The 72,089-nt window shown below is 35.5% G+C and overlaps 1 long non-coding RNA gene across 2 annotated transcripts; it reads right to left on the reverse strand.

Moving 5' to 3' along the window:
- Positions 1-21,637: 21,637 nt before the first annotated feature.
- Positions 21,638-22,831, reverse strand: LOC141388560 (uncharacterized). Of its 2 annotated transcripts, XR_012408891.1 has the most exons (5): positions 22,467-22,831; positions 22,144-22,295; positions 21,987-22,083; positions 21,858-21,914; positions 21,638-21,790 (listed from the first exon to the last, which is right to left on the reverse strand). It is a non-coding gene; the product is annotated as an uncharacterized lncRNA (long non-coding RNA). The 2 variants fall into 2 exon arrangements; XR_012408890.1 differs by having other exon boundaries at positions 21,987-22,295.
- Between the last annotated feature and the right edge of the window lie 49,258 nt (positions 22,832-72,089).

The raw sequence follows: 72,089 nt of genomic DNA on the forward strand, positions 1-72,089 counted from the left end.
ATGCCCAAATACATAATACCCTTTACGAGATCGTGATGTAAGGTATAAATCTTTATATGTATTTAAAATAAAAAAATGTTTGTACGTTTATTTGTTTGTGCCTTATAGACTCAAAAACCGCTGAACCGATCATCAAGAAATGTTAAGGGTATATTGCTACATCGCCTGGAATGAATATATTCTATATCATTTTTTGAAATTCCGCATTGATCTGGAGATATAAGACCAAAACCGGAGATACCTCCAAAAAATTTAGATTTTGTATGCAAATATCTTTAGAACTGTTACAAATACAATCTCCAAATTTGGTATGTGTAACGGAATTTGATGTAGAAATAAATTTACCAAATTATATTCAAATTACCAAATTATATCAAATCCTTATTTTATGCACCAAAAAAGCTATTTATGTCCAATTTCAACAAAATTTGAAATGTGTGACGGAACTTGGTCTAGAAATAAATGTGCCAAATTATATCGAAATCGGTTCAGATTAGGATATAGCTCCCATATACATATATTTTCGGCCTACTTCCTAATTTTATCACCAAACACGCTATTTATGTCCAATCTCAATGAAATTTGGAATGTGTGACGGAATTTGGTCTAGACATAAATGTGCCAAATTATATCGCAATCGGTTCAGATTTGGATATAGCTCCCGTATACATATACCAGCAAAGTGCCCGCTACTTCGTATGCGGAAAGGATATAAAACACAATAAACAATATATAATATGGAAACGGCGAACACTGAAAATTTTGTTGCACTAATACCAGTTTTAATCAATATTTATTTTTATTTTAGTACTGTTCTTACCCCTTTAGTTCGATTTTCAAAAATATCAGCGGTATATCACCCTTACATATTAACAGCGAGACTTACGTTGCACACCAATACTCACCCTAAATCCAAAATATACAGATTCCAGCACTGTCCCTACCAGGGTTTCGGAGTCGAGGTATTTTTGGCTCGACTCCGACTCCGACTCCAGACGAGTTTTTTTCACGACTCCGGCTCCGACTCCGACTCCGGGTCGACTCCGAGAGTGAATTCCTATACCACTAAAAATTAATAAAATGTGCACAAATTTTTATTTTTTTTTTTTCTATATTTTGGCCTATATAGGCTAATGTGTTAATTTTTCCTTACATATTCATTAGAAAGGGCATTCGTTCGAATACATTCGAACATATCAATATTGTTTCTGCCGAATCTTACATTGAAAAATAACAAAGATAGAAAGTTTTTTTCGGTTTTCCTTTTTTGCACGAGTATATTCTGGACGGAATTCTTCCGCGTGAGAAAATCTTTAAGCTTTCAAAATATGTGAAACTGAAGGCGTAATACAAATCATAAGGACTACATGTAATAAAAATTATAAGCAATTCATGACCAAGTTTCAAACTGGATGTAAGCCAACTTTTTAATGTGCTTAGCCTTAAAAGGAGACCCCCAGTTGTAAAGTTCAATAAAAGCCATTTTTCATGATTGGCAGATTTTTTTCTTCATCTGAAAGAGAAAAGTCTTACGAAGTCTTGAGGCCCTGTATTAATTAAAGCATTTTGCGGTGCCAACTCTAGCCAATTGTCATATATTAGCATATCCAAAATTCAATGATATACATAATCATAGAGTATTCATGAGAAATGATCGGGTAAAAGTGATAAAGGACAATGAAAACGTGACAATATCGATTTCTTGGATATGAGAAACCTACATATAATTTTCGGTGGAACATTTCTGTAAAAAATGCATTTTGTTTTACTTTTTCAGTTCAAGAACAGAAAGGACATGGAAGGAACTGAGCTAGAAGGACAGCATATTCGACAGAAAGGTTCCGCATTCAATTTAACTGAAAAAATGTCATCTAAAAATGATGAAACAATATCTCCAAACAGAGGTTTAAAACTATTTTCTCAATGATTGATGGGGTTCAATAAAAAAATTCATTATGTCATCACTTAGAAATTTCAGCTATGGGATCCTTTGGGGTTCTCAATTAGGGCTTTTATTCGGAAAAAGGAATTTTTCCTCCCCCAGATAGATTGTCATAGAACTTTACTTTTGTTTGCAACAATGTAAAGAATCAATTGGATCAACAAAATAGACTACATTTCAGAGGATAGTAAATATCCTATGAATTGCCTTTTAACATAGCATAATATATAATTTGCATATATATTTTCTTATACCTTTCTTTTAAAATAAATAATGATTTTTAAAAAAATGTTCTTGTTATACCCTACACCACTATGTGGGGAGGGTATTATAAGTTGGTTTTGGCCAAAAAGTTTGTAACGCATCGAAATAATGGTCGTAGACCCATACATATATATACTAAAATGAATGTCTCGACGAGCTGAGTCGATCTGGCTATGTGTGTCCGTCCGTCAGTCCGTCCGTCCGTCCGTCTGTCCGTCTGTCCATCTAAACCTTGTAATCACGCTACAGGTCGCAATTTTGATCGGATCGTCACGAAATTTTGGATGTTGATGGGGGTCCCGGAGGTGAAGAAGCCTATTGATTTTGGTGATGGTCGGATAATATTTAGGGGTCGGATTGGGAAAAAACTTATGTGGATAAACAGACAACGTTTTTTTCCAAACCGAATATCTCAGCTTCTATATGGGGCATACCAAAAGCAAAACCTGACAATAAAAGTAGAAAATAGTATAAAAATAGTCGGCAATACATCCCATTTTTTCATTTTTTTGTAATCACGCTACAGGTCGCAATTTTGATCGGATCGTCACGAAATTTTGGGGGCTAATGGGGATCCTATAGAGAAAGAAGCCTATTGATTTTGGTGATGGTCGGATAATATTCAGGGGTCGGAATGGGCAAAAAACTTATTTGGAGAAAAAGTCAACGTTTTATTTCAAAGCGAATATCTCCGCTTCTAAAAGGGGTATATCAAAAGCGAAACCTGATAATGAAAGTAGAAAATATCACATTTGCAACAATGTTACGTAGGTTGTCGTAGATGGTCAAACAACGAGGATATCGCAAAAGCCGCTAATAGAACACAACTTTTCATTTTTGGGATTTTAATAATAATGACGAATATCACAGCTTTGGTTCGGGACCTTCCAAAAGCAAAGTCTGACAATGAAAGTAAAAAAGTCCGATCATTACAATGATGTAAAGCAGGTTGGCGTAGGTATCCAAATAACGGAGATATAGCAATAGTAGGTAATACATCCCATTTTTCCACTTTTTTGAAAATCACGCTACAGGTCGCAATTTTAATTGGATCGTCACGAAATTTTGGGTGTTATTGGGGGTCCCACAGAGGAAAAAACATTTTGATTTTTGAAACTGGTCGGATATTAATTAGGGGTCGGAATGTGACAAAAAAAAATATTTGGAAAAAATACCAACATTTTATTTCAAAGTTAATATCTCCCTTCTGTAGGAGGTATATCGAAAGCAAAACCTGGCAAGGAAAGTAGAAAATATCACCTTTACAACTATGTGAAGTAGGTTGTCATAGGTGGTCAAACAACAGATATATCGCAATAGTCGGTAATCCCTTTTTCCATTTATGCGCAATCACACTACGAAATTTTGATCGGATCATCACGAAATTTTGAGGGAGAAAGAAGCCTATTGATGGTTGGCATACATCCCACTTTTCCTTTTTTTATTTGGGTTGTAATGTCGATGCACTTAAATGCGTTTCAAAAAAATTTACCTGTGTTAATGAAGACATTCAGAGCAAAGGCGCTAAGCTATCCCAATTTTAATATTTTGATTTTTATTAGTCAAAAGCTTATGAACAGGGGTAGTGGTGAAGGGTATCACATAGTCGGCCCCGACCCGACTATAGCCTTGGCTCACTTGTTCCAAATTTAATGTTATATTTCTATAACGTGGAAAAAATTTTGCCCGGGGTCGGAGTCGAGATATTTTTTTCGACTCAGACTCCGACTCCGACTCCAGCAAAATTGCTCGACTCCGACTCCGAAACCCTGGTCCCTACACCCAAAAACAAATTGAGTACAATTAAGCACTTTTCGTATACATATGGTACGTATTTCGACGACATATCTCAATCCTACACTGCCACTAATACAAAATAATAACAGTAATCGTAACTCCAAATCTCAAGATTCCAGCTGTATCCGTTCGTGCAATTCCAAATTGTACCAAACTTAGTACCATTTCGTATTCTTCGTACCCATATGTAAGATTTTCGAAAACTGCCTCAATCCTTCACTTTAACAGTAATCTTAATTCCGAATTTCAGGAGTCCAGCCGAATCCGTTAAACCAAATCCAAATTGTACCAAATTTAGAACAATTTAGAACTTTCGTTCCCATATGTACCAATTTTCCTTCCTCAATTCAACAGGCTTACAATAATCATAAATTCAAATTGCAGGATTCTATCGCTACCAGTTCACCTAAATCCATATAGTACCAAATTTAGTACTTTTCGTAACCATAAGTACGATTTTTCATAACTACTTGAATCCTACCCTTCGACTGTAATCGTAATTCCAAATTTCAGGATTCCAACTCTATTAATTCACCCAAATCCAAATTGTATGACTTTCCAAAACTACCTGAATCCTACACTTCTATAGTAATATTAATAACACTGTGCTACAGTGAAAATTTGCAGGGGTTCTGATGCATAAATTCGGGATTGTGGGAGTCCATGGAATACGAAAATACCTTTGGTTTCTTTGGGTCACTTCGTTTTTTGATTTTATAACGGTAAATGTAGTGAAAAAGGGGTTTCTTGGATTTTCAACTTTAAACGAACATAACTTATTTTTTCCACAATGGAAATTTACAGCTTATTTTTTATTTAGAAGGTGAGAATCATGTCTTTCGAACAAGGCATAATTTTAAGAAATCGGGTAACAATTGGTTATGTTATAGTGATTTAAGTGTGACAAAACCACATTAAAACACAGGAAAATGCTTTTCCTGGTGCTCTAGGCTGCGTAGAAGACACCAAACTGCGTAATTATTTACTTTTAGCAAGAAGGAAATTTAGTTAGCTTTACAAAATGGAGAAAACCAATAAAATCGGTTGAAAAATGCGTGATTTATGGCATTTTTTGTGTTTTAACTTTTAGGGTTTTCCTTTATAAAAGTTGGTACCTTGGTGTGTATGATGTAGTTTGAATTTGTCTAGTTAACAATTACGCACAAGGTACCAATCTTTTATAAAGGAAAAACCAAAAAGTTAAAACACTAAAGATGGCATAACTCACGCATTTTTCAACCGATTTCATTGGTTTTCCCCATTTTGCAAAGCTAACTAAATCACCTCCTTGATAAAAGTACATAATTACGCAGTTTGGTGTCTTCTACGCAGCCTAAAGCACGAGGAAAAGCATTTTTCCGTTTTTTAATGCGTTTTGTCACACTTAAATCACTATAACCTATCCATTTGTTACCCGATTTTTAAAACTTATGGCTGGTTCGAAAGACATGATTCTCGCCTTTTAAATAAAAAATAAGCTTTAAATGTCCGTTGTGGAAAAGAGAAGTTAGTTGAAAATCCAAGAAACCCCGTTTTTCACTACATTTACCGTTATAAAATCAAAAAACGAAGTGACCCAAAGAAACCAAAGGTATTTTCGTCTTCTATGGACTCCCACAATACCGAGTTTATGCATCAGAACCCCTGCAAAAAAAATTTGTCCGCATTTGTAGCACAGTGTAATTAACGAAGTCAACCGAAATATAGTAATAAAAATAAAAATTTAAAACTAAACAACGTCTTTTCACTGACCTTTAGCCGAAATATACATCAAATATAAATTACCATATAACAGGTCAACAATAAATAACAGCAACATTAATTAATTTCAGGATTCCACCTCTATCCGTTCACACCAAATCCATATTGTACTATATTTAGTACCATTTAGTACTTCTCTTACCCATAAGTACTAATTTCCAAAACACTCTAACAGTAATCTTAATTCCAAATTTCAGGATTCAAACTCAATCCGTTCTTCCAATTCCAAATTGTAACAAATTTAGTACCATTTTGTACTCTTTGTCCCATAAGCACGAATTTCCAAAACTACCATTCATTCATTCCTATTCTCCAACAGTAATTGTAATAAAATTTCAGGATTCCAGCTCTATATGTTAACCCAAATCTCAACTGTACCAAATTTAGTACCGTTTAGTACTTTTCGTACCCATAAGTACGAATTTCCAAAACTACCTCAATCCTAAACTCCAACAGTAATCTTTATTCCAAATTTCAGGATTGCAGCTCCATCCATTTTCCGAAACTAGAAATGTACCAAATTTTGTACCATTACTTTTTGTACCCACAAGTAGGAATTTAGTACTTTTCGTTGAAATAAGTACGAATTTCCGAAAGTATCCAAATCCCACTCTCCAATAGTAATCTTAATTCCAAATTTCATTATTCCAGCTCTATCCGATCACTTAAATTCATATTGTACCAAATTTGGTACCATTTAGTACTTTTCGTACCCAAAAGTACGAATTTCCAAAGTACCTCTATCCTACACTCCGACAGTAATCCTAATTCTAAATTTCAGGATTCCAGCTCCATCCGTTCCCTCAAATCCAAATTATACCTTACTTGGTACTATTTAGTACCTTTCGTAACCATATGTGCGAATTTCGAAAGCTACCTCCATATCTCAAACCTACACTCCAACAGTAATTCCAAATTTCAGAATTCAAACTTTATCGGTTCGCCCAAATTCAAATTGTACCAAATTTAGTACCATTTAGTACTATTCGTACACATGAGTACACATTTTCAAAACCACATCCTTATATCAACTCATCTTCTAAACCTTGATTTTCATTCCAAATTTCAAGATTTTAGCTCTATCCGTTCTCGTAATACCAAATGGTACTAAATTTAGTAACTTTTAGTACTTTTCGTGCACTTATAGTTCGAATTTCCAAAAATCCTTTGGTACACCTTTCTATCTCTCCATCAGTGAACCTCATTCCAAATTTCAGAATTCTAGCTTTTCGCGTTTGCCTAATACTAAGGGAACCATATTTAGTACCTTTTAGTACTTTTCGTACCGTTCAAGTTCGAATTTCCAAAAATCCAGCCTTATCTGACACTTTGCGACCAAGAGTGACACTCCCTCAAAATTTCAAGATTCTAGCTCCAGCCGCTTAGCCTGGGCGTTGATTATGAATCAGTCAGTCAGTTAGTGAGTCATCATTACTGAACTCTTTTATAAGTATGTATAGATTTTCGGCCGACTTCTTTATTTTATGCACAAAACACGCTATTTATGCCCAATTTCAATAAAATTGGGAATGTGTGACGGAACTTGGTCTAGAAATAAATGTGCCAAATTATATGGAAATCAGTTCAGATTTGGATATAGCTCCCATATACATATATTTTAGGCCGACTTCCTTATTTTATGCACCAAACACGCTATTTATGTCCAATTTCAATGAAATTTGGAATTCGGAATTTGGTCTAGATATAAATGTGCAAAATTATATATATGTAAGTAACGCAATTAGATATTTATACTTGTCTTACTAATTATGTATATAGCTTATATGCGCATATGATGCATAATTTAACGGTTACATAAGGGCAACATGTAAAAGAATTAGACACTGCCGTTGAAGTCGACTTTCAAAGACATCAACTTGTTAAAATAACAGTTTACCAAATACTCATTATTAATAATCGGATATTTGTATGGCTTCTTGGGATATTTGTATGGTTTTCCTTAATAATTTTTTACCAGAACCTAGAGTTTTCCAAACAAGTGTAAAAAAATCGCGTCAAATTAATTTCCTCTTAGATGGCGTGGTAATAAGTGCATACCGTGTATTGTTTGACTCGTATCGTAAGAACCTCACAGGCGTTTACTGTAAAGAGCAGTCTTATTGAAAATTTTGTGGGCATTTCTTGATAGAAGCCATGGTTTTTGCAATAAGTGTAAAAGAATCGCGACATGCAAACTACCGCACATGTGGCGTCAAATTGTTTGCATTGTCTATATTGCGAGACTTATATCTGGGGAACTGTAGCTCCGATGTCAATCGTATAAAGGCCGATTTCGTACAAGTTTCTCTTTAGCATATTTCTCAAAAATCTTATTATTTTTGCGATATGATCAAAAAACCGAAAAGTCCCATAATTTGACTTTTGACCCCGAATAACTTTTTTTGCACACATGGGATCGTAAAATTGTTTGCATTTTCTATATTGCGAGACTTATATCTCGGGAACCGTAGCTCCTATGTCAATCGTATAAAGACTGATTTCGTACACAATTTTATAATCTACAAGTTTCTCTTTAGCATAATTCTCAAAAATCTTATTATTTTTGCGATATGATCAAAAAACCGAAAAAGTTCCATAATTTGACTTTTGACCCCGAATAACTTTTTTTCACACATGGGATCGATGGGGACTTTTAGGATGTTGCAGTGACTTTTGTTGTTGCTTCATGCTCAATTGAATGTAAATGAATAAAGGCCAAGTACTACCTAATTCAAATGCGATCCTGCATTTCTTTATTCTTTTACACAAATTGAAGCTTGGATAAGCATTTTTTGCAAATATCAAAAATACCACCGCATAGCGGTGTAGAGCATGAAAAACTACTATAAAATGCGGTGACATTTTTTCTCTATTGCGAAAAAAGTTTCCGCACCAAATGCATTGAAGTTCAGTACTGCATTATTTAGTTTTTTTGTTGTTTTTTTGACATATACGCTTTACGTAATAACTTATTAAAAGTTTAAATTTAATTTAACACGTTCGCGGACGTGAATGCTATATCATTCCGATGCAAAATGACGTCAATGCTATAACATTCACATTGTCAGCCATATTTTGTTCATTTACTTGTATACAATCTTAAGTTTTGGTGATTAATATACATAATATGATTTATTTCGACAAGATACATTCTATAATAAATAAAAAAAATAATTATAATCAATAATTAATAAATAAAAACAAAAAAACTAATTTCGAAAATAATTGGGTGTCATTTTTTCCACCTCTCTGAATTTGCTTGCATCCGCGAACGTGTTAAAATCAATATCAAACCATTCTGGACCAATTTGTTATCAAATCGCGATATTTCAGAGCATTTAATGCACCTTTCACAATATTGCAATTTGTTTGTTTTACTTTACAAACTCGCGAAGTTTATGTTTATATTTATTGTACCCACCGGACAAGAGTATATGTGATCATTTGCAACGAATTCGAGAAAGTTACAAACAGTTTTTAATGTCTTTGCCTGTGAGAATCGTATTTGTTTTCTATAAATTTTTATTCAAACAAAGCAATTTTAAAATTTTTAAATAGAAAAAATATCAAAAGGGCTTTAGTAATCGCAGTTGGCGGTGAAACTTTTTTCACCGAATTGAACTAAAACACGCGATTTCGTTATCTGGACAATATGTCGCACATGGTACTGGCGTGGTATTTTTTGGGTTATAGCCCTAGTATATGGTAAAAACCAAATTTCTTTTGCAATTCCATTTGAAAAAAAATAAAACAAATTTTTGCGAGGTTAAGAAAAAAATTTCGGTTTCAAATCCGTTCGCGTTCACAAAATTGGCTGATGCGCGCGAAAGTTATAGCGGTTTTTATTCTCATTTAAAGAAAAAATATTTAAAAATGTATTATTTATTTTTATGAGCAAATTTATACATAAGTCGCTAACAGCATTCCTTATCTATTCGTAGATGTTGAAATATTTACTAAATTTATTTTTATTTTCGCGAAAAATCAGCAAATAATAAAAAACAAGTAAGCCAAGCTATAGTCGGACGGGGCCGACCATGTAATACCCTACACCTTTACCCTGGGAATTAGCTTTCCACATATCAAAATGTTTTATGGAACAAATAAACTTATTGTAAGATCACACCACGCTTAAATAATAAGATAAGAATTGTTTCACAAACATCGCAAAAGGGACAACGCTTAATGATATGGAACCCGCAGCTTATCTCCGAGTCCGAACGGCGTGTCCTAAGACACCACTTGTAGAGTAGTTTTACATGACTGAAATACTCAGAAAATGTCGCAAACCTTTCTGAAGGATATTTTGCAACCGTTGAAAATTTGAGTTTGTCTGGCTGGGGAATCGCTTTGAAAAAAGGTGGCAAAGCGACCCCTGCTGCAATGTATGTATAAAAATCCAATTGGACAATTAGAACGTTAGGGCACCATGTAGTTTGCAATAATGCAACAACTGGGAATGGGAAAATGTGGTTCTCTACACAAAACCCATTATATATTAAGCAGTAGGCACGTTATCTAGCAGACACTTTATTGCAATTTTCATCAGGAGGAAGATCAGTAGTTCTATTTTCATATGTAGTCTACTTTCCCGGCATATGCCTTCCAGGGAAAAAAAATATAGACCAAAAATCTTTTTTTGTATTTTTAATACAAAAGTAATGGTTCATTTCACCCGCTAAAAAATATCAGATCATCATACAAAGTTGTAAACATCTTCCTCTACCTAAACTCTTACCTCGTGCAAAATTTCCTGATTTTTGAGCTATAATTGCGACCTCTAGCGTGTTTATGATTACACTACAAAGAAATAACAGGGTATATAAGGCTGTAACTCTGTCATCTTATCATGTACACCAACACAATTGACATAAATAGAAAGGTCAAGCGTTCCTCTTCCAAGTATAGCTTACTTGCCAGGAATGTCTCTTCCAGGAATAAAGATATAAGCTGTATATTAAAAATTTTCACAATTTTCACACAAAAGTTGTGGCCCATTTAACCCTCTAAATATTATCTGATCGCCATCTCAAATTGCAAGCTTTTTCTTTGTCATATACTCTTACCTTATTTAAAATTTCGAGGCGATCTGCCTATTATTGCGACCTACAGAGCATCTACAAAATCGGAAAAATTTTTTGTTTTTGGTCCATTTCACCCGCTAAATATTTCTCGATCATCACCAATAAGAATAGGGAACCGACCTCCATACCCGACCTCCATATAAAATTTCGTGACGATCGGTCCATAATTGCGGCCTGGAGCGTGTTTACAATTTATAATGGATAGACGGAAGGACGGACGGACACACATCTCAAAATCGCTTTATCTCGTCGAGATATGAAGATTGGTATACCACATTGGGGGTCTCCGACGAATATTTCGCGGTGTTACATGAATTTTTACCAAAACAAACTTATAATACCCTTTCCACATTGTAGTGTAGAGTATAAATATTGAAGTAAATTTAAATTACCCTGCCCCAGGGTCCGTACAAAACTCTAAAAAATAAGTTAAAAATATCTACAGAATCTAGACAATGAATAGAAAAATATGAAACCGACTTTACAGAGATTGGGTATACATATAAATTGCATATTATAGCAACAACAAAAGAGAAAAAACTTATTGTTAAAATAATATTCCAAAAATATTTTTTGGTTCGATTAGAAAAATTAGAAGAAAATATTTGGGAGTTCTCCAACTATTTCGTTAAAATCCCATACAATAATTAATGTATACTGCTAAAATTTAATCAAGAAATCTGGTTCACCATCACGGAAGCTTAACTTCTTCTGTGATAACTTATAAGGATAGGAAATTAAGAGCAATATTGAAATTACAATCATTCAAAAAATATGAAAATTAAAAAGCCTGTTATTCACGAATTAGTTAAAGTCGGTTGATGCGCATCCGAATTTGGATACAGCGAATCAATTGCTTTTAACATCTATGCATATTTCGATGTTTCGCCCAGCGGCCATTGTGTGCCGACAATTGCATCTTACAATGCTAAAAACCTTAAAGTGGGTAAAAGTCGTGCAATATGCATACGATTTTGATGTGCATCCGGTATCATTAGCGTCCATCAAAAATATGTTAATATTCACACATTTCAAATAGATTCTTTAAGAACCGCGGATGTGCTTCCACATTCTATTTTGCGAAAAAATCCATATTACTCGCTTATCTTGTAATTTATGACACACGTTTTCACAAATATAATAATCGCGTATAAAGAATTCTATTTATGTAAAAAATTTTAAAGGGAATCGCGGTTTACTGCGCGGATTTGTCAAAATTTATTTTTTTGATTTTCCTATTTTCAAGGTATCTATATCTGCGGTTTTAGTGGATGGATTCGATCGCGGAAGGTCTCTTTAGATCCGTCGCGTAAACAAACTAACTTCACGTGGAGTTCAAAGGAAATTGAATGACAGTTGTAAATTTTATACGCAAACAATAGGTTTTTTAAAAAAATTCAATTTTTGGCCTTTAGACTCCAATTACTAGGATACTGTAAGGAGCACACTCATTAGATATACATTAAACAACGTAAAATCACGAGTTCTATAATCCTATTATGAGTTTGAAATATTATCTTGTTGCGCGTCCGGATTACTAAAGAAATTCAAAAAACCCCGAAATTCCGGCTTCAAAATGTCAGCATCAATTTTAGGTGGATGCAGTGGATATATCGAAAAATGATACACTAGTATCATGTTGTCCATGGAGTATTCTGTGATTCTTTCTTTGGGCATAGGTCTTTAAAATGTAAGGTTAAGCCAGAAATCGGAAGGGAATACAAAAAAACTTGTTGGCTTCACCCAGTTTTACCCATTTTTCTACATTGATGCCAACACAGCTTCCACGAAAATTAATTTTAATGGTCGACCATTATGGGATCCCTCCTAAAATACTTCATTTTAAACAATTTCAATCATACTATATAGAATATGTTAACATTTCGCGAATTCTGACTAGGTGAAACTCGGATTCATCGATTGTAAAACATTTGTGGTTATTACCATATACCCTTTGATACGAGCAAAAAATGTGCCTCATCGAAATAACGGTTATAGACCCTAAGTATGTTTGGACAAAATTCGTTTCTGACAATTTGGATAAGCATCGGAGTCGATATTAGCCATGTCCGTCAGTCAATCTGTCCTGGGCAGTGCTGGGTGGTGCGCACGATAACTCTCGAACTGATCAACCGATTCGAACACAATTTTGGTATTGTTTGAGTAAAGTGACGCCGAACGTTGATATCTCCGCAGAGAAAGCATCAGTTTTTGTGACAGTTTGTCGGTCCAGTCCCCGTTCTATCGTAAAAAAGTTGGTAATTTATATGGTTTAGTGCAGGGACCTTGTCCTTTATTATCCATGGTTCCTGGATTGACTCAATACCCAGCAAAATTAAATGGAAGTGGTTCCATGTGAAATCATGATTTCACTGGTTCTTTTGCATGAGTGCAAAGGGAGTCGTGAAAATCCGATCCTTTTCATCGAATTTTCATGAGTGAAATGAAGTGGTGAAAGATCCAATCTTTGTCATAATACTGTCATGAGTTCAAATAAATTAATGAGTACCCGTACAATAAATTACCAAATAATAATGTACCCGAATAATTGTTTACTTATAAAAGTAATTGTTAAAATGAAAATAAAAGTCAGGTAAAAGTGATTGGTAGTGGCAAAATTGGCATATTTTAATTTAAAATACTATGCAAATTGTTATAAAATAAAAGGGAAATATATTTTGTGTTTGGAAACCTGTTTCGTTTGGCGGATATTAAAGAGATGCTAAAAGAGACCCTAGCTATAAAACATGAGGAGGCAAAGATTCTTCCAGTACAGCAACACAATGAGATGATTTCCTTGCAGTACTTGCTCGGGTGTTACCGTGAGAGCCAACCCCAATCACTATCTGCTGGCTACATATCAAGAAGGATATTCATGCTCTAGAGAGGGAGGTCCAACAATACAGGAGAGAACCTCTAGATCAACAGGCATATCAGGTAGGTTTGAATAGCATTCACACGGACGCAGTTGCTAAGGCCATAAGCAACAATAGTGTGAATAAAGTAATCGGAGCACATCCCCCATGTATCGCATCTGAGGAGCGTCAGCTGCCACAGCTGCCACGACAAACCAGAGTAGTTTTGGCTCAACTACGTTCGGGATATTGCAGTCGCCTAAATTCTTATTGGGCGGAAATCGACCGCGCCGTGTAAGACATCTGCCCAGTATGCGGCATGGGCCCGCACGACACAAAACACCTTTTCAACTGCCCCGCCAACCTTCTAACTTCCAACTCATCTAACTCCAGTGGATCTGTGGTTACATCCCATCGAAGCACCCACTTTCCTGGAACTGTAGATAGAGCCAGATTGAACAAAAGAGCGAACATACAAACATAATAATAAACATTGTTACAACAACAACAACCGATATAGTATAACGTATGGAGCTGAGCAATTGCATTGGATGGGCCATGTCAATGTCAACAGGATGGATAATTATGCTACCAGCATATGAATACCAGCCATTTGACGTTATATGACCCGAGGGAAGGACAAAACTCCAATGGAAAGACCCAGTTGAATATTATATCACAAAACATGGCATCTAAAATTGAAAAAGCAAAGTAGAAGATCGGTCTGTTTAGAAATATATTCTTAGTTCGGCTTATGGAGCAATATGTTCTGATAAGAATAAAAACAATCTAAGTAAGTATAAATGTGGCCATCTAAACATAAACAATTATTACAGAATAAGTTGTTTAAAAATAACAGCAGAATTCAAATGTATACTAGATTTCCCAAATGAGGAGCCTGGAGCAGAGATTGGCACATAATTCGCCGAATATTGGAAAAACAGAAATCCAAATTGAAAGAAATATCTTGCAGATTGGTGAACATCCGGATCCAACGCATTGGTGCAAAATGTCGTGACAAGGAACCGGTGCAAGATGTCATGAAAATAAACTGGTTCAAAAACCCATGACAATGAACCGGTACAAAATGCCATGACAATGAACCGGTGCAAGAAACTGTGACAATGAACTGGTGCAAGAAGCCATGACAATGAACCGGTGATAAATTCTATGACAATGAACTGGTGTTAAATGCCAGACAATGAATTGGTCAAAGCGTGTGTCACCCCCTTGTAAATGTCATCGGTGAATTCACCCGAATTTTCACCGATGACATGTCACTTGCACCCATGATTCAACTCATGATTTGTCATCGAACATTTTGCTGGGTATGTGTACATATTATATTTTCTTCAAACAGGGCTACAGTTTCCGTTTCATTGTGATGGAGGTTTATTTGGATGACCTCAATCATAAGACCTTCAACAAACGGGCTTCTTGGTAGTCGCTGTTGTTCTGTTTCGCATCCTCCTCCTGACCGATTCGTGTCCATCCATTTTTTGCGTCCAATCTTTCTTTGTCAGAATGTCCAATGAGAAATCTGCTCCCTTTAAAAGACTTACCTCCTCTTCAATTTGGAAGTCTCTTGACGATTTTCCTGATATTTTTCTGGTCATCTTTGTGCAACCTGCCAGACTCTTTATTTGGTCGATAACCGCATAACAAATCGTCACTGTAATACATTTTGACTACCATGGCGTAAAAGATAACGGCTCCATTCTTGTCTCTGTGGCCATCTTCCTGTTCTGGAAGGTCCAGAATTTCCCTTCGGAGGCCCCAGTTTTTCCAGAAGATTCAATGATACTTTTTCTTATGCATGGGCCTTGACGAGGTAATATCTCAAAGCATGACTTCCAAAACAAGAACACAATTTTGAATAGAGGCGTTAAAAATATATATTCTCACTATTTCACTGTATTCTTACTTAGCTGGCCCACTCTATTCACTAAGTAAAATATCAAATTCTCAGTCCCGGCTATATGATTTACTTCTTTGTTTTCATGCACGCAAAAAAAAACGGCCTCTCTAACATATGTCCCAAACATATTTTGCAGCAAACATATATATGTTTGCAACAGTCCCAAACATAATATATGCTTGTGTCTGCAAACAAATATATGTTTGGGTGCAATATATATATGTTTCGGTGCAAACAAAGATATGTTTGGGTGGAAACAATTTTATGTTTGGGTGCAATCATTTTAGATGTTTGGGTGCAAACATTTTATATGTTTAGGTGCAAAAAAACAAACCTAAAAGGCACAAAAAAAACAAACACATGCACCAGTGGGCGCTTACTGAGAGCAAGGGAGCGTAAAATTCAATGTAAAACACTTTGAAAAGTGTTCTCACTTGCTCTCAGTAAGAACTCACTGGCTATCTCTATAGTATACACACAAATGTTGAGGTTTTTATTGAAAGGCAAAGAACAACAAACACATAGGTACATACAAAATTCCAAAGAAATACATAACACACAAACTGATTGAAATAATTTGTAGTCACACTTTTAAAAAAGGAAAAATATATAGAAACGTAGTTGAACGCTTCTCTTTAGTTGTGAAATAAAACAAATTGTCCTCATAGTTGAAATCATCAGCAGGGAATCGCATCTGAATCAAATGATATGTAATGTAATAATAAATATGGATATGCCATATTTCAAATATACATAAGTATGTATGTAATTACCAATATTAAATGCGATTTCTTCCTTGTCCAATAAAATAAATTCCATTCAACTTTCCGATTCAATTATAAAATGTATTGGGCATTTATTTACTAAAAAGCACAATTTCTTTAAGAAAACACAAAACACTGATTTATTCACTCACTTTACTGTCTTGACTCTACAAAGGCAAAAAAAAATATAATTCATATCATTTTTTCTTTTCTTTTTCGTCTGCGAAGTTGGTTAACAACAAAACAAGAAACACACGAGTTTGACGCATACATGCCACCAAAGCCCCCTTCTTCGCTTCTACGTCTTCTATATACAATGCACACAACTCTTTATTATAAAACAGCATTCCACAGCCGCGAGAGCACTGTTATTACCTCTCTCCACCCATGAAAAAAATGTTCTAACATAAAAAATATGTTTTGCCCAAACATATCAAATTGAGATATGTTACAAAATGTTGCAAACATATATTTGTTTGGACCCAAACATATTATGTTTGGATCCAAACATATATTTGTTTGCAACCGGTCCCAAACATATATTTGTTTGGATCCAAACATATTTCTAACATAAATTTTTCTGCGTGTGGATTCACGGCACTTTAGCAAGAGAAATCATTAAAAATGTTCATTGGATTAGTTTATGTCAATATTAAAGAATCAATATAAAAACAGTTTTTCATTAAGTCTTACTTACAAACAAAATATATATGAATATAAATGTCAAAAAAGAAAAAATAAACTTAGTAACCAAGCATTAACATATTTGTATACATACATATATAGTCTAATGCTATGCTATGGTTAATAATTTCATCCACTTAGTAACAATTCTTTAGGATGACTAACTTTAACTCTGCTTAACACTATTCCTTTTGTGTGGACTTAAGGATTGTGTGTTCATGTCTTTATTTATGGCTGAAACTTTAAGGAAATGTAGAAACGGATTTGCTCATAAAAACTTAAGGAAGGAAAACTTTGTGGTGGTAACTTAAATCCAACATTTCTCTTTTTTTTTTTATAGGAAATTCTTCAACAGTCCGTCCATTAAGAAACTTTTGCTTTCGGTCATGGAAATCTGTAGGGCTATTTACACATTCTTTTCACTTATTTTTTTCATTATTCGTAATGCTGCTGCTATCCTTTTTTCCCCAAATGCCTTCATAGAAAAACAATCAAACTTAATTTGAATGAAGGAGAACACACGCAAATTGCCATAAAAATTTTTTGGACAGACATGACAAATTCCAGGGAAATCAATGAAGCGAAAAAGAACCTTTAAGTGTTGTTTTCCACATCAAGGATTTTCTTTAATGTGGATAGTTTGGGAATTTCTCGTAACTACTCTCCATATAATGAGCAAGAAATGTAACAGCATTTACAAAGTCATCAAAAATGTGAAAGGGAACATTTCCGAGAGACATTGTGTTTAAAGTTCATTAGAGTAGACAATTTTACAGTGGTTGGACATACCGTTAACAACATTGTTTCTTCATAAAGTTCAGACAAAAGTTATAGAGTTAAACACATTTTTAGGAAAAAGTTGATATAATGTTAAATATTGAAATTTTTTAAACAAACAAACATAACTTGCATTTAAAACATGTAAGTAAGGTCTATCTCAGGACGGGGCCCCACCTTGAATTCGTTAGCTAAGTACTCCACTGCAAATGACCCATACTCAGTTTGGCGATTTATTCCGCGAAACGACTTAAAATGCACTTAAAGCTGCACTTTTGTTTCATAATTTTTTTTTCTAAAAAAATATAATTTGGATTCATAAAAAAATAGCGTGGCGCGGACAAATGGTAAGTCGTATGCCATGATTATTTTTTTCTTAATATTTTACAAAACTATTATAATATTTACTCTTAAAAAATGCAAAAACTCTTATTGTTTTCGTGCAATTTTAATTGAAAGGAAATGCGTTTTTGAAGTTTTCAAAATAATTTTTTTTATTTTCCGTGGATATTTCAAAGTGAATACCGTACATTCACGTTTTAAGACATATATGATCTGAAAGATTGGGGTCTCCTCTGTCGCAAAGCCATAAAACAGCTGCGGTAACGTGCGGTCTTCGGAGAAATTCAATTTTTTTAAAATGACTTCGGAAATTTCATTTAATTGCATTTCGAAAGTGGAAGGTAAACGCGGCGATGAACGCCGTTGTTGACTGTGTTTGAAGAAATGGACTCACTTATATTAACAAATGACGACTTCTGTTAAATTAAGAATCCTCTCGCAATTTTTAATAGTTTTGACCTGTAAATGTTAGTGATTTATATATGAGGCGCTCAGCGCCAAAACGGCCTAACCCACATAGAGATGGTTTTGAGAAAAACGAAGTTCAAAGAAAACAAGTTTTTAAAATATTTTTATAATTTTTTTATTAATCATAAATACATATTAGTTGTAATATTTGTTTTAGGTCAATCATTAGGTATTAGTTTACATAGATAAAGACTGTTTTAATCAGTTAATAAAAAAATTAAAGTGGCTTAGGCCGTTTTGGCATCCATTTAAAAAATATATATTGATAGGAACTGAGGGTTAGGCCATTTTGTCTCATTTATTAAACAAATGTTTATGCAGATGAATAATAAAAATAACTGTGAGCATTTTAATTGATACATATTAATAAAAAATTATTGGTCTTCTTCCTGGATATCTTCATCTTCGGCTCTCGAATTTGTTTTTAAATTATTATAAAATGCATGATTTACCCTTTGAGTTTCTGTAAATCCTTAAACTTTGCAACTTTAATGAATCTTCCTCCGGATAAAGCGGTTCCAATTCCAAATTTACGTACTTGCTGGAGTTCCTTTTTGAAATATTAACTTCTTGAAATAAAACATTTATGTTTATTTGAATATTTGTATTGAATTATAAATGGCTTCGCATTTTGGAATCGAAGGCACTGAATCTTAAGCCATTCAACTTTTGAAGTCTTGTCTTCGGAGATTTTTCTGTTTGATACTAGTTTCTCAATTGAGGATATGCTTTTTATTTCATCTGTCGTCATCTTTACAAGTGACATGGTTCCCTTTTTGCCGTGAGGATTACACGATCCCAATCCTCAGGCGTAAAAATGCCCTTATAATATTTTTTTCCTTTTCAATGAGACCAAAATCTTGATCGCATGGTAGGAATGAATGGCCAGACACTAAAATTTGTGGTCTATCCGTTCCACTGAGAAGGTCGAATTATTGACTATGAATGTGCAAATAGTGTTCATTCTTATGTTACGGTTTTGGCCACCACATTGATCGCGATACATTATTAACTTCTTACATTCTACATTGACGCCAGGGCGTAAGTCAACTTTTTACATAACCTTTGGTTTTTACTTACAAAAATCTTCTCGAAAATGTATTTTTATATTATTTTCAAATTATACTCCTGACTAAAACGTAACATGCCTAATCCACACGCATTTTTTTCCAATATTCGATTTTGTCTATGTGGCTTAGGCCATTTTGGCCTCCACATTTTTTCAAACTTTCAGTAAAGGAAAAACGCGGCATGTAGAATAACATAGGGTTAATCTATGCAATTGGGGATTTTTTTAGTATGTATTACAAAAGGTTCCGGTTCGCCCAGCATAGTTAGTTTGATTTTTTTGAAAATGTGGGTTAGGCCGTTTTGGCGCTGAGCTCCTCATATAGTGCAACATTTTTGAATGCTGTGGTGCAAATACCAATATACGTTAAAAATAGTAATGCAGTTTCAACTTGAACTTGATCTGAGAGAAATTATTAATAAAATTAATGGCACAGACCCGCTAAATAGACCGATAAACATTATAGATACAAATGAAAACAAACAGTTATTGACATTTTACACTTTAATGGATGTGTAGGGTTGTGGGGCTTCACCCAGAAGTGGACCTATGTTGACAGCTTTTATGTGAGGAGGATTTTTATTCGCTAACATCTTAAAATTTACATTTGCATCAAAATCTGTTGCAATTTTTGTTTTCAACATTTAAAATACCTAATATGAGGGAACCCGTCATATGGGGGCTATACCAAAAACGCGTACCTACGATGCTAATATTTCGCACAGAGGTTTTCTATCTACGAAGAACTTAAAATGCCAAAATACAACCAAATACGTTGGAAAATGTGTCTGTAACATTTAAAATATGTCCCATCGACCGGTACCGTTTAATGGGGTCTATACCAAAACGCGAACCTATATTGAAAATATTTTGTACATAAGTTTTCTATCCGCTGAAAACTCAATATACCAATTTGCAGCAAATTCGATTGAAAAGTAAATGTAAAACGTAAAAACGACAGCCGCCGTTACATGAACGCTACGGGAAACCGCGGGCCTATGTGGCCCCATTTGAGCCCCACAATATCCACTAATATAAGAAACATTTTTGCAAAATTTTAGGAATCTACGCCCTTTACTTTAAAAGTTATTAGTAAAGTTCCGCTAAAGTGCTCATATTTCGCACTGTGCACTGCTAGCCCTGTACATTCGTGTGTTACGGATCAAAATTCGTTTTCAATTCACCATACTCTACATTTTTGTTTTACCCTCTACCGGTGTGGAACATACGAACTTCTGATTTGTAGCTAAACACACAAAACACTGGACCAGCCCAAAAGCATGGTATTTTGGCGTCCAATTTACAGATCCACCTATGTGAATTCGTATATAGTCAGCATTATAGGCCTTCAATAGTATTGCTAAATTAAATTGAAACTTGTTTAAGCAATTTTCATTCACTGTGTTGAACTTTGATAGTACCATACTAGTCCCCATAGCACTTTGTTTTGCAAGCCAAACAAACAATCGAAATAAAATTTTATAATTTTCATCCACGTGATGCCAAAAAAAAATGCGTAGGCAAAGTCGGAAAAATAATTGAGAGGAGAAACGTCGTTTCCTAATTGTGCGAATTCTATGATACTTTGGTTGATCGTGAGAGTCTTTGGAATATATATATATAATCATGGATGTAAGAGTTGGATTGTGGCATACACCAACACCTCGCCCTGCGTCGTTAATAAATTAAAAAAAGTCAGAACGGCGTTAAGTTCGACCCGATCGAACTTGTAATAACCTCCACCTCGAGTTGTATTCAAGTAAAACTGAACAATTAATTTTCTTTCGTTCATGGAGCACGGTGCTCTTGAACCAAATTTAAATGGAAGGTGCTTACACCTGGGAAGTTTTTTGCGGATTCTGAAACTACAATGTTCATAGATGATGTCGGAGCATGATAAAAGGCTGTTGTGTTTAATTGTTGTTGTTTTATTGTTTTCTTTTATTACATATTTTTATTTTTGAATTTTTAAATTAATGCTATTTCTTTTTAATGTAAACATAATTGAATTCCCATAGTTGCAAAGTGTAGTATGTAAATAGTATGTAAGATTAAATGAAGTTAGCTGTAAAGAAAGAAAATAGAATTAGGATAATGGAAAATAAAAATGAATTTAGTTGTTGTAAACTTACCGCCGAAATCAAAGCGTTTTTCCTTCAACTTTCTCCACCGTCCGAAAGAATCCCAACCTAAAAAATAATAGTACATAAAATTTAAATCGAAATCATAAATAAATCGTTTTTTTATAATTCTTTACTCACCGCTTAAAATAAAGTGGAACATTTTGGTGCCGAAACCCGGGATTGTAAAGTGACGTTGTGTTTTGTTAAATTAATACAAAACTAATTTGCAAAGTTTCTGCAAATAAGAAAGAAGAAGAACAGTAAAAATTCTTTAAATACTTTTAAATAAATATACCTGTGGTGATCTGATCTGTTGCTGCTACTGTTCCATATATCCAGATGCCCCGTTTCTGCGACTGCCGTCTTTGTAGGAGCAAGCACAATAATCAGGAGAGTGATTCTGATTCCCAGGTAACAGCGTTGAACATAATTTGTGTGAATCCTAACCTGTAAGATACTCAGTGTTAGAGAATTTGTAATTTATTCAAATTTGTTTGAGATTTTTCCACAATTCACACGAATTATTTTTCTACGCTTCATTATTTTAAATAAAATACATTTTGTGAATCGCTTTGGCAATAAATATTCGCGGCTAAATAACACAAACTTAATTATTACCTTCAAATTAAGTTTGTTTTTCTTTTCTCATTCCGCTTTGCATTTTGCTTGTCAGCCATTCCAATTGTTTTTGTTGTTTTTATTGCACCACACTAATCCGCGTTTAAGTTCATATTACGCGAGTGAAGTTAAACTAACAAAAAATATACATTTCATTTTTGGTTTTTTGCCTATTCACAAATTATTTAATTTACACTTTTAATTTGTTGCAATTTTCCACTAAATTCATATTATTTCTTTGTTTTGATTTTAACTTCATTAGTGCCACATACTTTGTGAGTAATTGAGTACCCATATTCGGTTATTCAATTTGATCAGTTGTGTTATCGGTGTTATCGATATACACAAAATACTTAAGGGTGCATTATACTACAGGATTTGACAAAATTTCTAATTTACTGAAATTTTTGTGTTTTCAATTGTCCAATTAAATTTAATTAATTGAGATAGTATTAGTATACTATTTTAAAGCTGACAATTTATATTTTATTAAAAAAAGCGAGAGTTTATTTGATAATAAACTTAAAAATTTCCTACCACTAAGAAATATTAAAGTGTGTAGAGTTTTTCTGTTGTTTAAACTCCTTTAAACTTATTGATATATATCAAAATGGCTGGTGGTAAGAAACACCAAAGTAATCCTGATACGGAAATAGCCAATTTGAAGCAACAACAGGAAAAAATTATAAAAAATATTGAAAGAATAAAGACTTCTTTCCGAGAAAAGAAAATCTCCTTCAATTCAATTGAATTAGAATGTCGATTAGACATTCTAAACAAATATATTGATGAGGCAATGCATTTGCAATCCGAACTAGATATTCTAGATCCCGATAATGATGATCGTGGTGAACTTGAGGACTTATGTGTTACGGCAAAGTCCCTATTTTTAGGAATTTTATCTAAAAATAGGAGGAGTAGTATGCCTGAGACTTCTTTTTGTGCTCAATCGCATCAATCTAGGTTGCCAAACATGAAATTGCCAAAATTCAGCGGAAAATATTCCGAATATAAGAATTTCATAAGTCTTTTCGAAAACCTAGTTCATACTGATCCGACATTAACAGATATAGAGAAGTTTAACCATTTAATTTCATGCTTGTCCGATGAGGCACTTGGCACTGTCAAAGCTTTTCAGATTTCTGAAGAAAACTACCCCAAGGCATTAGCCAGTTTAAAGAAGGTTTATGATAATGATTGCTTGATATTTTTTGATAATATTGCTAAGCTTTTTGATCTTCCTGAGATCACTAAACCTTCGGCTTCTGCTTTGAGAAGCATGATTGACACTGTTTCTGCTATTTACGACTCATTGTTGTCAATTGGTGATGACAAAAAGATTACAAACGCAATTTTAATTCACTTAGTTATGTCAAAGGTCGATCCAATCACTAAGTCCAAATGGGAAGAACAGCTTGACTTCGAAAAGCTCCCATTATGGTCTGATTGCGAGGCTGCATTAAATAAAAGATACCAGCATATTTCTGCTGAGGAGTCTTCTGGTGCAAGACCAAAATTAAACAAACCTAAATTCGATAATCAGCCTAAAAGGAATTTCAAGACTTCACTTTCGGTTTCTAAACAGAAACAATCTCCCGAAAAGTGTATCTTCTGTAGATCTTTGCAACATAACGTAACAAATTGTACATCTTTTACTGCTGTACCAGTTCTCCAACGATTTGAATTTATTAAAGCCGTCCCTGCTTGCATTAATTGTTTGAAAAAAGGTCATACGGTGGCCAAATGCAATTCAGGAGTGAAGTGTAGAGTATGCGGTGGTGCACACCATTTCTTACTGCATCGATATGCTTCTGATAATCCAAATTCAAATCTATATCAAGAGCAGCCCTCTACTTCCAGTGCTTCCGTCAACCATTCGGCGTCGAGTGAAGGCGTAATTTTGGCCACAGCACTGGTTCAAGTGAGAAGTAGTTCTGGGAAATATATTTTGGCTAGAGCTCTTTTGGATTCCGGTTCTCAACCTAATTTGATTACTGAGGACCTGGTACAGAGGCTTAAAGTAAAACGAGAAGGTGGCAGATTAAATTTAACTGGCATTTCTGAAACTTCATCATTTTCAAAGAATAGTGTCCACCTGTCTGTAATGTCGAGACTCAATCAAACCCAATTTTCCTCCAAGTTCTGGGTATTGAGTTCCATAACAAATATTCAACCTGATAAGAAAATATCTATTTCTAAATGGAACATTCCCAAAAATATTGAACTGGCTGACCCTAATTTCAACGAACCTCGGAGAGTTGACTTATTAATTGGCGCTGAAGTTTTCTTCGAACTTCTTTGTGTCGGCCAAATCAAACCCAACCCGAGTCTTCCAGTTTTACAAAAAACTTCGCTTGGCTGGATCGTAGCTGGAAAATACGATGAGTCAAAGGGGTCCACGTCAAGTGTATGCCATTTAAATAGTTCAATAGGGAATAGTGAAACGATTGATGCAATTGTTAGAAAATTCTGGGAGTTGGAAGAGATTCCAAATAATTCGTTAAAAATTTGGTCTGATGAGCAAACTAAGTGTGAGGAACATTTCCAAAAGAATGTTCGACGTTTACCGTCAGGACGCTTTCAAGTGTCTTTACCTTTCAAGGAAGATGTGAAACGTTTGGGTTCGTCATTCGAAACAGCAAAAAGGCGGTTTCTCTCTTTAGAAAGGAGACTTTCTCATGACGACACATCTAAAGAAATGTATAATTCCTTTATGAAAGAGTATCTTGACTTAGGTCATATGGAAATTACAAACAATGTTGTTCCCCTTAAACCACATTATTTCATTCCTCATCAATGTGTTTTCCGACCTCAAAGTACAACTACGAAACTTCGCGTCGTCTTTGATGCATCGAGCAAAACTTCTTCTCATGTTTCGCTCAACGATCTCTTGATGGTTGGTCCAACTATTCAGGAAGAGTTGTACTCTACTCTACTTCGTTTCCGTCTACATAAATATGTAATTACAGCAGACATTGAGAAAATGTACCGTCAAGTTTTACTTGACGAGAAAGATAGAGATTTTCACTTAATCCTTTGGAGACAAAACGATAGTGATCCGTTACAAATTTTCAAATTGAAGACGGTCACTTATGGCACATCTTCTGCGCCATTTCTGGCAATACGTTGTCTTAGCCATTTAAGCGATTTGTCCAAAGAGACTTTGCCAATTGGGGCTGAAGTTGTTCGCAACGACTTTTATGTGGATGATTTATTGACTGGTGCTGCTGATTTGAGTAGTCTGATCACAATTCGTGACCAAGTGACTACCATTCTCAGTTCAGCAGGATTCAAACTTACTAAATGGTTTTCAAATCATCCAGATTTCAATGAAACAAGTTGCAGTGAAAAACTATTGCACTCAGATTCTGAAACTGCAAGAGCATTAGGAATTCATTGGGCTCCAAGAAATGACGTTTTCAAATTTTATATTGAGGGAGGCTTTCAAGAGATGAAAGCTACAAAAAGACACATTTTGTCCATTTCGTCAAGATTATTCGATCCCCTCGGTCTCTTGTGCCCTATAATAACCAAAGCTAAAATGCTCTTGCAAGAACTTTGGATAAATAAATTAGACTGGGATGAATCGATTCCTATGCGCTTGAATTCAGCATGGGAAGATTTCAAATTTAATCTTTCGAAGTTAGATACGATTCAAATCCCAAGATTCGTAAACACGATCACTTCTTCGAGGATCCAAATTCATGGATTCTCAGATGCCTCGATGCGAGCATATGGTTGCTGCTTTTATGTTCGTGCTTTGGACTCCAGTGGAGTTTCTTGTCGCCTTTTAACAGCCAAGTCAAAGGTAGCACCGCTCAAAACAATGTCTCTTCCGAGATTGGAGCTATCTGCAGCACATTTAATGGCTAATATGTGGTTACGAATTAAACCAATGATGAACTTTGAAGTTGAAAATATATACTTTTGGTCCGATTCGGAAATTATACTGTATTGGTTAAAAACCCATCCTTCAACTCTGGCCACGTTCGTCTCGAATAGAGTCGCAGAAATTCAAGAATGGTCAGAAAGCGGTATTTGGCGCCATGTGCCCACTAAACAGAACCCAGCCGACATAGTGTCGAGAGGATGCGGTGTTGAAGAACTTAAATCTTCAATATGGTTCGAAGGACCCAAGTTTCTATTAGACGATATGTCGAAATGGCCTGTTAACAAACATTTTGAGTTGACAGAGGAAGAAAAATCATTGGAAGTAAGAAAATCCAAAGTTTTATTGGCGTCAGATAGTAAGACAGATAAGGAATGTTCTGAGAGCATTCTTCTAAAATTAATAAATGATCACTCATCTTATAAAAAGCTTCTTAGAGTGGTCTCATATATCTTTCGATTCGTTGATAGAGTTAAGAAGCGAAAGATTCCAAATTCTATCTGTCTTACAGCTCAAGAGTTGAATTGGACTTTCCTGAAATTGGTCAAAGTAGTTCAAAAGTCCAGTTTTTCAGAGGATATTTCTAAAATAAAGAAATCAATCTGCCTAAAATCAAATCTTCAAAATTGACGCCATTTATACACGATTTATCTGAGTGTAAAAGAACATTTTCTCTCCTAAGAGTAGGTGGAAGGCTGCTTAATGCAAAATTACCACATAATACCAAGTTTCCCCTTCTACTCCCAAAGAAGCATCATTTGGTTTCAATATATTTGAGAGATTTACATTTCAAAAATTGTCATGCTGGTACAAAAGCCTTAGTAGCCTTGTCCCGTGAACAAATTTGGCTAATAAATGCCCGTGAAGAATGTAACCGAATAGTTCGGAATTGTATTCATTGCTATAGATATAAGCCAAAGCTGATGACCCAAATAATGGGAAATCTACCCACTGATAGAGTGAGAGCTTTACGTCCTTTTTTAATAGTAGGCGTAGACTTTTGTGGTCCCGTTGATATCACTTTGAAAATACGCGGGAGACCACCAACCAAAATGTATATTGCCGTCTTCGTTTGCTTCACGTCCAAAGCGGTTCACCTAGAATTAGTATCTGATTTATCCACTGATACTTTTATTCTTTCATTTAAAAGGTTTGCCGCACGCCGTGGGCTCCCAAAGAAGATGTACTGCGACAACGCGACGAATTTCGTCGGAGCCAGCCGAGAGCTGAGGGAACTTCAGGAGAGGTTTCTAGCAAGCCACAAAGCCGTGGAGGAATACGCAGCCTCGTGCAGCGTGCAGTTCAGCTTCATTCCTCCGAGGGCTCCTCATTTCGGGGGCCTGTGGGAAGCTGCCGTAAAACAGGCGAAGTTCCTGCTTCTGCGAGCTGTCGGCAAAGTGCTGCTGACACAAGAAGAGATGGTGACGATGCTCGCAGAAGTAGAGGCGGTGCTAAACAGTCGCCCCATAGCACCGCTGTCTCCAGACCCCAACGACGAGGAAGCTCTGACACCCGGGCATCTACTAGTCGGAGCGGGTCTGCGTTCGCTGCCGCCAGAATTCGTCGACGAAGACAGCGTCAACAGGCAGACGTTCTGCAAGCGTTGGCAGATGCTCTGCGCTCTCAAGCAGAGGTTCTGGCGGGCCTGGTCCAGGGATTATATCCTGGGTCTGCAGGACAAAGGCAAATGGAGGCAGCCTCAAGTCAACCTCGAGATCGGTCGTCTAGTGGTCATTCACGAGGACAATCTACCGCCCCAAGAGTGGCTGACAGGTCGAGTCGTCAGCGTAGCCGAAGGCAGAGACGGAAAGGTCAGGGTGGCGGAGATAAGGACGAAGAGAGGCATGTGTAAGAGGCCAATTGCGAAGCTAGCTCCACTGCCAATTGATTGAAGACCTGCGGCTCTTCAATGGGGCCAGAATGTCGGAGCATGATAAAAGGCTGTTGTGTTTAATTGTTGTTGTTTTATTGTTTTCTTTTATTACATATTTTTATTTTTTGAATTTTTAAATTAATGCTATTTCTTTTTAATGTAAACATAATTGAATTCCCATAGTTGCAAAGTGTAGTATGTAAATAGTATGTAAGATTAAATGAAAGTTAGCTGTAAAGAAAGAAAATAGAATTAGGATAATGGAAAATAAAAATGAATTTAGTTGTTGTAAACTTACCGCCGAAATCAAAGCGTTTTTCCTTCAACTTTCTCCACCGTCCGAAAGAATCCCAACCTAAAAAATAATAGTACATAAAATTTAAATCGAAATCATAAATAAATCGTTTTTTTATAATTCTTTACTCACCGCTTAAAATAAAGTGGAACAGATGAGAAAAATCAGAAAACAAAAAAAAAAATTGCCGGAAAGCTGTTTTAAATAAATCGCGATTCAAATTGACATTTTTAAGTCTTATCGAATGGGACTAAAAAATGTTGTAGCTATGAAAATTCTCTACAAAAGTAACTTTTATGATATCTTCGTAGTTTTTACTATTATTAAGATCTAGAAGTTCAAATTAGGACAATAAAACAATGTCATGACTGCAATTTCCCAACCTAAACTTAAATATCTCTAAAATGGTACAAGCTAGAAAAAATTTACCACAGCCAATCATGTTGAGAATTTTCACAGCTACAACATTGTCTTTAGTCCCATTTCAATAGGACTTGCGGTTTCCAAGCAAAATCTTGAAAACTTAAAAAACTTAAAAATGTGAACTTTGATCGTGATTTATTAAAAAATCCATCAGCGTTTTTTTCTTGTTTTTAGATTTTTCTCATCTATAAACATTGCTGTTTGCCATTTCGGTGAAATATTGAGGCCACAACCTTCACAATACCGAAAATTTTGATGTACCGTACTATTTCACGGTGGATGCGACCAACCACAAAAATCAGAAAAATGCATGTCATCATTTTAAGAATGTATGGAGGGTATATTAAGTTTGTTTTTTGTTTGTAACACATCAAACTAGTCATTTGCGACCATATAAAGTATATATATTCTTGATCAGTATAAAACGATCTAGCCATGTCCGTCTGTCCGTCTGTTGTAATCAATCTAGCGTTAGCAATAATTGAACTAGAGCGCTATATTTTTGCACCGGAGTGTCTTTTTTCCATAGGCAGGAAAAGTTCGAAGATGGACAATATCGGCCCACGTTTTGGTATAGCCCCAATATAACGATACCTTCCGATTTCCGGTATTTTGAGGATTGTAGCTAAATTTTTTGACTGAACTACCTTTAATTTGACAGTCGAGGTTCCTAGTGATAACAAAATATCTCCACCAAAAACTGTCAACGTAGATCCATGCGTTGGTTTAGCCTCCATATAACGGTACCTCCCGATTTTCGGCATTTTGAGGATTGTAACTACAATTTTTAGCCGAACTACCTGTAATTTGACGTTAGAAAGTTCCCAGTGGCCACAAAACATCTCCACCGAAAACTGTCAACATAGGTTCAAATTTTGGTATGCCTCCCTATTTAACGGCACCTCCCGATTTTTTTTTGCCGATTTTAGCAACAATTTTCAACCGAACTACCTGTAATTTGTCAGTTGAGGTTCCTATTGATCACAAAATATCTCTACGAAAAACTGTCAACATAGATCCATGTTTTGGTATAGCCTCCAAATAACTGTGCCCCCCGATTTTCGTTATTTTGAGGATTTTAGCCACATTTTATGGCCGTACTACCTGTAATTTGACGTTTGAAGTTCCCAGTGGTCACAAAACTTCTCCACTAAAAATTTTCAACATAGGTACATGTTTTGGTATAGCCCCTATATATCGGCACCTCCCGATTTTCGGTATTTGAGGATTTTAGCAATAATTTTTTATCGAACTTTTTGTAATTCGATACCTGAGGTTCCCAGTGGTCATAAAATATCTCCACTAAAAACTTTCAACATTGGTCCATGTCTTGAGGATTTTAGATACAATTTTTGACCGAAGTATCTACAATTCGACATTTGATGTACCCAGTGGTCACAAAACTTCTCCAGAAACAATTATCAACATGGGTCCACACTTTGATTTATCTCTATATAAGGTTGCCAACAGAAGACATTTCTATATGCATTTTGTTTACCTTATTTAGGTATCTGTGGTCACAGAATATGTCCGCCTCGAATTGTGGACAGTATAAAAAATAATTATTCCGTGTTAGTTCAGAATATATTATGGTAGAGGGTAATCCACTCTTTTACTTGTTTTACTTGTTCGAAACTCAAATTGTGTTTGCCAGTTTTCGCGGTTCTTAATGAGGAAAAGGCTTACAAACATGACTAATTTTGAGAAAAAAATGTATTTAAAATTGAGAAAAATGGTTATATTATAAGCGATTTTCTGAAACAAAGGACTATTATTCATTCCTTAACTTAAGTTTAATTTCTTAAGTTTCGTTTTCCTACTTATAAAAAGTTCTCTAATTTGAAAGGGTTAAAAAATATTTTTGTTATAATATTGGTATAAATGAAAACATAAAATAAAGATGTACAGAGTTCTTTAAAGTCCCAGTTGTTCAATACATATCAATTGTCTACTTTTACATAGGCATGTAACTAGTTACTCATTGACCCTAGCTACTTTACACCCAAAAATGGCACACAAAATAGCATATAGCCTGCTTTTGCTACTGGAAATGGGCTTTCCTGCCTATCATGTCAATTCACTAGTTACAGGTAATGCGGTGTGTAATATATTGACTATTTTATAGACTACCGATGGATAGTGTAATCGACAACGTTTCTCTCTTGTAATCTCTTTTCAACATTATTTCTCTTTTTGAAAACAGAATAGAATAAATGTGTTGTCATTTTGTATAAAATTTATTTTTTATTCTGAATTAAAAAAAAAAGTTTTTTGGTGCGTTTGATGTGCAAAAATTTATCGTTAAATAAAGATGCAACAAACATGTTATTGGGCTAAATTAAAAAAGGATGAATATTTTTAGAAGAATATTTGGTAAGTATACATAGATACTTTTTGGGACAATACATTTTTTAATTATCTCATTAAACTTTTATGCATTTTATTTCAGGTACATCTGAATTATTTGAAGCACCCTAGAGATGCACATTCCCAGGACCAAATAAACATAAGCAACATAAGTCCCAGTATCAAGAATTCACGCATAAGTTTCAATATCAAGGAATTTAAAGGTTAACATTAAATTGTCCTTTATAATATGTATGTATGTTTATCCACGTCATGTAATTAAATAAAGCGTGGTTAGCGCATATTCGACATATACAGATTAACTGTTATAATTGTGTTGTTCCAACTGGTATTCTGATTACAACTTACTAGTGATTTGGGCTATCATTTCTGATCACCGAATTGACTGGTTACTGGTAATGCACTGAGGAGACAATTGCCTTTCACATGACTATCGAATTGGGTGGTTACTGGTAATGCAGTGAGGGGACAATTGCCTTTCAAATGACTATCGAATTGGGTGGTTACTGGTAATGCAGTGAGGAGACAATAGACCCCTTCCTATGACATCCCCATGTTAAATTCACCAGTCTATAGCATTGCGAGTAGATTGGGTGGTAACTAGGGGTGTTTACCAGTAGATAGCAAAATTACTAGTTATTCCCTAGTTACCCGAACAACTGGGGTTTTAGTTACTTTCCAAGCATTTGCAAGAATCGACCCTAGTACAAAATTGAAGCCAAGGGTCTGTAGATTTCAAAACTGTTTAGACTTTTTGCGGACATTTGGTTTAGGCAGTTATGACCAAAATCTTAGCTCGGTTTTAAGGTGATACATTTAATCTTTTTGGAATATTATTAAGTAGTTTTATAAACCTTCTTATATAGCGAAAACCAAAAATCCTTTGCAATTCCATTTGAAAAAAATTAAAAACTTTTTTTTGCGAGGACATCTGCAATTTTTGGCATAGAGGTTAAGAACAAAATTCAGGTTTCAAATCTTTCGCGTTCACAAAATTGGACGATGCGCGCAAAAGTTATAGCGGTTTTTATTCTCATATAAAGAAAAAATATTTAAAAATGTCTTATTTGTTGTTATGAGAAAATGCATGCATAAATCGTTAACAGCATTCCATATCTATTCGTAGATGGTTAAATAGTTATTAAATTTATTATTATTTTCGCGAAAAATCAACAAATAATACAAAAAGTTTGAAGAAAATCCAAATTATCCTGTCCCAGAGTCCGTACAAACCATTAACAAATAAATTAAAAAATATATGCGGAATCTAGACAATGCGTAGAAAAATATGATACCAAATTTATAGAGATTTGGTACATAAATTGCATATTATAGCAAAAACAAAAGAGAAAAACTTATTGTTGGAAAATATTGTTGCAAATATATTTTTTGGTTTGATTCGAAAAATTAGAAAAAAAATATTTGGGAGTTCTCCAACTATTTCGCTAAAATCCCATACAATAATTAATGTGTACTGCTAAAACTTCATGAAGAAATATAGTTTACCATCGTGAAAGCTTATTTGCATACTGCGATAACTCATAAGGATAGGAAATTAAGAGTAATATTGAAATTACAATCATTCAAAAATGTGAAAATTAAAAAGTCTATTATTCGCGAATTACTTAAAATCAGTTGATGTGCATCCGTTTTTGCATATTTATGCATATTTCGATGTTTCACTCAGCGGTCAAAGTGTGCCGCTTGTTGCATCACACAATGCAAAAAACTTTAAAGTGGGTAAAAATCGCGCAATTTGCATACGATTTTGATGCGCATCCGGTTTCAGTAGCACCCACCAAAAATACGTCTATATACACATATATCAAACAGATTCTTCAAGAACCGCGGATGTGCCTCCACATTCTATTTTTGGTAAAAAACCCACATTACTCGCGAATCTCTGTAATTTATAACACGCGTTTTCGCAAATATTATAACAAAAAAAAAACATTATTCCACAACATCCCATACGGGACAAGGGAGACTTCTCTCGCAAATATTATAATCGCGTATAAAGGATTCCATTTACGTAAAAATTTTTAAAGAAAATCGCGGTTAAGTACGCGGATTTGTCAAAATAAATTTTTGCTGATTTTCCAATTTTCAGGGTATCTATATCCGCGGTTTTAGTGGATGGATTCGATCGCGGATGGGCTCATTAGATCCGTCGCGTAAAAAAACTAAATTCACGCGGGGTACAAAGAAAATTAAATGACACTTGTAAATTTTAAACGCAAAAAATAGGTTTTTTAAAAAAATTCACGCATCACATATTGGCCTTTAGACTCCAATTACTAGGATGCTGTAAGGAGCACACTCATGAGATATGCATTAAACGACGTAAAATCACGAGCTTTATAATCTTATTATTAGTTTTGAATATTATCTTGTTGCGCATCCGAATTATTAAAAAAAAATCAAAAAACCCCGAAATTCTGGCTTCAAAAAGTCAGCATCAATTTTAGTTGGATGCAGTGGATATATCGAAAAATTATACGCCAGTTAATTAATTTTAATTGTCGATATTATGGGATCCCTCCTAAAACACTTCATTTTAAAGAATGTATATCGTACTATATAGAATACTAGCAAAATGCCCGCTACTTCGTATGCGGGAAGGATATAAAAAACAAATAAACAATATATAATATGGAAATGACAAACACTGAAAATTTGGTCGCACTAATACCAATTTTAATCAATATTTATTTTTATCTTAGTACTGTACGTACCCCTTAAGTTCGATTTTCAAAAAGATCAGCCGTATCTCACCCTTACACATTAACAGCGAGATCAACGTTGCACACCAATACACACCCTAACTCCAAAAAATAAAAATTTCAGCACTGTCCCTACACCTAAAAACAAATTGAGTACAATTAAGTAATTTTCGTATACTTATGGTACGTATTTCGACGACATATCTCAGCCATACACGGACATTAATACAAAATAATTACAGTAAATTCCATAATAATTACAGTAATTCCAAATCTCAAGATTCCAGCTGTATCCGTTCGTCCAATTCCAAATTGTACCAAACTTAGTATCAAGTCGAACTCTTCGTACCCATAAGTAAGATTTTCCAAAACTACCTCAATCCTTCACTTTAGTAGTAATCTTACTTCCAAATTTCAGGATTCAAACTCTATCCGTTAAACCAAATTAAAATTGTACTAAATTTAGAACAATTTAGAATTTTCGTACCAATTTTCAAAACTTCCTCAACGCAACAGGGCTACAATAACCATACTTTCAAATTGCAGGATTCCACCGCTATCCGTTCACCTATATACAAATTGTTTTAAATTTAGTACCATAAGTTTGATTTTTCAAAACAACCTGAATCCTACTCTTCGACTGTAATCGTAATTCCAAATTTCAGGATTCCAGCTCTATTAATTCACCCGAATCCAAATTGTATCAAATTTAGTACCATTTCTTTCCCAAACAAAAATTTCAGGATTCCAGCTCTACCCGTTCACCCAAATCCATATTGTACCATATTTAGTACCATTTAGTACTTCTCGTACCCATACGTACGACTTTTCAAAATTTCCTCAATACTACACTCCTACAGTAATCTTAATTCCTAATTCCAACACTATCCGTTTACTAAAATTCAAATTGTACCAAATTTAGTGCTTTCTGTACCCATAAGTACGAATTTCCAAAACTACCTCTATTCTACTGTCCGGCAGTAATCTTAGTTCCGTTCATCCAAATCCAAATTGTACCAAATTTAGTACCATTTAGTACTTTTCGTACCCAAAGGTACGAATTTCCAAAACTATCTCAATCCTACACCCCTACAGTAATCTTAATTCAAAACTTTAGGATTCCACCTCTATCCGTTCACCCAAATCCAAATTTATTACTGCTCGTAATCATAAATACGAACTTCCAAAACCATATCCTTATTTCAACGCCATTTCCCAACCTTGATTCCCATACCAAATTTGAAGATTCTAGCTTTATCCATTAAAAATATGCAATTGGTACCAAGTTTAGAAACTTTTAGTACTTTTCGTACACTTATAGGTCGAGTTTCTAAATACCCTTTGGTACATCTTCCTAACTCTCCATCAATGACCACTCGTTCAAAATTTCAGAATTCTAGCTCTTCGCGTTTGCCTAATACAATGGATTCCATATTTAGTACACTTTAGCACTTTTCGTACCTTTCTACGACGAATTTCCAAAAACCCCTTTACACAAAAACAAATTGTACCAAATTCTGTACAATTCGATTTTCCAAAACAACCTTAATCCTTCACTTCAACAGTAACCATAATTCCAAATAACAGGATTCCAGCGCTATCCGTGCACTCAAATCCAAGTTGTACCATTTGGTACATTTCGTACCCATAAGTACTCAATACTTCCATCTCAATTTTATACTCCAACAGCAGTCTGACCGAATTCCAGGATTCCAGCGCTATCCGTTCCCCCAAATCCAAATTGTACCACAGGTAGTACCACTTAGTAATTTTCGTACCCTTACTACCTCAGTCCTACACTCCAATAGTTATCCTAATTTCAAATTTCAGGACTCAAACACTATCCGTCACCCAAATCCAAATTCTACCTCTATAGCCTACCGCGAACGGGTTGCAAATTCTAACTCTTTCCGTTTACTAAAATTTATACTTTAAATTAAAATAAATAAAATTAAAATACTTAAAATTCAGGATTCCAGTTCTATCCGTTCACCCAAATCCAAATTGTAATAAATTTAGTACCATTTAGTACTTTTCGTACACATAAATACGAATTTCCAAAATTTCCCCAATCCTATGCTCCAACAATAATCTCAATTTCAAATTTCAGGATTCCAGCTCTGTCCGTTCACTCGAATCCCTATTGTACCAAATTTAGTACTTTTCGAACACATAAGTACGAATTTCCAAAACCACCCTCATATCTCAGTCCTACACTTCACAGTAATCTTAATTCCAAATTTCAGGTTTCCAGCTACATACATACGTTCACCCAAATCCAAATTGTACTAAATTTAGTACCATTTAGTACTTTTCGTACCCATAAGTACGAATTTTCAAAACTACCTCAATTCTACACCCCACCAGTAATCTCAATTCCAAATTTCGAGATTCCAACTATATCCGTTCACCCAAATCCCCATTGTCCCAAATTTAGTACCATTTAGTACTTTTCATTCACATAAGTAAGAATTTCCAAAACTTCCCCAGTCCTACACTCCAACAGTAATATCAATTCCAAATTTCAGGAATCCAGCTCTATCCGTTCACCCAAATCCAAATTGTACTAAATTTAGTACCATTTAGTACTTTTCGTACACTCAAGTTTCTCAGTCCTACACTTCACAGTAATCTTAATTCCAAATTTCAGGTTTCCAGCTACATACATACGTTCACCCAAATCCAAATGGTACTAAATTTAGTACCATTTAGTGCTTTTCGTACCCATAAGTACGAATTTTCAAAACTACCTCAATCCTACACCCCACCAGTAATCTCAATTCCAAATTTCGAGATTCCAGCTTTTATCCGTTCACCCAAATCCCCATTGTATCAAATTTAGTACCATTTAGTACTTTTCATACACATAAGTACAAATTTCCAAAAGTTCTTCAATCCTACACTCCAACAGTAATCTCAATTCCAAATATCAGGATTCCAGCTCTATCCGTTCACCCAAATCCCTATTGTACCAAATTTAGTACTATTTAGTACTTTTCGTACACATAAGCACGAATTTCCAAAACTACCCTCATATCTCAATCCTACACTACAACAGTAACCTTAATTCCGAATTTCAGGTTTCCAGCTCTTTACGTTCACCCAAATCTAAATTGTACTAAATTTAGTACAATTTAGTACTTTTCGTAGACATGATTGGTAATTTTCCAAACCATTTCCTTTTAGAAGCACCACTTCCCAACCTTGATTTCCATACCAAATTCCTATATTCCTGGGGCCTATTATTGATTTCATTAATTATTTAGCGATTTCTTCAAATTACAGATTTTGAAATTGAATAGTTATAACTGTACATCTCCATGTACGATAAAATTCTTAATTGCAAATAAATCGTGGTAATATGCACAATTTTATTGCACTTTCATTGATTTGCAAACATTTAGTTATTACCAAAAAGTGAGGTCCAGACAGTTTTTAGTTGTTGTTATTTCTGGCCGATTTCTGAATTTATTCCCCTAATGTTGTCTTCAACAGCAACTCATTTGTTCAACAAACCCAACATCATTTATTGAAAGAATTTTTGTTTTAATTTTAAATTGAAAATCAAAATTTTTACAAATGCATCGTTTGTAATCATCTTTTCTAACTGGATTTTAACGAATGAAAATCTTTTGTGCGACACCTGTTATGTGAAAACTAAATCAGGATCGGTTTATATTTTTTGCGTAATTGATGCTTGTAGCATTATCACCAACTGCGACATCTGTTGCAATGGAAGATAACAAATGTCTTGTCTTTCTATTATTTAGTGGTTTACGATAAAATAAGTGCGCCTAGAAGTAAACTACAAAATTTGAAATTATGTGTGATCTCTTACGATATCAAGAAGTTATAGCATTGTTAATTTGACACATGTCTTGCAGAGGGCCAACTAAGTGAATAAGTACGTAATAATAATGAAAAATAAGGATTTTTGTTGTTGTTATTTTTTGTGGTTCCAGGACGAATTTTCTAAAACCCGGCCTTATCTCGCACATTTGCATCAACAGTGACCCACTGGTAAAATTTCAAGCTCCTAGCTTTAGCCGTTTTGGCTGGGCGTTGATGATGAGTCAGTCAGTCAATCACTTATCACCAAGCTCATTTATATATATAGATGTTAACAGTTCGCGAATTCTGAATGGGTGAAACTCGGATTCATCGATTGTAAAATATTTTTGGTTTTCGCCATATGTATGTTAAATATAATGTTTTTTGTGCTATTATTGATCAAGCTATCTTGGAGCTGCACTGAAAATTCGTGAAAGAAATAGAAGAAGTTTTGGGGGTATTCACTTAAATAAATAATTTTTATTTTAGGGATACCCTCATGTCCAACCACAACAAAACTTGGACTTAAAATTTTGCCCTGATCAAGAATATATACTTTATAGGGTCTCAGATGAATATTTTGATGTGTTACAAACGGAATGGCAAATTTAATTATACCCTCCATATTATGGTGGAGAGTATAAAAACGCGTCTCAAAATGAAACGACGCAGTTGAATTATGATTTTCAATGAAAAACCATATAAGTGGGGAGATTGTTTCCAGGATTAAGAAAACACGCGAACGAATCAACCGCTTAGAACCAAATTTGCACTTCGTAATATTTTGGCTAAACGTAGTTTAAGTTCAAAGATGGGCCATATCGGTCCACTCCATCCACTCTGTAAAATGGTGTGAACTATAACTCTCAAAGGGAGAAATAGTTTTGGTCAAAATTTGCACATTGCATTATTCCATCCAGATATAAATTGGGTTCGAATTGGGTTCGTCCTTCGATACCTTCAACACAAAATTTGGGAAAAGTACAGTTTGAGGACTCGCCTCAGATCTAATTATTTTTTTGTTTTTACATTCTCTTTAGCAACGTTACTATTTAGTAAGTCCATACTTTTTTTATTTCATTTATTTATTTGAGTAATTCTTACAATTTGTTTTTGTGAAGCCTCAGCGTCAATATGGCATTTTTGAGGCAGTTGGCAATACTTAAGCTATATTACAATACATTATATTCATTTATTTTATTAAGTAATTTACATATTACTTAATAATAATACAAATTGCTACTCTCAGGTTGTTGCGGTTCCGAGTATGAAAATTATTTTGATTTTGTTGTAATAAAAGCGTTTTATGACCAATCTTGTTAATATTTTTGAAAACATACACTAATGTTTGATAACAGTGCAAACCATGGATGGGTAAGACTTTCGGTTCAATATCTCTGAACAATGAAATAGTGGAATATGTTAATGGTTATTTATGAATCGTTTTTAATGCTTTATTTTGCATGCACTGTAGCGACTTTAAAGACGTATTACGTTTGTTTTGAGCATATACTATCGCCAGGTAATTTAAATGCGATTGTATAAGCGACTCAAACATCATTAATTTAACTGCAATATTTAATTTATTTTGCATCTGGTATAGAATTCCGATGGCAGGAGATATTTTCTCTTTTTATTATTTGTATGAATGTCCCAGCAAAGGTTACTTTGAAGTGTAACTCCTAAGTACTTAATCGAATATACTTCACTCACACTATTGCCATCCACATATATACTGAAGTTTTCTGCTTCAGGTCTTGAGGTCTAAATTTAACAACCTTCGTTTTGTTAGGATTTAGCAACAGTCCGTTTAACCTTGCAACCAATACAGCATCACGCTCCATGCGAACTTTCAACTCCACTTTTATAAGGATAGATTAAGCAGATGTCATCTGCAACCGTTATTGGTTTTCCATAGAGGCAGAGGTTCTGTAAATCGTTCAAATATATTATAATCCACTTCCTTGTGGCACCCCAAATCTTACTGTCCCCATAGAGCTCTTTGCATCATTGATTTGCACAAATTGCTTTCTATCTTTAAAATAACTTTAAAATAACAATAGCTCCTTTCCCTGATTACCATAATATCCCATTTTCTGAATCAAAATGTCGTGATCGACAAGATCAAAGGCCTTCGTGAGATCAAAGAAGATAGCAGCTACACCATTAAAGCCGGTATCAAGTCCACTACAGATCGTTTGCGTCACGTTTAACACAGCATCCACTACCCCACACCCCTTTCTCAACCCAAACTGACATTTATACAACAAATCAGTGCTTTCTAAGTACGCTTGCAACTTATCAAATAGAATTTTTTCTATTTTTATTTCGTCATTCGCCGATAAAACAGCAGCTGGCCTATACTTGTCCAATGACGTTACGTTTTTCTCTTTCTGAATTGGTATAATTTTGTGTATTTTTAAATTATTTGGGTACATTTATTTTATTAAATAGGCAGGCTAATGTGGGAGCTAATTCCTGTGCACAACTTTTTACAAACCAAATACATAGAACTGTAAAGACTGGAAAAGATGCATAATGCACAAATGTTTATGAAGCAAAGTATATAAACATTTTACCAACAACAGGGGTATGTTAATGATAACAAGTAAAAAAGCGTTAAGTTCGGCCGGGCCGAACTTTTCATACCCTCCACCATAAAATATTCTGGACTAAAATGGAATAATTAGTTTTCATTCCTGTCCCCAACTTTAAGTGGGTACCTTAAAATGTCAGATAATATACATAAAATGTTTCATTCGGTAGGCCCTTTTTTATGGTGCCTATATCTAACTATGTATGTTGACAATTTTTGGTGGGCTAGAAATTGGGAGGTACCGTTATATAGGGGTTATAATAAAACATGGACCTATGTTGACAGTTTTTGATGGGAGCCTTTAATGTCAAATAACTCCTAATTCGGTTAAAAATTGTAGCTAGAATCCTCAAAATACCGAAAATCGGTACATAACGTGGGAACTTCAAATGTCATTAACAGCTACTTCGGAGGTATGTGGGCTATACGAAAATATGAACTTAAATGAACAGTTTTTGTTGGCTTTTAAATTTCAAATTACAGAAAGTTCGTCCAAAAAATAAAGCTAAGGTACCGAGGGATGTTTGTTTTGGGGCTATAAAAACATGGACCTATGTTCGGTTAAACATTTTAAGTAAAATCCTCAAAGTACCGAAAATCGGGAAGTATCGTTATCAAAGTACCGAAAATCGGGAAGTATCGTTATATTGGGGCTATGTTGAAAATTGTTGATGCAGATGTGTGGTGACCACTACAACCTTCAAATGTCAAATTACAGTTAGTTCGGCTAAAAATTTTAGCTAAAATTGCCAATTTCTGAAAATTGGGAGGTACCGTTATATGGGAGCTATATCCGAACATGGACCTATGTTGACAATTTTTTATGGAGAGGTGTTGTGGCCACGATGAACTTCAAATGTCAAATTACTGCTAGTTCGGTTTAATATTGTAGTTAAAATCATCAAATAACTGAAAATCGGGAGGTACTTTTATATGGGAGCTTTATCAATACATCGACCTTTCTTGACAATTTTTGGTGGAGAGGTGTGGTGACCACTAAGAATTTCAAATGTCAAATGTTCTAATTACAGATAATTCGGTTAAAACTTGTAGGTAAAATTCTCAAAATACCGAAAATCCGTCATATGGGGATACCGAAATCCGTTATACCGAGGTACCGTTATATGGGGGCTATACCAAAACGTGGACCTATGTCCACAACTTTTGTTATATAAGTTTAGCGACGCTTAAGAGCCCAAAATGTCAAATTAGAGCTACATCGGTCTGAAAATGTAGCTAAAAACTTCAAAATACCGTAAATCGGGGGTACCGTTATATGGGGGCTATACCAAAACGTGGACCTATGTCGACAACTTTTGTTATATAAGTTTATTCACACGTAAGAACCCTAAATGTCAAATTATAGCTAAATCGGTCTGAAAATGTAGCTAAAAACGTCAAAATACCATAAATCGGGGGGTACCGTTATATGGGGGCTATACAGAAACATGAACCTATGTCCACATCTTTTGTTATATAAGTTTATTGGCACTTAAGAACCCTAAATGGCAAATTATAGCTAAATCGGTCTGAAACTGTAGCTAAAAACGTAAAAATACCGTAAATCGGGGGTGCCGTTATATGGGGGCTATACCAAAACGTGGACCTATGTCCACATCTTTTGTTATATAAGTTTATTTATAGTTAAATGCCAAATTATAGCTAAATCGATCTGAAAATGTGGCTAAAAACGTGAAAATACCGTAAATCGGGGGGTACCGTTATATGGGGGCTATACCAAAACGTGGACCTATGTCCACAAGTTTTGTGATATAAGTTTATTGACACTTAAGAACCCTAAATGTCTAATTATAGCTAAATCGGTCTGAAAAGTATATAAAAAATGTAGCTTAAAACGTCAAAATACCGTAAATCGGGGGGTACCGTTATATGGGGGCTATACCAAAACGTGGACCGATATAGCCCATCATCTTGACCTGCCTGCAAAGAAAAGACGCACTTTCCCAAAATTTCAGCGTCCTATCTCCATTTTTGTGGATGCTAGAGTAATTACCACAGACGGACGGACGGACGGACGGGCGTGCACAGATCGACTCAGAATTTTACCCTGATCAAGAATATATATACTTTATAGGGTCGCAAATGAGTATTTCAATGCGTTACAAACGGAAAAACAAACTTAATATACCCTCCATACTATGGTGGAGGGTATAAAAACCCCATTAAAGCGCAATTCGGCTTATACAAATTATAGGAAAGCAAAGATTTGGGCTCAGGATTGTATTCCATACCAGTTTCCAGTTCATTGAGTATGAATTTAGCGGTTAAAATCGCCTGAAATGGTCAACTACTTAACAGAATGTTGTTATGATATCGTAGCAACAGAGCTTAACTCAATCTATTGACAAATGTTAACAATTGAGTTTTCCAATCTTAATGAATTTACATCTTTGTTACAAACTTAGGAGATATTTCATCATATCCAGAACTTTCACTGCTATCCATTTCTGAAATAATTGCTAAAACTTCGTTAACATTTATATCATTTATATCATCACTGCATTTCAATTTCCGATCTAAGATCAGACGCAATATCAAGAAAATAGTTATTAAATAACCTAGCTTTTTCTTTATCATCAGCTCCTGTAATCCCATTTGTATCTTTCAAATTTGTTACATTTTTGTTAGATTTAACAAGGGATTTGTTAATGTAGTTCCAGCATTTCTGAGGGTCATTCCATATTTTGCAAAGGTTGTCCATATAATAATTGTCTCTACATACTCGACATGCTCCTTTTATTACTCGGCTTATACGATTTACCGTATCCTCAACTTTTGGATTTTTATTTTTTGACTTTCGTCGTCTTTTAAGCAACTTGTTCTTCAATAAAAATAGTTTTGGACCTACTGGACCAAAAGATCCAAAAACAAAAATCCTGTAGACACATACAAAAATTACTAGTGTGCACGATAACTCCCATTTCAAAAAATTCTTCCAAACTTAGTTAGCTTAGTCAATAAAATAGTTCGATTTGAAAATAGGTTTGAAGGTTAAATTTTGTTCATTAAATATATCTAGAGAACGGGGCCACTTTGCTATTGCGTTGGTTAAAAAATCTCTAACGATTCTGCAAAAAAGTATGACTTTCATAATGATGAACCGTTTTTCTACAACTAATACTGTTTTCTTCTCAACCAACCGCATTTTTTCAAAAACAAAAAAAAAACAACAAATGACCTTTCGAACTCAACACAACGCAACATCGAAAAACGGACGACGCACTGTGAAAATTGGTACTAATTGAACAGCGACGCAACTTCAAAAGCAACGCAAAGCGAGGTTTTGAAGTAACATCAATGCCATCAATGCCATAAACACACTGAACATGACATTTTTCCATATTTGAATGGAATTAACGTTATTTTAGTTATAACTTATAAGTAGGTTCAAGTTTATTCATTCGTGCAGCAGAAAATAATTTTCATTTCATAAATTTTTCAAAAAAAATTAAATCGATTTGTGCGTGATCTTTTTATAACATCCACCATATTATACCCTCCATTATAATTAAATTTGTCATTCCGTTTGTAACACATCGGAGACCCTATAAAGTGTATATATATTGTCGATCAGGGTAAAATTCTAAGTCGATATAACCATGTCCGTCTGTCCGTACGTCTGTTGAAATCAATATTCAGCTCGCAATTTTAAAGATAATTTGGTATGGATGTTTCTACTACTCCTAGGATGTTTGGTATTGCAAATGGGCTGTATTGGTCCACGTTTTGATATAGCTCCAATAGAACTGTACCTCCCGATTTTCTGTATTTTGAAGGTTTTAGCCTCTTTTTCACACCGAAATGGCTGAAATTGGATACTTAGTGTCCATTGGGGCTATAAAACTTTTCCACAGAAATTTGTCGGTATAGGTCCACGCCTTCATATAGCCCCCATAGAACGGTACTTCCGATTTTTGGTATTTTCAGGGTTTTGGCCTCAATATTTTACCGAAATGGCTCAAATTTTGTATTTAGTTGTCGTTGTGGGTATAAAACTTTCAGCCACCAATTTTTCGGTACAGGTCTACGAGTTAATATGGCCCCCATAGAACGGTACCTCCCGATTTTCGGTATTTTGAGGGCTGTGGCCATAATATTCCATCGAAATGGCTGAAATTTGGTATTTAGTCTTCGTGGGGGCATACAACTTATACCTCTAAATTTGTCTATATAGGTCCACGCCTTCATACAGCCCCCATAGAAAGGTACTAGCGATGGGCGCGTGCCTAAAAAATTAGTCACGAACATGCACGGAACAGGTCTACGAGTTAATATGGCCCCCATAGAACGGTACCTCCCGATTTTCGGTATTTTGATGGCTGTGGCCATAATATTCCATCGAAATGTCTGAAATTTGGTATTTAGTCTTCGTGGGGGCATACAACTTATACCTCTAAATTTGTCTATATAGGTCCACGCCTTCATACAGCCCCCATAGAAAGGTACTAGAGATGGGCGCGTGCCTAAAAATTAGTCATGCGCGGAGCAAAATTTCTATGCACATTCATGTACAAACACGGCGTTTTTCAAGAAGGCACGAACACGCACACTCACGCACTAAATTACAAAAAAGAGATATTCATATAGTTGTACAATTATTTGTTAAAAATATTCTTATATACTTCTAAAATATACATATTGCAAAATTACTTATAAACTAATATTTACATATTCTTATTTAAAAACGTTATTTCCAGATATTGAAAAAAATCTCTCGCTCGTTGCTGAGTTGACGGGTATAGCCAAAAATTTCCTGGCTAATTGTTTTAAACATTTTAGATTAGACTCTTTCCAAAAGTTTAAAGCATTAGTCTGGCTAAAGTTATTACGTCATTTCTTTTTTATTCTAATAAAAAAATCATCTCCTTAAATGGCGGAAATAAAAACATCAGTATAAGATATGCCATTGCTAGTACAAAGCGTTTAAGCAATGTAAACAATCATTGCTTTCAAATCTTTCATTTTAGCTTTCAAATCTTTCATGAATTGGGAGTCAATGGTATTAATTGAGCAAACTTTCAAAAGGTTTTCAGACCAAACTGCAAAAATGTCCATAGTTGGGTATTTTTCCGAGCTTAATTTTCCGGAACACTCTTTGCATATTTTGAGAAAACCCAATAGAGGTTCTAGCTTTAAGTCAGGTAAACGATCTAACTCATTCTTGTCTAGCAAAATACTCTTAATCTCATTCTGGACTTCGTATGCTCTCAAGCTTAATATATGTTGAATTCCAACGTGTTCTTATATCTTGTTTTAACGTTTTCGACAATTTGTTGTTTAGCTCCGAGTGTTTAAAATATCTTACAAGCTTTTTTAAGCAGTCAATCAGTTTTCCCAATTCGGGATGGGGATGTTTTTCAACAACTTCATCCATAACTAAGTTCAAATTGTGGCCAGCGCAAGGTGTACGTTTAAATCTTTGAAAATCCGAAACAACGTTGGAACCATTGTCGGTTACAAATACAGAATTTCCCAACTTGTCTTCAATATCAAATTTAGCAAGATAAACAACTGATTTTCAAAGACAGTATATTGCGTTAATCCGCTGAGTTGTTTTTGTAATTGCTTCTCTCTGATGAACAAAACAAATGGCAAATAAACATCATCTTTTTGTTCTGGCTTCTCCATAACAAAACGGCAAAATGTACCGGACTACAAAAACGAAGTAAATAATTTTAGGAAAACTACAGTTGGTGAATTTTTTGGTCGGTTTAATATTCTTGTTCGATTTTTGCACGACTTCTAAAGGGAGCCCAAAAATTTAGCACGATCGTGCAACATAGTGCCGATCGTGTTTGGTCGTGTCGTGCAAAATCGTGCCTTGAAAAAAAGCACGGTCACGCAAGGCCAAACATTTATTCCGGCACGACACGCACAAACACGGCGATTTTCGAGAAGGCACGAACACACACTACTCACGGCACGACACGCGCTTTCCTCTAAAAGGTACCTCCGGATTTTCTGTATTTTGAGGGTTGTGGCCACAATAACCCACCGGAATGGCTGAAATTTGGTATTTTGTGTTTGTTGGGGGTATAAAACTTTCCCCAAGAAATTTCTCAGTACAGGTCCACGCCTTAATATGACCCCCATAGAACGGTACCACCCGATTTTCGGTATTTTGAAGGTTTTGGCCACAATATTCCACCGAAATGTTTGATATTTGGTATTTAGTCTTCGTTGTGGTATAAAACTTTCTCCGGACATTTATCGATACAGATCCACGCCTTTATGTAGCCCCCATAGAAGTTTTAAGTTTGTGGGCCCAACATCTCGCCGAAATGGCTGAAATTTGGTAACGTAAATACCAAAGGTAAAAAGCTTTCCGATTAAAATTCGTCGGTATAGGTACACGTTCCGATATAGCTCCCATAGAACGGTACCTCCAGATTTTCGTAATTCTCACGCTTGTGACGTCAATATCCTACCGAAAATTTCCAGAAGAGAATTATAAGTATAGGTCCACGTCTTCCTAAATCCCCTATAGAAGCGTACCTCTTGGTTTTCGGTATTTTGAAGGTTTAGGCACATTAGGTAATTAGTCTTCTTCATAAACGAAAGGAAACTAATTCCTCCATTTTGCTATAATACAACTCGTGGCGGAGGGTATAACAAGTTCGGCCCGGCCGAACTTAACGCCGTTCTTACTTGTTTATATTTCAATAGGGGTGATTAACAGACAAAAGTTCATTCATCCGTGCTACAAGAAATCAATTTTGAGAAAGAATGTGGAAAAGTCATTACCCTAATATATATTCTTGATCAAGATAAAATTCTGAGCCGATTTAGACATGTCCGTCCGACTGTTGTAATCAGTCTTACTTACTTAATTACTTAGTTGGCCATTACAGAACATTTGTTCCATAGACCGAACTAAGAAAAGATCTCCATTCCTCTCTGTTTTTCGCTTGACTTTTTGGAATACCGCGCCTTTTCATTTCTTCATCCACTTGTATGCTCCATCGAAGCTTAGGCCTGTCGATTCTGCGTGCACCGCCATGTGGCATGTATTCATACGCCTTTTTAGCGGGTTCATCATCGCTCATTCTCATGATATGGCCTAGCCAACGCAATCGTTGCATCTGTAATCAGTCTTGCATCCACAAAAATTGGCATAGGACGTTAAAATTTTGGAAAGGCGCGTATTTTGTTTGCCAAGTTCGAAGATGGGCTATATCTGTCCACGTTTTGGTGCATTTCTGGCCATATTAGCTGTAATTTGGATGCTAAGGTTCCACGTTTTGATATAGTCCCCATTTAACGCTACCGTCCGATTTTAGGTACTTTCAAGTTTTTAGAAACATATTCAGACCGAATTACCTATAATTTGGCATTTAAGGTTCTATTTTTGAAGTTCGGAATAGTTCCCATTTATAGCTCGATTTGAGGTATTTTGACATTTCAGCTACATTTTCTGGCCGAATTACCTATTTGACATTCAGGGTTCCTAGTGGTCAGAGAAATTATCTACCAAAAATTCTGGACATACAGTCCCTGGCATAATTATTTTGACAAGTTTGAAAAATTGATGTTTTTGGTTTTTTACCTGATTAGTCTTCTACAAAAATATTAAAACTTTTCTGGCTAATCTTTTACTAGAGTACTTAAACTTAGTAGTAATGGAAATACAATTTCTCTGCGTGACATAAGTATTTTGACAAATACTTATGTCCTCATTTTTAGTCCTCAACAATTAAAAATGTCTTTTTTTAATGGGTGTTTTTTTAAGCTAGATAGAACTTTAAATTGTAAAAAGTAACACAAAAAATTAAATTTTGATGAATTTTTTTTTTTATTTGTTTCAGTATACTCTGACAAATCATCATGAATAGACTCACGCTTGAACAACGCTACGAAATAATCCAAATTTACTTTGAAAATCAGTCGTCGATTCGCGCAACTTATAGACGACTTCGTCATTTGTATGGCGTACATAATCGTCCATCTGAACAAGTTATTCGTCGAACTGTGGATAGCAAAATTGCCGCATATGGAGTGAGACCAATCCACAAGAAACCCTACAGACTCCATTACATCCAGAAAAATGCACCGTATGGTGCGGTTTTCACGCTGGTGGCATCATCGGACCTTATTTCTTCAAAAATGAGGCCGGAGCTCGCGTTACGGTCAATGGAGATCGTTACCGCACCATGATCAATGATTTTTTGTTTGAAAATATGGATGACATTGATCCGGAGGAGATGTGGTTTCAACAGGATGGCGCTACGTGCCATACGGCGAACGCAACTATCGACTTATTGAAATCAAAATTTGGCGATAAGTTGATTTCGAGAAGTGGACCTGTCAATTGGCCTCCAAGGTCGTGCGATTTGACACCTCTCGATTAGTTCCTGTGGGGCTACGTGAAGTCACTGGTTTATGCTGATAAACCAGCAACAGTTGATGCCTTGGAGGCCAGCATTGTTCGTGTTATTCGTGACATACGGCCAGCAGTGCTCGAAAAAGTGGCCAAAAATTGGACGTCCAGAATGCACTTCGTCAAGAACAGCCGCGGTGCCCATATGCCCGAAATCATTTTCAAATGTTAATGTCACGTATTGATCTTTCGAATAAAAAAAAATTTTTTATTACAATTTAATTTTTTGTGTTATTTTTTACAATTTCAAGTTCTATCGGACTTAAAAAAACACCCTATACTTTTGTTTATTATCAGTTACGGTAAAAATAATGGAAATATCATCAGAAGGACATTTGTTTCACAAAGATACCCAACTTTTTTTGATGGTGTTTTGAATCAAGCTTCACGAAAGGTGTATTTTAAGGTGAATTATGTTCAAATACATTTTTATCTGTCCACAATATGCTCTGCCGCAATGAATGTGTGCGGTAGATGATTTTTATTGAAAATCTAATTGACATTTTTTGTAGCTATGCCTTATCGACCGAGGCAAAATATGACTTCAAATTAATTTTTTTTTCTGATGTCTAAAGGTTCTTTTCTTAATAGAGAGTTTGTTTTGACATCGAAATTGCTCCGAAGATGGGGCTTTTTGTGCATAACTAAATATAAATTTCTAATTCTTTCCTATTTACCGGAGAACAACGTCTGCAGTTTCATCTTTTCTGCCAACATCGTGCATATTTACGGCGTTTTCAGTATTTTGATATTAATTTGTTTAAAAACATGTAAGAAGAGGCTATAGTCGGACGGGGCCGACCATGTGATACCCTACACCTTTACCCCTGGGAATTAGCTTTCCACATATCAAAATTTCTTTATGGAACAAATAAACTTATTGTAAGAAGTAACTTTGTGCATTCTGGTACCGTATCACACCAAGCATAAATAATAATATAATAATTGTTTCACAAACATCCTAGAAGGGACAAGGGAGACTTCTCTCATATCAATGAGTGAGTGTACCCCGATTCATATTCGATCAATGATATGGGACCCACAGATTATCTACGAGTCCAAACGCCGTGTCCTAAGACACCACTTGTAGAGACGTTTTACATGGCTGAAATACCCAGAAAATGTCGCAAGCCTTACTGAAGGATATTTTGCCACCGTTGAAAATTTGATTTTGCCTGGCTGGGGAATCGTTTTGAAAAAGGTGGCAAAGCGACCTATGCTGCAATGTATGTATAAAAATCCAATTGGACAATTTAAACGTTAGGGCACCATGTAATTTGTAATAATACAAAAACTGGGAATTGGCAAATGTGGTTCTCTCCACAAAACCCATTAACCCATATTAAGCAGTATGCCCGTTATATAGCAGACACGAAGATCCATATGTAGCCTACTTTGCCGGTATATGTCCTCCAGGAAATAAAATATAGACCATTTTTTTGTACTTTTCATACAAAAGTAATGGTTCATTTTACCCGCTTCGAGCTACTGTTTTACCTCGTGCAAAATTTCGTGATTATTGAGCTGAAATTGCGACCTCTAGCATGTTTATGATTACACTACAAACAAATAACAGGCCATCTCAAATGGCAAGCTTCTTCTTTGTCCTATTCTCTTACCTTATTTATAATTTTGAGGCGATCGGACTATTATTGCGACCTACAGAGCAGCTACAATGTCGGAAAAATTATGTTTTTGGTCCATTTCACCCGCTAAATATTTCACGATCGTCACCAATTAAAATAGCGATCTATTCTGATGTGAAACCGACCTCCATACCAAATTTCGTGACGATCGGTCCATAATTGCGGCCTGGAGTTTGATTACAATTTATAATGGACAGACGGACACACGGACAGACGGACGGACGGACACACATCTCAAAATCGATTTATTTCGCCGAGATATGAATATTGGTATACCACATTGGGAGTCTCCGACGAGTATTTCGCGGTGTTACATCAATTTTTACCAAAACAAACTTATAATACCCTTTCCACATAGTGGTGTAGGGTATAATAAACCGAAAACTGCAGCAATATCTTATCATTAGTTAACTTTGTTACCGAAAGTGTCATTTTACATTCAGTTACAACATTTGATACCAACATTCCCTATTTTTGGGTGCCACCGTGGTGCAATGGTATGCACACCCGCCTTGCACGCAGAAGCCTGTGGATTCGATTCCCCTGCCAGTCAACGTCAAATTTCCAACAGAGGCAAAATACCCCACAATAATGTTGGCCACATTTCTTGAGTATTTCAGCCATGTAAAACTTCTCTACAAGTGGTGTCTTAAGACACGCCGTTCGAACTCGGCGATAAACAGTAGGTCCCATATCATTGAGCTAATATGAATCGGGGTGCACTCATTGATATGAGAGAAGTCTCCTTTGTCCCGTCTGGGATGTTTGTGGAACAATTATATATAATTCGCTATTTTTTATTAAAAATCGATGACTCTCAATTACATTTTTACTTAAATGTCAATAATACAACAAGGAAAAAAACGTTAAGTTCGACCGGCCCGAACTTTTTATACCCTTTACCACAAAAAAGTCTTTATTAAAATGGAATAGTCAGTTTCCTTACACAATTTTAGGTGGAAACCTTTTTACCATGGATACCCCAAATGCTTATATTATCTAATCGAAAAAATATGTTCAGCCAGGAGAAAGGTACCGCCTACACAGAAAAAAATATTTCAAGAATTTTTACATATTTTCGTTCGTGATGTAGTTTTTATACCCTACACCACTATGTGGGGAGGGTATTATAAGTTGGTTTTGGCCAAAAAGTTTGTAACGCATCGAAATAGTGGTCGTAGACCCATACTTATATATATCAAAATGAATGTCTCGACGAGCTGAGTCGATCTGGCTATGTGTGTCCGTCCGTCAGTCCGTCCGTCCGTCCGTCTGTCCGTCTGTCCATCTAAACCTTGTAATCACGCTACAGGTCGCAATTTTGATCGGATCGTCACGAAATTTTGCATGTTGATGGGGGTCCCGGAGGGGAAGAAGCCTATTGATTTTGGTGATGGTCGGATAATATTTAGGGGTCGAAAAGTTCAAAAAACTTAGGTGGATAAAAAGACAACGCTTTTTCCCAAAGCGAATATCTCAGCTTCTATATGGGGTATACCAAAAGCAAAACCTGACAATTAAAGTAGAAAATATCACCTTTCTAATGATGTAAAAAGGTGCTCGTAGGTGATCAAACAACGAAGATATGACAATAGTAGCAAATAAAACCCCAATTTTCATTTTTGCGATTTTAATTATATTGACGAATATCACAGCTTTAGTTGTAAACTTTCCAAAAGCAAAGCCTGACTATGAAAGCAGAAGATCCCGTCTTAACAATGGTGCAAACTAGGTCGGTGTAGGTAACCAAAAGACGGAGATATCGCAATAGTCGGTAATACATCCCATTTTTCAATTTTTTTGGAAATCACGCTACAGGTCGCAATTTTGATCGGATCGTCACGAAAATTTGAGGGTTAATGAGGGTCTCACAGATGAAGGAGCCTATTGATTTTGGCGATAGTCGGATAATATTTAGGGGTCGGAATGGGCAAACACTAATTTGGAGAAAAGTCAACATTTTAGTTCAAAGCCAATATCTATGTTTCTTTAAGAGGTATATCAAAAGCAAAACTAGGCAAGGAAACTACAAAATATCACCTTTACAACGATGTAAAGTAGGTTGTCGTAGGTGGTCAAATAGCAGAGATATGGCAATAGTCGATAATGCATCCCGTTTTCCGATTTTTTTGTAATCACGCTACAGGTCGCAATTTTGATCGGATCGTCACGAAATTTTGGGGGATAATGAAGGTCCCAAAGAGAAAGAAGCCTATTGAATTTGATGATGGTCGGATAATATTCAGGGGTCGGAATGGGCAAACACTTATTTTGAGAAAGGTCAACGTTTTATTTCAAAGCCAATATCTCTGTTTATTTTAGAGGTATATCTAAAGCAAAACCTAGCAAGGAAAGTAGAAAATATCACCTTTACAACGATGTAAAATAGGTTGTCGTAGGTGGTCAAATAGCAGAGATATGGCAATAGTCGATAATGCATCCCATTTTCCGATTTTTTTGTAATCACGCTACAGGTCGCAATTTTGATCGGATCGTCACGAAATTTTGGGGGTTAATGGGAGTCCCACAGAGGAAGAAGCCTACTGATTTTAATGATGGTCGGATAATATTCAGGGGTCGGAATGGGCAAAAACTTATTTAGAGAAAAGGTCTACGTTTTATTTCAAAGCCAATATCTCTGTTTGTTTAAGAGGTATATCAAAAGCAAAACCTGGCAAGGAAAGTAGAAAATAGCACCTTTACAACGATGTAAATTAGGTTGTCGTAGCTGCTCAAACAACAGAGATATCGCAATAGTCGGTAATGCATCCCATTTTCTGATTTGCTTGTAGTCACGCTACAGGTCGCAATTTTGATCGGATCGTCACGAATTTTCTGGGAGTGGATGCGGGTCCCACAGAGGAAGAAGCCTATTTAGTTTGGTGATGGTCGGATAATATTCAGGAGTCGGAATAAGCGAAAAGATTATGTGGAGGAAAGTCAACGTTTTTTTCTTATGCGAATATCTCCGCTTCTGGTTGGAGTATTCCTAAAGGAATACCCGTCAATGGAAGAAGAAAAGATCTCGTTTATATTGATGCAAAGTATGTTGGCGTAAGTGAGCAAACCGAGATATTGCAAAATTCAGTAATAAACCCAATTTTTCCATTTTTTGTAATCACGCTACAAGTTGGAATTTTGATCGGATGGTGACGAAATTTTGGGGGTAGATGGGGGCTCCACACAGGAAGAAGCCTATTGATTTTGGTGATAGTCGGATAATATTTAGGGGTCGGAATGGGGAAAAACTCATTTGGAGACAAATTCAAAGTTTTATTCTTTGTGAATATATCGGCTTCTAGTAGTGGTATTCCAACGGCAAAGCCTGTAAATGGAAGAAGAAAATATTACCTTTACATTGGTGTAAAGCAGGTTGGCGAAGGTGGTCAAACAAGGGAGATACCACAATAGTCGTAATTTTGATCGGATGGTCACGAAATTTTGGTTGCTTATGGGTGTCCCAGAGAGAAAGAGGCATATTATTTTTGGTGGTAGTCGGATTATATTCCCTAAAAGAAATGTTTAGCAGTGAAAAGCTTATGCACAGGGGTAGTGGTGTAGGGTATCACATGGTCGGCCCCATCCCGACTATAGCCTTTGCTCACTTGTTTCATACTGTACAACTCACAGTTTCTTATTCCAGTTTCTTATATCCATCCGAAGGCCACTATTTTTTCAAAAATATGTAAGATTTTCATGAGATGCAAATCACTTTCCTATTTTTCCCTATATTCCACTATTTGCTCTCATATTTCCTCTCTTGTTTCGTTAATGCTCTCAACTTAGTTCTCGTTTTCTTTTGAATGGTCTCGTCGTCTCACCATCGTATTGACAATGTATCAACAAACCACAACACAACCCCCACCATCGTCTCACCATCACATTGAGACTGTATCAACAAACCACACCACACATATACACACCACAACAACATACCTAACCTTCCACTGTTGTTAGTTAACTGACAAACCAAACAACTACTTTGCATTTGGTGTCGAAAAAAACAAAGTGTTTGGCTGTATGATATAGTTCGCAACTACAAATTTTTAATTTCTTTAATATAAAGGCAACATCTAATATCTCAACCTAGTGCTGATAGACTCAACATGTATGTACCCAGCAAACCAATCGTACCGACATCGTAACGAAATCGGAACAAAATTCGGACGATACGTCCGATGTCGGATCCGAAATCGTAAAGATTTCTTAACGAAAGTTGTATGAAGTGGTTGACATAATTTCGAAACTAGTTGTCGGAGCGATATCGGATCGATTTCGGTCCGATTTCCGAACGAAATCTGAAGGAAATCCTTGGGAAATTCGGAAGAGAAATGTAGTTTCGACATTCGCCCCGATATCTGAACGAAATCGGTACAAAATCTGAACTATTTCTATATTTAGAAATCGGAACGAAATCTAAACGGTTTTGCTTCCGAAATTGTTCAGACGTGTCGGACATCCGATATTTGGTTTGCTGGGTACATATGGTTCGTATTGTTCTACTATGTTCACAAGACAATGACAACTACAGTGAAAATCCATTAGAAGAAACGGTAAATTACAATAATACAAAATAAAAGCATTAATTAATAAAAGGCAGCAACATTTGTCTCTGGTTTGGGGTTGGTGGTGTGTGGTGGTTGTTAGTCAATAATAACAAAAACAGCAACTCGCCAAAATTTTTTTCAATCACTCAGAAAAAAACAATATTATTTTGTTTTTGCTTTATGAAATGCGTTCATGAAATGCAGAAATTTGAACCTTGGCAACACTTTATGAACACTATTTCTGAAATGCAGTAATTATTTTTTTCTGTGTATGGGGCTATATCAAAATGTCTGCCTATCTTTACAATTTATTGGTGGAAAAAAGTTTTATAACTGCAGGGAACCTCAAAAGTCAAATTACCGATAGTTCCGTCAAACAATGTAGCTAAGACCCTCAAAATACTGAAAATCGGGAGGTACCGCTATATGAGAGCTATACCAAAACATGGACCTATGTTGACGAGTTTTAGTGAAGAAGTTTCGTGGCCACTGAGAACCTCAGCTAGTTCGGTTAAAAATTACAGCTAAAATTCTCAAAATACCGAAACTCGGGAGTACCGTTATATGGGGGCTATATCAAAACATGGACCTACGTATATTGACGATTTTTGGTGGAGAAGTTTCGTGGCCACTGAGAACCTTAAACGTCCAATTACAGCCAGTTCGATTAAAAATTATACCTGAAATTCTCAAAATACCGAAACCCGGGAGGTACCGTTATATGGGGGCTATACTAAAACGTAAACCTATGTTGAAAATTTTTGGAGGAGATGTTTTGTAGCCACTGGGAACCTTAACTGTCAAATTACAGGTAGTTCGGTTAAAAACTGTTCAAAATACTTTGAAAAGATTTTCCATTGATTTGATAATGGAAGTGTTTTAAGATAAGAGTTGAAGATCCCACAAGCAGTGGTAGCTGGTATCGCTAGTTGTTTGTGTGTGCGCTATGCACTTAAGATTTTATGGCACATGCACTGTGGGAAAATTCTTCAATTATAAAATGTTTGTATTTTTAGAACATAGAGTTTAGTGATAAGAATTGTAATGAAAGGGTAGCCTAAGAAATATTTTGTATTAATACAGTTAAGCGAAATATTATTGAAATAAATCAGTGACTCACAACCACTCTTTGTGTTAAGACTCGCGGGTCTATCCTTATTTTTTTACAGACGAGCTGCGGCTGTCTGTTGGATGCTGCGGCATCAAATTTATATTTATTCATTTCGGTCCTTCGAAAAATTGAGTTTTCCCCCACCCGTGGTAAGAGACTCAATGGAAGGGATTTTAAAGCAGTTGACTTAAAAATCAAAACTGAAAAGAAATACTCTAGCAATGGTGGCAATTGGCTCAGGAATTGTTAGGAGTGATTTTTAATTAACCGATTTATTGTTCGGTAAAACGTTTGTCGTGGCTTGGACAACGACATAAAGTAAAAAATATTAAAATGGTCTCAAAACTGGATTTTAGCATTGAAGGTTTTGAGAAGAGGCTCCAGAAGCTGGAGTTAAAAGAACAAACTTGGCGATTTGCTCGAAATGCTGAGGAGCTCATCGCAACTTTTTCTCATGTATGTGAGAGGGTACCCGTCTACAAAGTAACCCAACTGAAGGAATGGGTTGACATCATAGAGGATAATTTAAATCATCTGGAGCAGTTAGCGACCAGAATTAGTGCTGAAGTTTTCATACCTAGGATGAAAAAGTTAAAAGAAATTTGTGACTCGCTAATAGAGAAGATATATAAAATCATAGTGCGTTCGATAAAATGGGACTTTCCATATTTCAACACTGTGTCTAAACCGTGGGTATTTGCTGAACCAGTAAAAGAAAAAAAGTCGAATCTGAAAAAGTTTTTTCGAAAAGCTGACAATTTGTTAGACCAGTGCGACTATGTGTCAAATAAATTGGAAAATATGGCAACGTATGTAGCTGAAGGATGGATTGTTACATTGAAGGAAATATATATGGAGCTAAATCAGTTATTTCCAAAGGTGACCGAGAATGAGTATTTGGGAGATTTGTTTTTCAAGTTAAATCGTGTTGAGATTATCTAGAAGAAAACAATGGATGAGATAGATATTATGCTCACATCTCCCAGCAAAATGTTTGTGCCCCCGGCAAGCCCCCACTGCGGAGGGAATTCCTTGTGGGACAGTGAAAATGATGTAAATGCTGTCGAAGAAGAGATAGTATATAAAGATGAGAAAGAAGTTGTGCTGGAACACCTGCGTATGGAAGGCGAACATATAGCGGAACAACGGAAGATAGAATCTACGTCAAACGCCAATAATGAAGAAAAGTTTGTGTGCCAGCAGAATTTAGAAGAACAAATTATACCGAATTCAGATGAAGAAGCCGTTGTTGATTTTTTGTTTTATCCTATGGAGAAAATCAACGTTGAAGAAATAGATGAAACTACTTTGGACCAAGATGAAAAGGCTGGACGACAATTTGTACTAGAGCAGAAGCTGTTACAGGCCGACCAATTTATTGACCTAGTAAAGCAAGATGAATTTAACTTAAACAAGCAATACAGTCCACTGAAAGAGAGAGAATATATATGCAACAAAGAGGTACAGCACAAAATACAGTACGAAAGATCCAAGAAAAAGGCAGTGAAGAAATCCAAATATAATAAGATGACCAAAAGAAACCCAGGACGAACTCCGGCAAAAGGAAGCAGCAATGGTAAAATTAAGTCTTTTGCATTTTATAAATTCTCTAATTTTAGAAGACATTGGGAGCGTCCTTATACGTGTTCGAATTCGAAGATGAGAACTTATGGTTCAATAAGCAAGGAGTCACCTGACAATTGGAGCATTTTTGGTGGTGGTATGGCTGCCGGTGATGCTGACGCTACAAACGAGTTGAGAACTGATGTATATGAACAAATTCAGGTGTTTAAAGATCCTGACCAGCAACATTCAATAACCGAAAAGAAAGTGAAACATCGGTGCAAGAGAGGCCCGATGGTTGAATGGCTCCAAAAGGTGCTGGGTGCCATCACATAGAGTTTGCTGCAAAGATGTCACATTTATTCTTTATTCATATTTTAAATTTTAGAATATTTTGTATTTGTATGTATTTCACTACTGGTTAATTTTATTTTATTATTAACATAATGCCTTTTATAGCCATCACATTGCTTAGATTTGTATAGGAATGTAAGAGTGTTTTAGAATGCTTCGTAAGGGATAGATCTTTTTTAAGGTTAAATAAAAATTGTATTTGTCATCCCTTGGCGAGTGGTCAGCATGTTCAAAATACTTTGAACAGAATTTTGTTGTTGCCATCTCTTTGCGAGTGGACAGCATGTTCAAAATACTTGAACCAGGGATGCCAACTGCTCCGAGGTAAAAATCGCTACAGCCATATACGCACCATAGGTCTGTAGCGATTTTTACCTTAAAACAGTTGACATTCCTGCTTAAACAGTGGTTTTTGTACACCAAAAATCACCACAAGTAGCGGGAAAACCACCAACTTGGCACCCCTGCTTTGAACAGATTTTTCATAGATTTGATAATGGAAGTTTTTTAAGATAAGAGTTGAAGATCCCACATGCAGTGGTAGCTGGTATCGCTAGTTGTTTGTGTGTGCGCTATGCACTTAAGATTTTATGGCACATACATTATGGGAAAATTCTTCAATTATAAAATGTTTGTATTTTTAGAACATAGAGTTTAGTGATAAGAATTGTAATGAAAGGGTAGCCTTTCATTACACAGTTAAGCGAAATATTATTGAAATAAATCAGTGACTCACAACCACTCGTTGTGTTAAGACGTCTGTGTCTTTTCTTATTTTTTACAGACGAGCTGCGGCTATCTGTTGGATGCTGCGGCATCAAATTTATATTTATTCAAAAACTGTAGCTATAATCCTCAAAATACCGAAAATCGGGAGATTTAGGGCTATCCCAAAGCCTGGACCTATCATTAACATTTTTAGTGAAGTAGTTTTTTGACCACTGCGAACCACAAAAGTCAAATGACAGGTCAAAAAATATAGCTAAAATCCCCAAAATGCCTTAAATCGGGCGGTACCGTTATATGGGGCTATACCAAAACGTGGGCCATTATAGCCCATCTTCGAGCTTGACCTGCCTATGGAGAAAAGACACTCGGGTGCAAAAATACAGCGCTCTAGCTCAATTATTGTGGACGCTACAGTGATTGCAACAGACGGACAAGGCTATATCGACTCAGAATTTTATCCTGATCAAGATTATATATACTCTATAGGGTCTGAGATGTATATTTGAATGAGTTACAAACAGAAAAACAAACTTTATTTTAGGATAGGCCCCATATAACTGTACAGCCCCATTTGAGGTATATTAACAATCAATACTTCCCTACGGGGAACCTGTAACCCCTATAGGGCGCGTCCCCAGGTGGCGGATAGGGGAATGCTTCCCAGATATGGGTGGTAAGACGGAAATCAAATACGTCTCGTGGACCAACAGGTGGCTGCGTCTGTCTTCAGGTGAAGCGGCAGCAAACAGCGTCTGAACTCCATGAGGAGCGGCTGCAAACAAGATGGAAAACTTTAAATCCTTCAGAAGGAAACGGGAAACCACTGAAGTAACTTCCCTTGAAAATCATACAATGAACAACACAACACAGAATGAATGGCCCTCAGTCTCCGGCGAAATGAGGGTGCTAAGAATCCCCAGAGGTAAAACAAAACATAAACTAAATATTGGAACATGGAATGTTAGAAGCTTATTTGAAGCTGGGAAACTCAACAATGCGGTATGTGAAATGAATAGATTAAACATGGACATACTTGGAGTCAGCGAAACTTGGTGGACAGGTTGTGGAGATTTTAGATACGAAAATACAAGAGTGTACCACTCTGGAAACCTAAACGGTGTACATAGAAAAGGTGTGGGTAAAGGGAAAAGGTGTAGCTAACTGTGAATCTGGATATGTCCCAATGTCTGAAAGAACAATGATGGTAAAAATAAAGGGAAGACCAATAAACATGAATATAATCCAAGTCTATGCACCCACATGTGATGGGAGTTCAGATGAAGTTGAAAAATTCTACGACGACATAGGAAAACTTTTGAAAATGACAAAACCCCACGAATTGACCATCATACAGGGTGACTTCAATGCTAAAGTTGGCAATGAGCATGTAGCTGGCGTCACGGGAAAACATGGATTGGGGGAAAGAAACGAAAGGGGAGATAGACTCGTTCAGTTCTGTCAAGAACACAATTTTATAATATCAAATACGCTATTTCAACTCCACCCAAGAAGATTATATACTTGGAAATCCCCACAGGACCATAGAACCAATGTGGTTCGTAACCAAATAGATTACATTCTGATCAACAGACGTTTTAGTTCCTGTATAACAAAATGCTCTACATATCCTGGAGCGGATATACCATCAGATCATAACCTTCTTATGGCAAATGTTCGGACAAAACTTGCAACAATTAAGCGCAAAAAGCAAGTATCGAAACCCGATTTCAATAAGTTGAGCAACCCGACAATTAAACAAGCACTTACGGATACAATAAACGCAGACCTTAGAAGAATTCCTCAAGATGGAGTAGAAACAGTATGGAATGATGTTAAGGATAATATTAAAACTACTATGAGAAGTGCTCTAAAAAAAGATCCAACACCAACATACGCAGAATGGATGACTGATGAGATAAGAGAACTTCGATCAGAAAGAAAAAGATGTAAAAACATAAACTTCGAAAGATATTGGGAAATCAACAAAGAAATAAGAATCGCAACGCGTATCGCAAAAAATGAACAACTCAAACGAAAATGTGAAGAGATTGAAGCCCTACAAACACTCCACGACGACTTTAATATGCACAAAAAGCTGAAAGAAACAGCCGGAATATACAAACGGAAACCTCCATCTATACTCTTTGATGATAATAACCAAGCCGTTTTTGAAATCTCGCAAAGAAAGCAAATATGGAAAGAATACATATTAAAACTATTTACAGATCATGAAAGATCAGATTGTGATCGTAATGAAAACTCTGACATAAACGAAAATTCTCTCGTAAGTGTAAATCCTATTACCAAAGAAGAAGTCATATATGCAGTAAAATCGTTAAAGGACAAAAAAGCCGTTGGTCCAGATGAAATTCCCGCCGAAATGCTCAAATTAATCGATGAAAACAATATACAATTGTTTGTGAAACTGTTCAATAATATATACGAGACAGGACAATATCCGCGAGATTGGTTGAAATCTACATTTGTCCCCATACCAAAGAAAGCAAACGCCAGAAAGTGCAACGATTATAGATTAATTGGCCTAATGAGCCACGCCTTAAAAGTATTCCTACGTATAATTCACAAAAGAATATACCCCAGATGCGAGGCAGCAATGGGAGAAACGCAATTTGGATTTAAAGAGGGAATGGGAACTCGAGAAGCACTAGTTGGTGTTCAAGTGCTAATCCAAAAGTGTCGCGATGTCCAAAAAGACGTATTTATGTGTTTTGTAGACTATGAAAAGGCTTTTGACACTGTTAAACACGACAAGCTAATGGAAATTCTGACATCCATAGGCATTGAAAACAATGACATAAGATGCATAAAAAATCTATACTGGAACCAGACAGCATCAGTAGAAGTATCCGGTGAAACTACAGACGAAGTAGTAATATCAAAAGGTGTTCGACAGGGGTGTATACTTTCACCATTATTGTTTAATGTATATGCTGAACAAATATTTCGAGAATGCGTAGAAGGAAAAAGGATTGGGATACAAATACATGGACAATTCATTAACAATATTCGATACGCTGATGACACCATGATAATAGCGAGTTCTTTAGTTGGACTCCAAAGTCTCTTAAGTTCCCTCAACGAGATAAGTAATTCATACGGATTATACATTAATCTTAATAAGACAAAATATATGATCGTTAGTAAAAGTACCAATTTCTACAACTCCACACTAAAAATCCGTGAATCAGAAATAGAGAGAGTAAAATCATATAAATACTTGGGAGCACAAATAAATGAGCAGTGGCAATCTTCTAATGAAATACGATGTCGTATAGAAATGGCGAGAGAAGCGTTTCTCAAATACAAACAAGTACTAAGCAGCCACGACATCAACATTGAGCTTAAAACCCGCTTTATCAAGTGCTATGTATGGTCTGTTCTATTGTACGGGGCTGAAACATGGACTGTAAAATCAGCAGACGAGAAGAAATTGGAAGCATTTGAAATGTGGGCATACCGACGTGTGCTCAAAATTCCATGGACCGATCGAGTGTCAAATGCCGAAGTTCTGCGAAGAATGAATGTACAACGGCAGCTAATTAAAACCATCAAAACCCGGAAAGTTTCCTATTTGGGACATTTGATGAGGAACAACAAATATAAGATCCTGCAGATCATTCTCAAATCCCAAGTTGAAGGAAGACGTTGTAGAGGTCGAAGAGAATTGTCCTGGCTAAAAAATATTCAAGACTGGACCGGATACCGCGATGAACTCAGTCTTCTAACAGCGGCTAAAAACCGACAATTATCGCTTTCCACATAAACTATATATTTGCAAGAACAATGTAATAAAATGTAATATTGTATGATCGCTTAACATCCGGATAACGGATATGCAAATAAAGAAGAAGAACAATCAATGTTCCTGGTGGCCTTGGTTAACGCTTTTGAATAGCCCCATATAACGGATTTCAGGCATTTTGAAGGTTTTATCTACATTTTCCGACCGAGTTAGCTGTAATTTGCTCTTTAAATTTGGAAGTGGCTAAATAATTCTCAACCAAAAAATTAGGTCCACGTTTTGGAATAGCCCCCATATAATGGTATTGTCCGATTTCAGGTATTTTATATTTTTATCTATATTTCAGACGGAATTATCTGTAATTTGGCATTTTGGGATTTGGTTTGGATATATGTATATGTTTTGGTACAGGCGCCATATAACAGTACCACCCGATGCCCATTATTTTGAAGATTTTATCTACTAGAATTTGTTGTAATTTGGAATTTCGGGTTCAAATTTGTAAAAAAAAACTTATTCCCAAAGGGTCAAAGTCTCAATCGGAAGTTTGGTTGAACACAAATAAATTAATATCGGATCCCATTGATCCACTTTTACATTGTGTGCTTTCAAAATAGCTAGACAGTCGCTAACTGTTGATTGTATTCTCTTGATATTTTCGCTGGATTCAACCTTTGCTGGCGAAAGATTGAATAAAATTTTCAATTGATTATCCACTAATACTCTTAGATTTTCGTACCGCAATGATAATGCTTCCCACGCTAACGAAAAATTTTGATCACATAAAGGGTAACGATCTACAATTCTTCCAGCTTCGCCCTTGGTTTTATTTTTCAAATAATATAGTTTTTGGGCAGAAGTGAGTCTGGGATGATAACCATATATGGCCGTAAACATATCTCTAAATGTTGGCCATTCTTCATAACTTCCGTAGAAGTCTTGAGTGTCACAAGGTGGCACTTTTATACACATTTCCGACATATCAAAAGCAGCTGAGGTGTGAAATAGTGACGGATTTGTAACATCGCCTCTAGCGGTATTACTTTGATTTTTATCTTTTCTATTCTTTAAAATTTGTAATAAATTGGCCTTTGTCGTTTGATAAATGTCTCTGACGGACTCAAACATTTGTTTGGCTTTCAATTTATATTTTTTCTCATTCTCATCTTCTGTTGCAGTAAAAAAGACACATTCAAATGCACTGCGTACATTGTGCCAATCTTCATCAATTGATTCTATTTTAGTTTCTATTAAAGAATCCGAAAGATCTTTCTCTGGAGTATTTCCTAGTTTTCTGCACGTTTGCATAAGGCTGTCGGTTTCGTATTGAAATTTAACACAAGTTATTGAATCCATATTGATATTATAAATTTATGCGTTTTTTATGTTATTATTTTTATGTAAATTATTTATCTTTTTAAAATTGATTTCTTATTATTTTATAATTTTTTATTATTTATATTATACTATCAAACTATAACTATCGCTTTATTTATTTTAAAATAAAGTGTAATTATTTCGTAAATTGGTTTGTGTTTGTAGTATAATTTCCGTATTCTCAATAAAAATTTAAATTATAAATTTTTATGAAAAAATTATATTATATTTTTAATTATTTGTAAATTTTATGTTATCTATTTATTTATTTATTATATTTTATTAAATTATTATTTATTTTTAATTGAAATTATTATCGTTTTAATTATTGTTTCGAATTCAATAATATATGCTACGTTTTATACGTTACGGTCTACAACCTTACGTTACGTTACACTAACTCTCCCCACGGTTTGTGTCCACACTAAATGATCAACAGTCGATATGGCAACAATTGACTACTGACAGATCGATCAAGCACAACAATAAACATATGGCAATATTCGTTTATATGTTGTAAATGACAAATGAAAACAAAATAAAAACAAATGTAACAAAATGATGATGCGAATAAAGTGATGAGCATGGCACAATCATACAGGTACCCGCATCAGCTCAGCTGATGTACTGCGAGCTGTCAAAAAAGTTGTTGTAAGCGAAAACACAAAATTAAAAGACAAAAATTTAAACGAAAAATTTTGAATTTTTGTTGGATTTTTGTAATAATACGTTTATTAGTATCTGCCTAACAAAATTTTGTTGAAAAAATTGTGTGAATCGCTTTATTTTTGGAAAACATTTTTGACATTTCACAGTACTGAACTGGTTTTTGTTGTAGTTGTTCGCTGATGCATATACCTGGTAATTGTGCCATGGTGATGAGTGAAAATTATTGTTTTTTTTTATTAAAACGATGTTATTGTATGTGTTAAATCTTCTTAAAATACAAACAAATCTGTTACTCTTTCTCCTTATTTTTAATTTGCTGTGTTTATTTGTTGACTACTGTGTTAGTGTGTACAACAAATAATGCAAAGGCGCCACATTCAAGCACTGAATATGGGCAGAAAATTTTAATCTTTTTTTAAACAATAGGTACAAATACAAATTTTATGCTTTTCTTGGCAAATCAGCCGGATCGTTTTTAAAGGCTTCGAAGGACCATGTACAAGTTCCGATACAGGCGTATGGACTTGTAGGGGTTCTAAATCTACAGAGTAGTTTTAGAACCGAAATTAATTGTTGTCCAAAGACGAACAACAACACTTCAATGAGTATAAACAACACAAGAAGTATTCAGGCGATACTTACGTGTTGCTATTACGAAACTGGTGGTGTAGGTAAAATGAAACACTTTATTTAACTTTGTAGACACAGGCGGTCTGAAACTCTGCTTTATTTATTTTGCGGCAAAGATGCTGCTTTCTGCTTCAAGCTTTACAGATAGATTGTTTTAGATTGATTTGACGTTTAGAGTATGTGCCATTCCACATGACGTTTGCTTTGCCGCCAATAAATGATAATTGTCGAGGTTCTCAATATCGATAACTTCTAACTGATGATTAGCTCCGACAAATCCTGAAGACATAAAAACCCTAAAAATGTGACCCTTATTTAAAAATTCCTCCGGCGATTTTTTGATTTTTCTCAGATATGAACATTAAAGTTTCAGAAGCCGCACAAACTTCTCACTTTTCATTTAAAGTTAGTTATATATGTATATATCTATTTAACTTATATAAAAATAAGCCAATAAACATATCAAGAACATACTTAAATTTGTAAAATAGGTTATTGAAATTGTTGAATGCCAATAAGTAACACTAAAATACCCACGAAGCGACCACATGATGTGTAAATAAAAAATACCCCAAACATGTCAATCACAAGAGGGGGGTTTAAAGTTTATTCAATCGTTAGCTTAACTTCTTTGTTAGCTTATTAAGTTTCGATATACAAAGGATACGAACATAGACCAACACAAATAATACTATTCAATAGTCTTTTGCTTATACACATACATGTGTATGTACGTACATATATTTGACCATGAATGATACGATTATTTCCCAGAAAACTTGACAGTTTTATAAGTATCCTCTGTCAAAAAGGCAAACTTTTCAAATATTTATTAGAAATAAGAATAACATTTTTTTGTAAAAAAGACTTCAGTTCATATTATGTTGTTGACCCTTAAAACAGTAATTTTTAATACAACAAGTAAAAAGTATCAGTCGGCTTTGCCGACAGAGTGCTATGGGTTCATTATCATTGGAAGTACGGGGAACGCGAGCACAAACTACTACAAATGAAATATCATGACGATCAGAGAAGAGTTCCTAAACTGTACTTCTGCCAAAAATGTTGGGTTGGATGTAACCGAAGTACATATTCGTACTTAATCTACAAATATTAAGATATGCAATGTATGGACCAAATCGGTAAATCCCTTCAAGAGTTACGGTACGCACAATTTTAGCGACAAATTTTGAAATTATCGATTTGGCCCATCTTCGAACTTGATTTAAGTTTGGACAAATATTACGAGGACCAATTTTTTTACCGAATCGGTTGATTCGTTCGAGAGTTATCGTGCGCTCCAACCAGCCAGACAGACTGACCGACATGGCTAAATCGACTCCAATCGTCCAAACATACTTGGGGTGTAAAACCTATATTTCGATGAGGCACACTCTCGTCGTATGAAGTTGTATATTAGGATATCTGCGGATAACGAAAACGCGCGTTTTAGTTCGATTCGGTGAAAAAAGTTTCCGCACCGACTAAGAGTTCTAAATGACTTATGAAAATTTTTATAAAGAAAAATTTTGATTTTAGTTTTTTGAACAAACATTTATTTGTATACATATTAGGCCGGGGCGATTTGTATGGAAGGAAAAAAGTGTTAGCGGGCGCCTGGAGTTTCTGATTCTTGGGATTGTACTGAGCAAAAAAGTCAACTAGAACATATGTCTACGGTGAAAATCGAGCCCCCGGATTTTGAATGGAAGTTTTTTTTTTAAGGATTTTTGGATATTTTGGCATATAACAACCAAACCACTGAGATTTTCGATCCAACACAAGGTCAACAATTGTAGCCAAGACAATAATTAAGAACTCTCTAGAACATCGCAAAAGAATAGGAACGCTCCTTCAGGTAGTTATGGCCTCGAGAAGGTGCACATTTTTCGGAAAATATCGATAAATGACACTGTGCTACAAAATGGGACTCAAAGTCAGTGGGTTGAAAATTTCTTGTGGAGATGAAAGCCCTCAGTGAGTGTACTAAGAACCCAAAAGAAAATTTTCACCATAGGTCAAGTTTCCCAGATATCGGGTTAATGGTTTAATTTTGGTCCCTTAGTTTGTGAGAAAATAGCTTTATATCTCTGTTAAGCGTTATTGTAGCTTCATTTTGAGATTACATATCTGCAGTCAAATCGAATGGTGAATCTTTTTGTAGAATATTTCATCCCTCTAACTCAATTCCTTCCACGTCCTTTTCGCCCTTTATTTTTTGAGCCGTAGTAAAATTACCACAATACGAGATTTTACAGCATCCAAATATTCTGCAAAAATGTTGTTCAGAAGATTTTAGGTACGGTTCTCATTGATGACCAATCCATATTTCTCCGTTTTCATGGTCCTTTTTGACATTTACTCGGTTTTTGTTCAGAAAACTATTTTTTGTTTTTTATGTTTATTCGTTGTTGGTCTGTGGTTATTCTGAAATACTTACCATAAACTTTGGATCGAAAATCTCAGTGGTTTGGTTGTTATATGCCAAAATATCGAAAAATCCTTCAAGTCAAAATCCCTGGACTCGATTTTCACTGTAGACATATGGTCTAGTTGACTTTTTTGCTCAGTACAATCCCAAGAATCAGAAACCCCTGGCGCCCTTGATGGTATTCAAATCGCCCCACTCTAATACATATGCTTTATTATACCCTACACCACTATGTGAAATGTAACACCGCGAAATATTCGTCGTAGACTCCCCATGTGGTATACCAAAATTCATATCTCGAGATAAAGCGATTTTAAGATGTGTATCCGTCCGTCCATCCATTTAAAATTGTACGCACGCTAAAGGCCGCAATTATTTACCAATCTTCACGAGGTCGGTTTAGACCAGAATAGACCCCTATAGTTTTTGGCAATGATCGTGAAATATTTAGGGGGTGAAATGGTCAAAAACAAAATTTTTTTCTAATTTTGTAGCGCCTCTGTAGGTCGCAATGGTAGTCTGATGTAAGGTTTGTGTTAACGACGGAGAAGTAGCTCGCGATGATCAGATAATATTTAGCTGGTTAAATGGACCAGAATTTTTGTGCGAAAATTGGTAAAGTTTTTAGTGAAATGACTATATCTTTATTCCTGGAAACTATGTTAGACGAATGTAAGTTACGTTTAGAAAAGGAAAGATCTTCATGTCGAGAGGGAACTTTTGTCAGGTTTAAATCGGGCGGAACCATTACCATTTTATAGGGGCTATACTGGATGCCAGAGTGGTGCAATGGTAAGCAGGTCTGCGGTTTGATTCCCAGGCCAGGCGAAAACATCATACTTTCCAATGATGGCATAATACTCCTCAGTGTAATGTAGGCGACATTTCCTTTGGTGTCGTAAGACGCCGTTCGGACTTTGCGATAATAAGTAGGTTCCTTATAATTGAGCTAATATGAATCGGCGTGCACTCATTGATATGAAAGAAGTCACCGTGCCCCTTCGGGGATGTGTATGGGAACATTTGTATATATGTTTGTATACACAAAGTTCAAAGAAGGTATCTACGGATATATTCCTCTATGAGGGTTGTTCGACGAACGTTTTGAAAATACTTTACCGTAGGTACTCCTTGTGGTCCTGTTTACAACCATATAGTGTTTTTGGTGGCACGCGCATTCTTCCTAACATAATGGTCCAAACGCTTTAAAAAATCTTACGGTGACCAACTAAAATGCCTTGTAGGAAGGAAGGAGTGACTGAGATTTTCCCATTGCACATCATAATATTTCTCTCAAATTTAAAACATATTGGTGTATTTTGAAGTTTTGAGCCACATTTTCCAACAATAACCCTGGGAAAAAGATTCAATTAAGATTTACGTATTGTCCTCCCCGATTTATGAAATTTGCAAGCTGTAAATTATATTTGATTTAAAGAGAATATACAAATCTTTGAAATTAATTTCTGATAACTTAAACTCTTTGCTACTTGTTAAAAAAAAAACAAATTATTTTTAGTTCAATTTTTGTTTTACAAATTTCTATTCATTTTAAACCAATTATTTTATAAGTGAATTAAGATGTAAACCTTTAGTCTGGTTAATGAACCTTTCTTTCGCTTTGTTTTCTTAATTTTAGGATAATTTTCTCTAAGTAGACACTCAAGTCTTTAATGCTGGCATACTTGAGAAAAAATCCTAGCCTAATTAGCGGACTAATGTTTTGGCTAAGTGTTGTTGGTTGGATATTGAGTATTCTAAAGAAGGATTAAAATAATTGGAAGGAAAAATTGTCATTAAAGTAATTCTTAGCAATACCACATAATGTGTCGGGCTTACTTATTTGTTTATTTAATTGAAAGACTTTTTTCTAGATTTCAACTGTAAAACACATCTTCCAAGAATATTTAATAAGAATATTCTAAAAATAAGATTCTAGTAAACTCAATCCAAGGTATTATCAGAGCAAATTACTACAACAGTCAAGTGAAGTTATTTCAGTAAAGTAGCTTCCAATGTTTTTTTTAATTCATTTGCCATGGCATCATATTTAAAAAACGAAGAAGAGGAAGGAAGAAAAAACATTTTTAACGTTAATGAGTGCTGTTAAAATAAAGATCATCTGTGTAGCTAAATGCGCCGCGGTTGCTTCCCGACACCGGAGAGTCTTGGAAGAATTTTTGACCATGGGCCGCCACCTCAACAATTATGTGTTTCTGTCCATATATTTTTTCATCATGGGAGCGGGAATATATCCCGAAAGTTAAAGGTATTCTAATTATTTTTAAATAAAAATCTGTACAAATTATTCGGATAAAATAGTCTGGAAATACATTTTTTTAAAATACTTTTTTGTGGATTTCTTTCCAAGTCCTCAAAATTGAAGTTGAGTTTTACTAACTATGCCATCATATGTCACTCTCAATTTTTTTAAGAAAATGTTCGAAATAATTTCAAAAAAATGGTTTCAGTTGCAAATATTTGCATTTCCGTGTGTGACATCAAAAATACTTATGATGCCTCTGGTCGTTTTAGTGAATATGCTGTATTGTTTTGTTATTTTGTTTTGTGTCTTTATTGTTTGTTTTGATTCTTTTCATTTAAGATTTAGATATTTTTTGAAACAATCAGATCGATCTGACGATTAGAAATATTTTTGTCGCACCTTCCCATACAAGTGGGACCACTGTGCATCGGTGGGATGTAATGGATGTAGGAATGTGTGCACTTCCGAGGCAGTTCTGTAGTGCGATTCTCTAACTCATTTTTTGAGTTACCGATAATTGTCGGTAAAATTAAAATGCTTATAATTTCGGTAATTACCGATGTTTTTCGGTAAGTTAACGATCAATAAAAAGTAGTCGTAAAATTCTACCGATAGCAACACTGTTGCCAACTTTTATTTAAAACTTTCATTCATAATTTTGCCTTTTAATTTTACCGATTTTTGTCGGTAACTCAAAAAATTAGATGGAGAATCGCACTACTGATCTTAGCCACCTCCAGGACTACAACGATAGCAGTTATGTTGCTGCTTGCCGCGCCTGCGGAATATGAGACACACCCACAGTTTCCCTAAAAACAACAAACATGCTGTAGCTTAGCGCCCCGAAAATGCATCATTCGTACAAATCAACTCCAGTGCTTTCCGAAACAAAGTAAGTGAAATCGTAGACTTTATGAGTCGGAGGACCATTACCTGTAACTTGCAACGTTGTGAATTGTGATGGTTACAACGTTTTGAGAAATGATCGTACCAGAAGCGGAAGAGTAGGACTTGTCTTTCTTATACACAAGTGGTTCGAGCTTGGCTCTAGTGACCCCTACATGGTATATAGCAGTAAAGTCTGGGACTGCCGAAGTAGAGTCGCTTAATGTGTACATTAGGACTATAACCAAAAAAATACCATACTGGTATCATGTGCGGAATATTGTCCTGATAACGAAAACGCGTTCTTTAGTTCGATTCGGTGAAAAAAAATTCCACACCGACTAAGAATTCTAAATGCCTTTTGAATATTTTTATAAAGAAAACTAGCTGACCCGGTCTGCGTTGCTGGCCCCTTGTTTGGGTTATCCGTGTAAACCTCAGTAATCTATCTATTGATACCGCCTAATTAGGCATTTCTCTAGAAACCTGATAATATAAATCGATGTTTGGCGTAACCCTCATGTAATGGTATCTGCAAATTTAAGATAGAAAATATCTTTAATTATACCCACCACCATAAATGGACAGTTTAACTAACTATGTGGCCCACATACAATGGTCGGCACACTTCCAGGTTTTGATATAGCCTCCATAGAACAGTGTCTCCCGACTTTCGGTATTTGAAGATTTTTGCCGCATTATTCAACCAAAATGGCTATAATTTGGTTTGTTGGTCTGGGTTGGGGGTCGTTAATGCTACTGCAGAGATTTGTCTTTATAGGTTCACGTTTTGATATAACTTCCATAAAACGGTACTTCCCGATTTTCGATAGTTTGGAGGCTTAGCCTAATTGTCCCATCGAAATGGCTAAAATTTGGTAATTGGTCTCCGTCGGGGGTCGTAAACAATCCTGCAGAGAATTGTCAGTATTTTGATATAGCTCCCGTAGACCGGTACCGGCCGATTTTCGGTATTTTGGAGCATTCAACCTTGTTATCCCATCGAAATGTCTGAAATCTGGTTTTAATACAATTTAAAGCGTATAAATATTCGGCCCGATCAAACGTAACGCTGTTTTTACTTGCGCTCTGTATGCAACGTTGGCAAAATACCGCTCAGGGTAATGTAGGCGACATTTGATGAATCTTCGTGCACTCATTGGTATGAGAGAAGTCTCCCGTGTCTTTTCGGGGATATGTATGGGAACATATATGTATATAATTCATAAAAATGACTTCTATAAATTATAGTTGGAA

This window comes from Musca autumnalis, unplaced genomic scaffold, assembly GCF_047663935.1.
Source record: "Musca autumnalis isolate F117 unplaced genomic scaffold, ASM4766393v1 scaffold_95, whole genome shotgun sequence".
Taxonomy (NCBI): Eukaryota; Metazoa; Arthropoda; class Insecta; order Diptera; family Muscidae; genus Musca; species Musca autumnalis.